This window comes from Trachurus trachurus (assembly GCF_905171665.1).
Source record: "Trachurus trachurus genome assembly, chromosome: 19".
Classification (NCBI taxonomy): domain Eukaryota; kingdom Metazoa; phylum Chordata; class Actinopteri; order Carangiformes; family Carangidae; genus Trachurus; species Trachurus trachurus.
In genome coordinates this window covers 15862619-15934707 of record NC_139913.1, presented here as the reverse complement: position 1 = coordinate 15934707, position 72089 = coordinate 15862619, and the positions used below count along the sequence as shown (strand labels likewise).

At 42.2% G+C, this 72089-nt stretch overlaps 3 protein-coding genes across 4 annotated transcripts; 1 reads left to right on the top strand and 2 right to left on the bottom strand.

Moving 5' to 3' along the window:
* Positions 1-19545: 19545 nt before the first annotated feature.
* On the bottom strand, positions 19546-24439 carry LOC311002815 (NHL repeat-containing protein 3-like). The gene is made up of 3 exons (XM_083994340.1): positions 23973-24439; positions 22960-23162; positions 19546-22822 (listed from the first exon to the last, which is right to left on the bottom strand). Exons 1-3 carry the CDS (start codon positions 24241-24243, stop codon positions 22223-22225), a joined length of 1074 nt encoding a protein of 357 aa, XP_083850466.1. The 5' UTR covers positions 24244-24439; the 3' UTR covers positions 19546-22222.
* Positions 24440-24442: 3 nt separating this feature from the next.
* Positions 24443-30416, top strand: nrbf2b (nuclear receptor binding factor 2b). The gene is made up of 4 exons (XM_083994341.1): positions 24443-24938; positions 27178-27262; positions 27613-27653; positions 29066-30416. The coding sequence occupies exons 1-4, from the start codon at positions 24846-24848 to the stop codon at positions 29753-29755; spliced, it is 909 nt and encodes a 302-aa protein (XP_083850467.1). The 5' UTR covers positions 24443-24845; the 3' UTR covers positions 29756-30416.
* A 6443-nt stretch (positions 30417-36859) lies between these two features.
* Positions 36860-70996, bottom strand: reep3b (receptor accessory protein 3b). Of its 2 annotated transcripts, XM_083994113.1 has the most exons (9): positions 70649-70996; positions 56217-56289; positions 50013-50089; positions 49278-49320; positions 49200-49220; positions 48963-49076; positions 43554-43698; positions 39294-39427; positions 36860-39126 (listed from the first exon to the last, which is right to left on the bottom strand). In XM_083994113.1, exons 1-9 carry the CDS (start codon positions 70678-70680, stop codon positions 39055-39057), a joined length of 711 nt encoding a protein of 236 aa, XP_083850239.1. In that variant the 5' UTR covers positions 70681-70996; the 3' UTR covers positions 36860-39054. The 2 variants fall into 2 exon arrangements, with proteins under 2 accessions (XP_083850239.1, XP_083850238.1); XM_083994112.1 differs by having other exon boundaries at positions 49200-49320.
* Positions 70997-72089: the final 1093 nt, after the last annotated feature.

Below are 72089 nucleotides of genomic sequence, written 5' to 3'. Positions count from 1 at the left end.
CAAATCCAGCCGAGTCTCGTCTTTCTAATATTGAGTGTAATCCAATCAGCATGTTATTGCTTTGACTCTCTCTGCTCAACAAGTCCATTAACACAGATAGGTGAGCTAATGAGGAGACCTAATTGGTTAATTGGCCTGTTTGGCTGCAGGGACCTGATGGATCGTGTTCTGTTCTTTGAGCCACATGATACACACATCTGTTTATCTATCAACCAATTAGTTCTGCTTGAGTAATCCTGAGTTTACCTGTAATATAGATGATCAGCATTCATAACTGTAGCTGTGGTGTAGATGCCAGGCTGATAAACTTTAGTAGGACTATAGTTGATATGGGGCTTTGAAGTCCAATACTAATGTTCTTATGTGCTGAAGCATTACATACTCATTACCCACATCACAATTATAACATCACAACCCTCTCTGGTTCTGGCAGTGGAACAGTTTATTTGATAGGTGTCTGTGCATTAAGAGTATTTGATCGTGTTTGAAGCTGCTAACAGGCAGAAGACAGTTACTAATTATTGGCTGAACTTGGAAGTCAAAGGTGAACAAACTTAACTCAACTTTGACCTCTGTCCACACCCGAGCTAAAACCCTGGCCATTGTTTGCCAAAACCTGCTTTGATCCCTCACCAAACCCTGGGTTCAAATTCCCAGGATCCTCCAGATGGACCATCCATCAGCATCACAACACGGCTGCTTTTTCAACCACTTCTTTCTTCGGCTGATTCGACATAAATCGATTAGTCCCAGTTGATAAGATGACAAATCAAATTCACAGGCTCATTGCGCAGTTAAAAGATATGAATGAAGGAAATAAAGATAATGTTATGAAGGCTGATTGTATGCTAATCTTTAGTATAAATCACATTTGTGAAAGAAGCGGAGAGACGGACAGAGACAGTGACGGAGAGTGGAGGAGGGCGTCACTCTGCTGGAGAAAATATTGAACCCATATCTCCAGATTCTCTGGTTCAATATGAAGATGAATCTTTAGAAATATGAATGTAAAGATATTAAACTGAAATGTGGATAATGAGGCATCTGTCTTGAGAACAGCTGTCGGAGGGTTTTTATCTCGCACCATCTGTGCCATTTAACCACAAATAACACAACATTTATCATAAATATAGAAGCATGGATCAATACTCATATAGCCTACAAATTTGTCCATTTAGGTTTGTGAATAGAATAATTATCGGTTTTAATTCTGTGCACAACCACAGAGCATCCTTCTGTCTTGTTTCTCTATCACTATATTTTATAGTTTTGTAGGACAGAAACTAGGAACGTGTATTTATGAAGAATTGTTTTAAATAAGGGCGGGATTAGATCACATCGTCATCATCATCAACAGTAAAATATTAACTAATATTTAAGTGGTTAGTTTTGAGTTAAATAAAAATGACTCGTGAATAAAGTGGTTATTAAATGAGTGTGTAATAATGAGTTGATTAGTCAATGAGTGAACCAATGAGTCATCGATATATTGTCTCCCAGTCTGTTTTCTAATCAGTCACCGTCACCAATGCAGAGTTAGTCTGAATAAAATTACTACTCAGTATGTTGTACCTGAAGTATCCAGCAGTGGTTCAGTGTTATGTGTTATGATTAATGGGTTTCAGTTAGTTTTTCTTAAGACGGACCATGTTTTAACACTGTTTTACTTGGAGTGTATGAGTGTGTGCAGGTCATGTGCTGCTGTGTGTGTAACTGTTACAGACCAGTCAACAGTTAGTGTTGGTCTTAACAAACACATACTTAACCTGTAAACTAAATATAGGTTTGAAAACATGCATATTTATTCTCCACCCCCAGTTTACATGTAATCCACTCTCACATCATTGGAGGCCCACACCACACCAAACCAAATGTCAATTTCAAGGTGAAAAAAAAAGCGTGGATGTTTACTGTGCACCTGCAACCACACAAACAACTACACGCACACACACACAAAGTGGTGGGTGAGAGAGGAAATCCCCTCTGTGGATTCTTCGGTTTCGGCTATGAGTGTGTGTCTGACATTAAACTTACCTGTTGAGTGGCGTCTGGTCCGAGCTCAGGGTTTTCCTCTGGCTTCATCTGCATTAGCGGACTTTTAGTAGAATGTGATTCTGTGAAGTCAGCACATTAACACCAACACCTTAACACCAACACCCTCGGGACCAACACCAGACAAGAGACTCCTGATGAATAAATGAAGTCATTTCATTTCCCTTAATGTAACTTTCATTTGACTCACAGGTAATATTTCTTTGCGTAATATCCAAAACATCTATGCCACGTATATACTTATTATATCCAGCAACTCCAAAATAAGACTCCAGAAGACCCCTCTGTGTCTCATAATGACACATAAATACTATTATATAAACACTAAACTAAAATCTAAAGTACTGAACAAATACAAAACAACATTGAGCTGATTCTGCAGGCCAATGATAACAGCAGAGGAGATCTAGCTTCCTCAGAGGAACTCTTCTTCTTTTTTTAAGACTTCCTGTTTCAATGATAAAAAGAACTCTGACACAGATGGAAATCAGTTTGACTTAGTTTTCTCACAGTGTTTATTTACAGTGGTATGCAAAAGTTTGGGCACCCCTGGTCAAAATTTCTGTTAATGTGAACAGTTCAGTTAAGTGGAAGATGAAATTATCTCCAAAAAGCCACCCTTAGTAAACAACTCTGTCTCGTAACGTTCCGTTATTATCTCATAGCGTGGTGAATGTGCAGGCCACAACTTGTCCACCAGAGCGTTTTGGAGTTGTTGGACTGTGTATTTGATGAGTTTGATGAGGGAAACCAAGACAGAGCCTCCCTAGTGTAGTTCTGAGCAGCTCGCGGCTCTGCTCCGCCGTTCTAAAAATAGCTTGCAACGACTTTTGCCAAAACGTTTGCATGCCACTGTATATCCTGCTGCTGATGTGATCCTAATTCCACTTGTATTTTTCCTTTTTGGGCACACTGGTTGAACATAATATACTGTGTGTTAAAGGCTGGACAAGGCACGGCAGGACAGGACAGACCAGGGATCGGTCTCTTCAGTCTCTGGCGGCATTGATCCTCCATTACTAACGTCATGACACATGGGTAACATTTATGGCAACTGTTGTTGCTTGTTGCCCATTATTTCCCCCATATTGATTCTGTGTTGACATTAAAGTGCTTCTCATGTCTTTGCGGTGTCTGTCCCTGCTACACCAGACAAAGCCAGACCTTTGTTTATCTACAGTTATTTATTTATTTATTTATTCATTTATTTAAATTCCCTTGTGGTTGACAAGTGCCTTCAAAATAAAAGTGTCATCTAGACAAATATTCACTCCCATAGAAGTACAAGCAACACAACAGAAAGATGGGAACATTAGGAGGCGTTTATTTATACCCTTCAAAATAAGAGCCTTTGCAAACTCTATGTAGCATTTTGCAATATACTATAATGACCAACAAAGCAGACACCGCCGCACATGGTATTCGTGCACTCAGCTGTAGACTGCTGTCTGGGACTGGAGGGCCGTGCCGTAACACAGTGTGCAGACAAGTGAGCGGGCGATCAGCTGGAGGTCTCAGGACTGAGGACTGTACCAAACCAACACTCTGAGTCACGGACCAACAGCTCTGCCAACCTCACACACCTATGTCCGCTTCATGTAGACGCATCAGTTGATAAAAACCGGCTTCATGTTCCATTCAATGCAAATAAACAATGATGAGTTAATGGAGGTTATCAGTGACGCACAACCACAGGGACAAAAAAGCCAAAGTACAAAATTGCTGTACGAACCGCAAACAGCCCTCTTCAGGACACACACACTCTCACACACACACAGTGGAGTATTGTGGAGTATAATGGTGCGCTGAAAGGGTTTTATGTATTATGACCTAATGCGTCACAGATAAAGAGGCTCTCCACTTCTCATCCCACTTCCCCTCTCTTTCCCTCTTTTCCTTTCCTCTCCACCCCTCTTTTTCTCCTCTCTCATGTCATCACCTCCTCTTCCGACCTCTCCCCCTTTTTTTCTCCTTCTCTTTCAAATTTTCATCTCCTCTCCATCATTTCTCCTCCTTCCCTCTGTGCCCGTCTCCTCCATTTCCTTAACATTTCCTTCTCTATTTTGCCTCTTCGCTCATCTTTTTCTCATTCTTTTTTATTTGTCCTTTTCTCTTCCCCTTCTGCTGTTCATCAATCCTGTTTCTTCTTCACCTCTCCTCTTCCACTTTTCATTTTGCTGCTTTCCAGTTTTCTCCTCCACTGCCCTTATCTTATTGTCTTTCTCTTTCATTCCTCCTTTCCACTTTCCTCCTCTGCTCATTTCTACTATTTCCCTTTTACTCTTCTCTCCATTTCTGTTCTTCTTCCCCACTTTTTAATGCTTTTCCTTTGATCTCTTATTCTCCCATCTTTCATTTCTTCTGTGCTCTACTCTACTTTTCTCTCCTTTCTCTTCTTTCACACATTTTCTTACTCCTCTCATATCTCCTGCTCTGTCACTCAGTCTTTCCAGATCTGTCCCACATTTTTCCTCCCTTATCTTACTACAGTAAATATTAAAATCTCTCCTCTACCTCTCTTTTTAACCCCTCCTTACCTCCTATTTTCTGTCATTCTTTCCTTCCTCTCCTCCTACACACCTTTGTATGAGTTTAACAAAGATAACTATCATCGCAGAGCAATCTCACACATAAACACACATACACACACTACAGATAGAGACACGCACATTTTGTGAAGACATATACAAATGCACACTTGCATCCCACCCACACTGCATCTGACACCCAGCTGTGATAAATGTGTGACCTCTGACCTCCAATCCTCTTGCTGCCCAAATTTTAAAACAAGTTCACCTTTAATTACCAGTTAACATGCAAATAACACACACATGCGTGTGCACGCACACACACACACAAACATACAGAGAAGAAGTCAGAGAAGTTCACTTTTAATAACCGCTGCTGCTGATGAATGTAATATAGGCCTACCAACCCCCTGCCTAGCAGACACACACATACACACACACACACACACACATCTCGTTCATGAGTGATTACATTATGTTGGCTCACTAATGATGCTGGTGAGTCTTGTGTTTCCTTCTGGATAAAACTGATAGGAAACCGTACCTGCCCCAACACTTTAATGCTGTTAAAGAAGCGTAGGAGAAGCTCATCCACTCCCTGCTTTCATTTAGCTGGGGAGGAGTTGTAGGAAGGAGGGGGGCTGGGGGAGGGGAGACATCATTATCAGGTATTATTATCAGATGGCCAATGTGTGTAGTTTAGATAACGGAAGAGGAGCGGGTGGGTTGGGGGGTCTTAATGTTGTGACAACAGAGTAGGAGTGAATTAGACAGGGCCCTAACCTCCAGGCTGATAATAGCGCTCATAATTGAATGCCATTCAGTTGTACAGACACTAGTTAAACAACCAGCACAGAGAAGAAGAGAAGAGAAGAGAAGAGAAGAGAAGAGAAGAGAAGAGAAGAGAAGAGAAGAGAAGAGAAGAGAAGAGAAGAGAAGAGAAGAGAAGAGAAGAGAAGAGAAGAGAAGAGAAGAGAAGAGAAGAGAAGCTTGCATGGCCTGTTACACTACACCTCACTGCTTTTCTGAACTCTACCAATCTTCATGGTTTTGATGAAGGAACACAGGAAACACTGCAGCTCTCATGCTATACTACCAACTAATGGGAAGCAGTTCCTCCTTGGACCAGCACATCTACCAAAAGTCAGTCCTTCTTAGTCTGGACTTTTAGGATCAGCTGCAGCACCACACAGAGTGAACCACACTGAGCAAGGCTGTGTTTGTGGATGAGGTTTTCTTAAGTGGGCTCCAAACTCCATCTGCAAACACCGGCGCACACACCTGCAATCTCACACAATCACATTAATGCAGCCAGCCCACAGACCCAGTGAATGCCTCTTGAATCATCTCTGAATCATCATTGAATCAATTGAAACAGTCAAGTTTGTGTATGATTGGATGGTTGGTCTGTGGGAACCCCAAACCAAACCTGCCTTTTCTGATACTGAGAAAACCAACTTATTCATAACAGTTGCTGCAGATAGTGCTCACGCAGGAGTTGCCACACAGAATATATCGGTGTCTTTCTACTCCCAGAACTAGATCCTGAACTGAACTTTCATTAGTTTTTATACTGATATTAAAAGCAGTGGAGTTCACCTTATAAAACTTACCATGTGGCTCAAAGAGCTATAATTCACAAGTAGAGATAGGCTATGAAGTAAAATCTGCTCTGGTCCTTTGTTTGCATGCTCCTCTGTGGTGATATTATCCTGCTATAGGCCCAGGCTACCATGGAACCTCAGCCAACACACTCATGGACTTCTGTAAAGTCCAAATCGCTGCTATTGTTCTTTAAGTAGCTGCTGCGTCTTGAAAGCTGCACACATTATTGGCAACATGAACTTTCCGTCTTGTGTAAATCTTATCCTGCATGCCAAATCAAGAAAAACAAATCACCCTGCACCTGCGTCTTGTCATTAAGGAACCACGATTATACCATTTATTAGATTTCAGTGCCACTGGAGGACGGCTCAAAAACCACAACACTGGCATTAAGCAGAAATCGATCCAGCTGTCTTTACGCTCTTTAGCAGGTTTTAATTGGTGGGGAACAGGAGAGAGGCGCGCAGCAAAAACATCATTACAGGCTTAAACTAGCACAACAGGGTATTGCTAAGATTTAATTACACCGGGCTATTGTTCAATTTGCCTCTCAATGCTTCAATTAAGTAAAAAAGGGAGTGTGAGGGTTCAGGTTTCAGGCTCATCTGCACAGAAGAGGAGAGAGTTTCCCCAGTGAAGTTCATATAACATCACACAGCGGAGATCAAATGGATTTGTCACTGTTTGACTAATGACGGGAAAGAGGAATAAACCCTATTAGAAAATCATCAAGAATCCCTCTGTCTCTGCTGATCGTCTTTGTGTGTGTTGTGTTTCTGCTGTAGAGAGGCCTCGGAGCTGATGCTGATGTGTTTACTCTTATATTGAATTGTGCGGATGATGTGATCTGAGGTTGATGGGCTCCAAAAATAGAAAAAAATCTCTCCCTCTCTTCAGAATAAAGGAATGTACAGAAACTCCTCAAACCATTCCCCTTATTAGTATTGCCGTTATTCAATCTCCATCATTTCTTTTACAATAATATTATTTAATCTATGCAGCCAAAGACACATTTAGGCTGCGATTTCACTGAGGAGGTTATGAAGAAACTTTTAACTTGGTGAAGTAAAATCTCTGGGAAACTTTTTATACTAAACTCTCAAACTTGTTAAGTGACCTGAGGATAATCAGCGAGTCACAGGCGAGTAAAATGCAACATATCTTTAAAATGAGAAACGGCATCCGCATTAATACACTGAGTGCCTATGGCCAATTTGTTACAGCTTACAAGTGAACCTCTGTCCAGTTCAACCCTTGTCCTTGTCTCACACATGCACTAACATAGCAGCTTTATGTCAGTGTGCCTTCATCAGTGTATGGAACTCTGTCATTACTGCAAATGTAAATAAAATGAAATGTTTTGATTGGTTGAATGAAAGAAATCTCCATCTATATGAATGTAAACCCAGTCTGATGGGGAATGCACAACATCATCATGTCCATCAAAAATGTACATCTTTTATATAGTTGTGCAAATATATACTGCTTTCTTACACAATTATTGAATAAGGGTTAGAGTTATGTGCAGTTGTAAAAGGGAAACTAATGGAAATTTGAGGAAATGTGTTATGCTACTGAAGTATATACATTTCTAGTAAGAGAAAAATACTAAAATTGGATTTTAATCAAAGTGTACCACTTTTAGGATGAGTTATATTTAAAGGCCCCTTTTTTAAAAAACAATTTAGTTATTCAGTGATTTCATCTTTTTGCAGCAGTATCTTAATGAAGCATGCGTAGGCTATGAAAAGATGGGACTGACCATGATGTCTGGATGATGATATGATGACAGTCGCTGGAGGGAGGGGGTGGTGATCTGCGCTTTCAGGATATGCCAGCGTGTCCTCTACAACCATTAGTTACTTAAGATGCCCAGATAAAATCTGTCAGTGGATTTCCATCTCTGTGAATCTCTGACCGTGTGTCATGAAGCTTTTTTCCTGTCTGGTAGCTCTCCTCTGACGTCCTTATGGATGTAGCTATATGGTCACAGGTGGCTGCAAGACCACTCACGTATCTGTCTCCTGTGACACATCCAGCCATTGACATTATGATTTCTGAGGCTGCTGAGGAAATGTGTTCAGTTTATCTGAGCACACTGTTTCCTCATTGCTCCGTGGATTTTAATACAGTGGATTCTCTTTATGTGTTTGTTGTACGACTTCTCTAATGACGTCTAATGTTGTCCTGTCTATCTTTGAAGCATCCCAGAATAGCCATGTGGATCTGGATGGATTGCCTCCACTCCCACATTTAGCTCAGGTCTTTGAATGCATTTCCTCAGTCTTTGCTAGTCGGTCATCTTCTATCGTCACATGCAGATGGATAGCGTGACATTCTCTTAATGTCCTGTGGTCACAAACCAGGCCGGATCAATATCTACTTCCCATAACTTATTGCTGTGATCACCATGCATTGGAGAAATGGTTGGTTCTTTATATTCAGAAACTTACAGCAAGCCAGAGAATATTAGGTATTAGTTTTGGAGAAAAAACTGTTTTAGAGAATTTAAATGAGGATTTTAAAATAGAAAGAACGAACGTCATTGTTTCTTTGTTGTGTCCTGACGTATTCATAGTCAGGGCTGAGGTGTGTGTCTTTGTCTTCCTGCTGTGGACACATGTCCTGCTGGATCAATACAAGCTGGTCATAACTTATCAGCGATCAATATCGCAGGGCTTTATAGCAGAGCCTATGCTCTCCTTTATTTTACCCTGGATAGGCTGCTTGTTTTTCACTGTTGTTCTGATCTATATCCAGTCATACACATTCACATCTGGGAGCTTTACACACAGAAAAAGGCCAGCTGTTAAAGGACAGCTCACTGAGGCCTTGCTTAATGTCCCAGACAAACTCAAACTGTGTTATATGACCGGGGTGGATGTAAATGTGTGTGTAAGTTTAGGGGGATTTGTGTAGAGCAAGCAGGAAGCAAGTCTCTTCATGTCATTTAATCCTTTTCAATCCCTGCGTTTTTGTTTTTTGTTTTTTTACAACTGAGCTTTTAGTTGACAAATTAAAACGTATCTTTTTCTGTTATGATAGGGTTTGCAGACGGACCCAAAATGCAAAGACTCGCAACCAGGTACAGTGGGACGGGATGCAGGAAAGATACGTATATTAAATGAAACAAAGGAACTCACCAGGGAACACAGAAGCAGCAGGAACCCTGAGGACGAACCAACAAAGAGCAATGAGAAAACACTGAGGTCAGAGGAACCGAGACACAGGTGGAGCAATCACACACAGGTGAGACACGTGATGTGATCACAGGAGGGAGAGGACAGAGGGAATTTCACAATAAAACGGGAAACAAGAGACAAATCGTAACAGTTTAGGCCTACGTGAACATTTGATATTAGAGTCAGAGGCGTTACAACAGGGGAGGCAACCCGGGCCCCAAGCTGGAAGGGGGCCCCCAGAGATGGCTGACATTGGTCCATATCAATGACACAACTTGAAACCCCCTTAGATATTGAGATCTCCCTAATGGGGCCCCCCTACCTGCCAGTTTCCGAGTAGGAGGGACTGGTGTCAAATGTGTGTATTTGCAAATTAACCATGAAGTGAACTTCTCCAAGAGGGGGATATGTTTTGTTTTTTTTAATTAATAACTTTATATTAGTTATATTCTTTGTTGTTTTTTCATATTCTGTTAAAGCTAAGATTGATTGATTATTTATTGAGCTATGGTTAAGTTATGTATGGAGCAATGGTTTTGGATTAGTCACTAATGTAGCGTTCCAAAGTGTAAAACGGCTTCTAAAGTCACTGTTTTCTGCTGACAAAAACTCAAGAACATAATACTCTTTGGAGCTAACCAACACACTCTGTTTATTTACCTTCTCTCACCCGTGAACTCCAAAACCAATCGAAAACCAAAACCGATTAATGTTTGATGGGGGAGGGGGCTCTTGCCTGGGGCCTCCAGAGTGTCTAAAAATGCCCCGATTAATATCATGGATGTCAGGATGCAGTTAGCCTTGTTTAGCATAAAGGCACATCGTTTTAATACCTATTTTTGTAAAGATTGAATGGTTGTTGGTGTCTTTTTATTTGTTTCCACTCCTGTGCCACTCTGTTTCTTCCAGAATAACAGAGTCTCAAAATGTTGAAACATGTCTTTAAAAGACTGATGTTTTAATATCCGGTCCAGTTGAAACAGAAGACAACTAGCGATCCATGCTTTCCCCCATTTGAACATACAAGCCTCTTGCTAACCCAGCACTCTCTTTGTTGCCAGTTGTGTATATGACTTCTCATGTGTGCTGCACCTCCGTACTTCCTCTCCTCCCAGCGCCTTCCTTCCTCTGCTGCGTTAAAAAACTACAGACAAGGCCATTATGGCTGAAGTGTTGTCACTCCTGTCTTGTCCCCTCCAAAGAACAAAGACACCCAGAGATTGACGACCTCAAGTATCTGTGGTGAGACACAGCCAACAAGACCGTCCTCATCACGTCATTCATCATCCATTCATTTCACGTCCACCCTAAAAGTTCTTATTATCAGACAAGAAAATAATCAGATTTTCCTGCATTCCACAGCAAACATCCCAAATTGACATATTTAGTTAAAGAATCAGAAATTCTTGATTTGATACTCAGAAATGGTTGTTTATGTGCAGGTCACCTCTGGTGAACCATTAAGATACATACACTGTGTGTTTGTGAATGAAAATAAGCCAAAAGATACTGGTGTTCAAAGAAATGAATTAGGTTTATTTTTATTTTTTAGCAGGTCAAGTCAAATCTAGTAATACAGCCCAAAATCATAAGACTTACATATAACATGTGGCAATCTGTCGTCACGGCCTTGATTCAGATACAATAAAAGAGATAAATAAATAGATGAATTAAATTAAGCTAACAAAGGGAGGACTGAGTTCTGAAATAGTTATGTAATATGTGTGAGAAGACAGTAGCTGTGGTATAGAATTACACTAAGGGGAAGATAGTGAAAGTAAAAATAGAAATGGGGAGAAAAAACATCCCCAAGAAAAAAGCTGCACACAGATTAAATGAGATTTGTTGTGAGGGAGTAAACAACCTGGTGCGGTTTGAACCTCCACTGTAGGCAACAGTGTGGGCAGAAGGTTGTGATGACAAGTGCTTGAAAGTCGGGTTTAATTCTTCTCGTCCACCTCCGTACTTCCTCTGCACTTCCTCTGTGCCGACCACTGACTGAGGTCCTGCTGTAGCAGAAACCACAGACGAGGTCGTTTTGGCTGACGTGTCGTCATCCCCGTCTTGTCTCGTCCGGACAAACAAAGACAGAGGATCCCGTTGAAGCTCTGATGATGAGACACTGGCAGGCTCCTGTCTGCCTCAGCAGGGCCTCAGGATGCAGCAGAGAGCTGGAGCTACATTCACTCCCATTCACAGTGGCAGCCTGTGATGGAAAGCCTGTTAATGTTCAACCACAGACAGGAACTGATACAGTGCTTCTCCTGAGGAACGATTCACCCCCCCTACCACACCCATTCATCTCTATTCATCATCTTTGTGTTGCTTGGCTGACACAGGACAAAAAATCTGAGGATCAATAGTAACAAAATTCAGTATCTAATAAAACTATACACTATCCTGATTTCTGTGAACTGTGTTAATGTAACCACACAAAGTCACACTCTTCATGAGCTCAGAGGGGTGAGCTCTGCTGCTGCAGGAGTGTGTGTGGAGAACTGTGAAGTAGCTCAGGTATTTAGGAAAATATGATTGATATAATAGATTTAAAAAAATAAAGCATGTTAAATGTCACATAAACATAAAACATATTATTGGCACAATTAGCCTACTGGCCAATCTGAGGCCAATGGACACGACACAATATAATAATAATAATAATAATAATAATAATAATAATAATAATAATAATAATAATAATAATAATAATAATTATTATTATTATTATTATTATTATTATTATTATTATTATTATTATTATTATTATTATTGTTATTATTATTATTATTAAGACAAAGAAGTTTGTTGCGTTCATGTCAGATCTGTCCTGCAGCTCTGGAGTCAGTTGTTCCAGGAGAATGAAGTTTTCAATGTATCTTTTTGCAGTATTAGTGTATGCTTATTGTAATGCACATACTATACTGTATTACTCACAGTTTGCTATATCTTCTCTGTGTTACTGAGTTGTTTATACTTGTTTCTAAAAACTCAAATTGTATGTATTGTATTAAAAACAATACATTTGTGTTCAAACATCAAATCTGTGTTTGATATGTGGTGTTGTGTGTATATGATCTGAGAACACTGAACTGCTTTTGTTTGATTCTGCTGGAAGAACCACATATTTTGTGTTTGCAGTTCTGCAGAGAAGGGCTCTGATGTTTCAACAAATGTGTGTTAACAGTTGTGACAAACTGTGATACAAGTGCACCTTCAGCACCACGCGTTACTCCCACTGACATCCCAGCACTCGTGTCTGGGAGTGCTGGTAGACCAGAGAGAGCCATCTGTCTCTGAGGTGACAGTCACTACTACAGCACCATGCCTCCTCCCAGCTTGCAGCTCCACATGTCCCGTTGCCCCCCTGCTGCTCTCCCTGCCCTCTCTGCGAGGCAGCCTGTCAATCCATCCTGCTGACCTGCACATTGGTCCAGGGCAAGAGACCTCCTCAACTCCTGGACTATGGCACAGTCATGGTTACCAGAGGATAAATACATGTACAAGTAAAACAAAAATAATAATAATGAGCTGCTAACCTGCCTGCACTGTTAATTAAATCATCTGCATAAAACATCTGCATTCTACACAATAGAGTCAGGGAGAAGAGAAAATTCACGAAGGAACAAAGATGTTGGATTCTGTGATGTTTTGAGTTCTCCATGACCGGGTTGGGTTTTAGCACTTAATACATTTCAGGTGTATTTATATATATATATATATATATATATATATATATATATATATATATATATATATATATATATAGTTTTTGAATGTTGCATAGGTTATTGTGTGTGTGTGCGCGCGCGTGTGTGTGTGTGTGTGTAGGCCTACTGTGTTAGACCCCTGCTGTTAACCTGACTATACACTGTAGATCCATCTCATCTATCTGTGTTTGTAAAAGTCATTCTGCTGATTGGTACATTGGTCCAAAAGTGCTTCAAAAACTTGATTATCATTCAGAGGTCTCAGCAGAGCATAGGTTTCCCATGGTTTCTCTGTCACAGTTAATCCCAAATTACAGGCCTATTTATGTTTGTTGATGTGTGAGACTGACTTAAAAACCCGAGTCCCTGTTCTGGCTTGGAGCTGCTGTCTGCTGGTACTCCACATCTCTCAACAGAAAGAGGCTGTCACACTGCATCACGCAGCATCACACTGCATCGCATCGTCCATCTCACGCCGTCTTTGTCTCTTTGACAGGACATGACAGGAATGACGACACGGCAGCAATAACGTCCATGTCTGTAGTTTTCTGATGCAGCAGGAAGCCAGTCAGGAGAATCACACAGTATCATGTCTGTAGTAATAAAGAGCAAGAAAAAACAACAGGAAAAATGTTCATTTATTTAATCTCTTATATATTTTCTAATGGTATAAAAATTCTTAAAATCACATTACAGGATAAAGCTAATTATGATAGCCAAATCAGTAATGAATGTATTGTATTCATATACAGTGTGTATCTACAGCCAAATATGAATTATTCCTCTGTGCCACAGAGTACATTGAAAATAAATACTCAGTGGAAACAAATGATAACAGAAAATGATAACAATCACACACATTTGTGATCAGATGAAAGACTGACCTCTTTGATCAGAACCATATTCAGCTATAGGATTTTAGAAATACTGGCATTACAAGAAGTCTCCAAATCCTGAGCCATCCCCTTTTTTTTGTGTAATTTTCCATCATTCAGATTGTTGACAGTGAACCATTTGATAATGTTTACTGCAGCTTTATTTAGATGAAGTCATTATTATAATTAGTTCTACTGTAGTTACTTTGTTCTGTTCAGTAACCTCCCGATAGACAATGATTATAAAGGAAGGGTCTGCAAATGCAGCACTGTGGTTATTAATGTTGGTGGAGGTTTTTTAAGCTGCTGCTAAGAGCCAGTAAACATCCTGCTGGAGAAATACTGATTTCCATGTGTCAAACATTTGTAATATTACAGAGGATGGGAGGCCTGTGTCCTCAGTAGCCCCCACAGAAACATATAGGCTTAGTCATATAAATACAGAATAGCATCAACCTTATCTTTTAAACACTGGCACACGTGTCATCTGAAACCAGCTTCAGGCTGAGAATTACAGCATCTCTTATACTCTTTCCTCCCTAAAAAGAAAATCATGGTGAATCCTTAATGTGATGCATTTAACAAATGAATGCATCTAACAAGGAAGTGGCCTTTGTGGGGACTGGAATCCCTCCTGGGTGTATGGGTAAGGTGTGTGGGAGTGTTGTGTGGGCTTTGCCCATGCAGAGGGACTCTAAAGGCCAGCCTACACACTCAGGATCCCGCCTCTATCCAGGCTCTGACATCCAGCTGCAGTCTGTCAGCAAAACAGCCAGCAAGGCAGAAACCATAGAGGAAGAGGACAACAAGAAGACTGCAGGAGAACAAAGGCTGTGTGAGAGTGAGAGAGTGAAGAAAGAAAGAAGAGTGTGTGGAAGAGAAAGTGTGAGGTGGACGGGGATGCAGAAAGTGTGTGTCGGTGTGACCATCCTGGTGTGTAGAATAGGCCCACTCCTACACGCACATTCCTCTGTATTATATGCAAGTCAACGGGAATAACAGTATCGTGCACATCCTTGACAGCTGCAGACTGAGCGGGGAAATACCTGCAGCAGGAAGACGTGTAGGAGGTGATGCCTTTTTCCTTAGTCTGAAGGCAGCGGGAAACCTCCAAAACCAGCAAGTCATGGCTTTATTTGTTAAGTCTGCAACACCAAGGTGACAGAGAGGGGTTCCTAAAGTAGTATTACTAGTAGTACTACTGTGTGCAGATGTAGCTCAATCAAAGAGTAAAATCATGCATCACTTTTTATTAATCCATGAATATTTTAGAACAACAAAAACCTACAACTTCTATTTGACTACTAACTTCAGAGGAAACAGTATTACTTGAATAGCAACACCTTTTATTTTTCAGATCACTTAAAGCAGAAGTAAGCGGATATTGTGTTAATATAAGTCTTAAATAGTTATATCTTCTGATGGCAATCACTTACATAGAGTGTTTGGTCCGAAACACGGGTCTGTCAGTCACTCTGCTCTGCTGTAAGCCGAGGAGAAAACTTCTTGTATACTTCCTTGTATCCTACAACCTTTATCCAATGAGGAGAGAGAACGGCATGAAGGGCTGTGTGTGCAGCCAAGGGATGCGCGTGAATGTGGTGACGTAGGGACGAGGACCAATAGATCCATGACGAGGGCTGCTAACTCCATCGGCTGACAAAAAGTTAACCAAAACGACCGGATCGCTTACTTCTGCTTTAATAGAATATATACTATTCATTCTTATACTAGATTGAACTATCATAGATAAAACAGTACAATTAGTTGCAGCCCTAACTAACCATGAATTCCTTGTGTTACAGTAATGCATCAATGTTAATGACCCTCAAATAATAAAACACAGATTGAAAGAGGACTTCCACGTTTATTGGGCCATGAAAAATAAAATCAGTGATGTTGTGCTTTTACTAACACAGTGGTTTAAATACAAGACTTTTTTTTTCTATCAATAGCTGTAATTTTTTTTTTAACTCTGTTTGATATTTTTCCAACTCAAGCTGAATTGTACTCCTCCCTGATCTCTGTACCTTGATGGACCTTTCAATAAGGCTTGATAAGAAAGGAAAAACGCAAAATATAAAGATAAATAAAGTACACAAAATATCATTAAAAAGCGTAAAGAAAGGCACCAAAAATTGTTGAATGTTGTCGTTGTGTGTTATGCCTGTTCTCCAAAATCATCCCAATACAAACAATGTTAAGGAACATCTCAGAATACTTTTAGAGGTGTTAACCAGAGGATTGTGACTGAAGACCCTTCTATTAATAAAACTGTGCATTGATAAAACTGATATAAACTGGTTCATTTGACCTTTAATCTGTATTTCACATCATAGCCTCTACCCCACAACATAACATGACTGTCTGAGTCATATGCCTCCTGTCTGCACTAGGGATGTCCCGATCACATTTTTTTGCCCCCGAGTCCGAGTCCGAGTCATTTGATTTTGAGTATCTGCCGATACCGAGTCCCGATCCGATACTTTGGCAATGCAGTAAAGTTTTTAATGTAGATCAACTGTATCATCCCACTATTTTTCTGTTCTTTGTGCTCTACTAGGGATGTAACAATATCACAATCTCACAATAATACGCCCCCCCTTGCGGCCCGTCTTCGCTTTAGACAGATAGGAAAACCCTGACATGTAGATATGTAATATATCCGATTCCTGATCGGGATGTAACGTCCGATTCCGATCGAGTCTGAAACCACGTGATCGACCCCGATTTCCGATCACGTGATCGGATCGGGACATCCCTAGTCTGCACCTGCAGTCCTTCTCCTCTGACCTCTTTCATCAACATGACAGAGCGGCTGCACACTGCGTATTTGTCTTTGGCTCCACCATGAGTAAAAACATGTTGTTGTTTTTTCAAGTTTCAAATTTTTGGGGCATCTAAAATATATATATATATATATTAATTTATTGATAGCACAATGAAGTGACTGTTGGATATGGAAATCAGCAGAAACACTCAAAGCTCAAACAATCAAAGTCCTGAGTTCTTTTTTTTATATATACATTCTAATATTTGATATGAACATGACACTGCTGGTGTGTTTTATACCTGCTGCCATGTGATTGGCTGAATGAGCAGGTGGAGATGTATCCACTAAAGTGCTCAGTGAGTGTTTGAGTACAGTGTCAGGTGCAGAAAGGTCCTCACAGCCAGTGTCTGTCTCGTGACGCCCCCTGGTGGTCAGACTGCACTGAACAATGATCAGCACAGCACAGGAGCATGTTCATTAGTAAGAATTCTAAAATGAAACAAGAATTTCATTTTTATTAAATGAATGCAAATCAACAATGATTAAACACTTGGATAAACACAAATCAAATGGTGAATAAAGATGATATCAGTTGATCAGTAGTGACTGATCAGCTTCCTGTTGTTGATGAATGTTCAGAATCTAAAAGGTCACATTGTCAGCAACTAAAAACAGCCATGTGTGTACTTTGCTGATACAAAAACATGTTTATTTGTATTTTCAATTGCTCAATAAAAAATAAATAAATAACATGTTTATTTACTGTGTGGCATGGTAATGTCATACCCCGTCAGTCAGTGCACTGAACCATATTATGCACATGCTAACGTCTTTTATGTGACTTTAGTTTAACTCTACATCTGAACCTTCCTCTCACACACTGGGTTCAGAATCTTGCATTCAAGTAAATGTGCAGCAGCCTATTACCAGCTTCATTAACCTCAAGTGGAACTGCTGACTGAAGAAGTCAGAAATAAATATGAGCTGAGGGGTAAAGTGTGTTTGGTGACCATTAATAACCACAGTGTTTCAGACACAACATCACTATGACCACTGTCTCATTTCTATGTAGACAATAACACAAGGAAATGTTGATATTTTCAGTGATTTAAAGGCTCACATACATCAGAATAAGTGTATTAATTGTATGGCAATTCTAGTTCTTACATTGTCCTGCTGTGAAAGATTTTACAAACTTGAACTGTTATTCTGTAATCTATAATGATATTATTAGCAATTTTCACTAAAGGTTTTTTCATTTTTATAACGTGTGGGATGTTCTTTTATTACTTGCTGCTGACAATATGTAAAATAATAATAATAATAATACCGATAATCACATAGCAGTTATTTTTTACAACAGATGTGTGAGTCATTATCATAGTGGGAGTGGTCATTTTCACTTTTACTGAAAATATATATAGAACAGAATATGATATGATTTTTGGCTGGGGTCTATACTGAGTGAACATGTTCCCTTATGTCTGGAGAATATGATGTGCAGGTCGATGTGTCTCTGTAGCACTACAGCGCTGCATTTATGCTATAATACTTATACACTCAGAGTCAGTGCAGTCTGGGCTGCCACATGTCTCCATGCTCTCTTCACTGCTCTTGTTCCTGTGCTGAGAGACCACCACAGCCCTGCAACAATGACACCACTGTTATTAAGTTTTCTGTTGTGTGATATTCACCCACCGCTCCACCAGCTCCTTCATCTCACTCAGAGCCCTCTGCCTCTCTGCCAGCTGCTGGCTACAGATCTCTCTCTCCCTCTCTCTCTCCCTCTCTCTCTGTCTCTCTCTCTCTGTCTCTCACTGCTCTTTCCCTTTGTCTCATGCCAGTTCTAGCTTTTATTCAATGAGCCATGACTCAATTCACATTTGTCTGTTGTTTGCATTGACGCCTACAGAGTTCCTGTCAGACAGAGCTGAGGGCTGAGCGGCGCAGGGCAGCTGGAAACACCAACTCTATGTGGGCTGGCCTCATGTTCTGGAAATCAACCTCAAAATGTACACAGATGGTAGGTGTGAAAACTTCAATATTCATGGATACCCCTGAATTAAGAAGATAAATAACACATATATAAACATTCATTAGATTTAAAAGGTAAAATATGAATTTAACCCCAAAGAACAAACTGATGAGCCCTATATTTAAAAAGAAAAGAAAAGAAAAGAAATTTTACATTTTACATACCAACTAATATCTGTCAAATCAAAATTATGGATATCTAATTCACTGGTTCCATGTTCCAGTTATCAGCTGTCTTTAAATTTGAAAGATACTGTGGAAAGCAAGACTGATCAAACTTCGTGAGCAAAACACATTTATAACACCTGCTTTGTTTTTTTTTTACCAAATAAGTAAATAGAGTCATAGAGTTCAGTTATTCTAGGACCAAACTTGACCTAAACCCGTGTGGATCCAGTTCATCTGTCAAACTTACTGACATCTGTCAAGCGACAAATAAAAGTGTGTAAATAAATCATATATATGATCAAATATTAATAGATGGTGGATAATAATAACATTCTACAGAGAACTTTAGATGTGCTTGTGCTAACACTGAGCTCCATCTAGTGGTCAACTACAGCCCTCACCTCTGTAACCTTTTTTAACTGATGTCTTCAAGTGAATGTGAAACAGTGGAATAGAGATCCACTGGCCATGTCTCTAGGAGCCTTCTTCTATATTCTGGAAAACATTGCACAGCCACTATTGTATGACAAAGAGCTCCTATCTCCTATAAAGAGATCCTATCATCCACACAGAACACTCCACTCCATGACTGACACCTCAGACAAACACATGATTGAAGCTGTTGGAGTGTCCTTTTTCACCCGTGAAATGTTTTACACTTCAATGGGAACATGAACTTTGTTGAGATCTACTTCATTAGAAACCATCCATTTATGAAGCAGGGTCAGTGGGTTGCTCATAGCAAAGTTGGTTTAGAACCATCGAGTGAGACACATACACTACTCACAAAAAGTTAGGGATGTTTGGCTTTTGGATTAAATTTCAGAATGCCCTTAAAATGCACTATAACCTTTACAGGTGAACTTAATTTAACCTTCTCTAAACTTTTGAATGCACATGTCCAATTGTTCAATGTTTCAGTACTTATTGAATAAGATGCTGTTCTCTAACAAGGTGATTAACCATAAAAATCACAAGCACCGTCTGATTCAATTGTCATTGAACCACTAAATGTTCTGGTTCAATGACAATTTGTATACAGTCCTCTTTTCTCTCCCTCTCCTCTCCACAATGTTCACATTTTGACATGAGACCAAGACGACACTTTGATCAAATTGATCAAGTTATTGAGATTGTTGTTGTGCTATAGCCACCACTGTTGTTAGCTTTTGTTTGAGATAAAGAAATTACCATTGCATCTTTCTACATAAAAGGCCTGTTTTCATGATAGAATATCACTGTAGCATGAACTTTTTTATAGGGATATTCTCATCAAATATCCCTAACTTTTTGTGAGTAGTAGTATCACGTATATCACCTCCTACCTCACTGACCCCTCGCCTGAATTACGTACAATCACACAGAAACCACCTTAAATACAAGAAGCAAGAACAGTCATCTGATACAACATCTTCATGTTGCAACATCCTTTAAGAAGAATACATCACTGCAACATGAAGAGCTCTCAGGTTCAATGACATTCAGACACAACGCTAAATAAACTCTGACTGTGTGCAAATCAATTCAGTTCCAGCCTGTAGCACATATATACACAACATGTAATCATAGAACAGTCTTTACAATGAGAGCCAGGCTCATAGGTTCCCTGTGGAGCTCCACACCTCCCGTATTAATATAGATCTGATATTTGTATGAGCACATGCACTGTATGCAGACACAAGGATCCACATGTGCATGAAATATCCCTGCAAGAAGACCACAACCAGACAGTAACATAGACGTAAACAATACAAGAATCAAAATAGCTTAAAATTTCATGAGGAGAGGAATCTACTTGCTACGCCACAGAAATGTGCACATACTGAATTCTGGTGAGTAAAACTGAATGAGGAGTGTTCCTTTACAAGAGAACTACACAGGACATGTTTAAAGGCTGAGCCAGAAAAAGCACAGAAGGGTTTAAAGTGTCTGCAGTGAAGAAAGGAAACAGCTCTCGTTCTTTCAAGCAGCACAAAGTCAAGAAAAAAACACATCAGTGGCACACAGCTTCACAAGAAGAGGATGAAAAGCTCAGCACCAACATGTCCATTTAAAACAGTAATTCAGGAATTAAGAAGAACAAACAACATACGTTCTGACCTGCATATAATCGTGTTGAAACTAGTGGTTAAAAATAGCTGATGTCCACGTTTTCATGTTATTAACAGTGTGTGCTGGTTCAGACTCTGGTTTGCTCATTTACTTTAATGATGTTTTTGTTATTTTTTCCAAACACACCTCCACAGCATCAAATTTGTTCATTTTTCCAGGAGGTGCCATGTTTTTGTAACAACCATATGAGGCTGGGATTAGTTTTTACAACGCTGTGGAAAGATGAAGCTTTGGGTTAATGAATCAGAATGGAAAAAAAACATCCTCTCTCATGCTTCAAGTCACAGCTGACTAGACAACTAGCTTCCCCTAATAATAATGCTACCTTAGCTACAAGCAGACTGAGAGAAAACTGAGATGTGTCACTTGTTTTTGGATGTTTTGAAGACGTGTTGAGACATTGAAATAGCTTTTCTTTACTTTTAAAGATAGGACATGAAGTAAGCGAGAGGGAGAGAGACACAGAGAGAAAGAAGAAAAATAAAGGGAAAGGAGGATTTAACAAGAAAATGAAGTTAGATAGATTTTTGAACATATTGTTTTTTATGATTTTAAGTTACCGTAGATAGATTTTTTATTACCTATGGTATCTCACTTATTATTCACACTCTATGTGTGTGCACCACCCTCGTACCACAAAAAACATCAGTGAGGGGCAGATGGGGACAGATCCAAGTGAACCACTGCACCGGGAGTTGGCTGCTGACCACACCCACTCTGGGTCACAGCAATCGAGTGGCAACTTGTCATTGGCTAAACACCAAGACAGAAGACCTAGGTGTATCTGAATTATCTGTTGGACTCCCTGATGAAGGCTTGATGCCGAAACGCGTCGTAGTCATGTCATTGTGACAATGCCAGATTAATTAAAGGCATTTTTATTAACTCACGAGAGTGACTTGGGAGTTTTTCTTTGTTTTTCCGTTGGACCACTGCACCGTCAAAACATCCATAAAGCTGTGAAACACCTTGGGGCCCAAACAAAACTTAAATTAGAAAAGTGCATCACATCACATGTTGGTCTTAAATATCTTATCAGTAGAGTACCTGGATTGAATTATTGTAAATGACATGATAATACATGTGAACATTTTCAGTATGTTCATAATGAGTTGGTGAAGCTTTTATGATTGGATAATTGATTAACCATGCCAGTTGAGTTGTTCAGTTAGAGCCCAGTGTGGCTCTACAGGAAACCACCACGCAGACTGAAGGGGGTGAATTTCTGAGCCTGCTGGGCTCCGATCTCAGCCACATACAGAGCTCCGGTCTTCATGTCCAGGTCCACCAGGTGGGGCTTCACCTCATCGGCCAACTGGATCACACTCACCACTCTGCACTGGCCGATCAAACCCACCGGTGGCGCATCCAGTACCGAAATCTGATTGGTGTTGAGCTGGACGACGACGAAGTACTTCTTGTCCGGGGTCAGGCGGACCGAGTAGGGGGCGTCCTCGGTGAAGCAGCTGCCCCACGTGCCCAGCCAGTCCCCGGTGACGGAGTTAAAGACCTGAATCCTCTTGTTGCCCCTGTCGGCCACCCACACCCGCTGGGCGTTGTCCACGGTCACGCTGTGGGGGATGTAGAACTGGGCCAGGCCCTGACCTTTCTCTCCGTGGATCCACAACACCTCCTGCTCTTTAGACAGCTTGATGAGGCGGTTGTTCATTCCACCATCACCATCCACGATGTACATTTCCCCGGAGCTGTGGACGAAGATCTCAGCTGGTTGGTCAAACTGCAGCGGGCTCAGACCAGAACCCGCCTGCCCTGGTGTGCCAAGAATCTGACAAATACAAAAACACAGAAATGATTGGATTCTACAAATCACACAAAATAGTTCAAGTGTAAACCAAGCAGGTGGAAGCTGAGCCAACAGTTCCTCGCACCAATTGAGACTCCTACTGTGTGTAAAGCTGTTACCTGAAGGAGCTTCCCAGATGGCGAGTACTGTTTGATGCAGTGTCCGTATGGGCCATTCCCCACGTCTGTGATCCACACCGTTGGGTTTGATGAGGCCGCATCTGCTAAAAATATCCCGTGAGGCATCTCCAGTGTGGTTGTGTTCCACGGCATGAGGGAATCTCCATCTGTGGTGAACACCAGCACCTTGGGCACGTTGTCACCTGAGAGCAAAGCAAATACTGAGTGAAGCATTGAGCACATTTTGTACGGAGCAAGACACACAAAAGCGAAAGCGTCCGGGAAACCAGGAAATGCTGGTCGAGTCGACCACTAAATAATAATATCAAAATGACTATAAAGACAAAATGATATATTTATCATCTCTTTAATGTTTTACTGGTGCAGCCAAAACATTTTCCACATTGACACAGTGTATTCTCTCACCCACAGATGTTTCACTGTAGAGCCCTGGAACATTTAGCAGCTTAACTTTGTAAAAATAAATAACACATTTAATCAAAAATCAAATAGTTGCTGTGATTATTGTTTCTATATTTCTTTCAGCTCTATAGCAACTCGATCCACTTCTGCCTGTGACCAATAGCCTAAGGTTCCTATGATTTCTCTAATTTCTAATATTGAACCAAAATAAGAAAAAAAAACTGCCTTTTGCCACCTGTCTCTGCTTGTTCACCTGCATCTATTTCCTAAAGTCTTGGTACCCCACTACCATTTTAACATTGTCTAATAATTCATTACACCACCTCTCTACTTTTTTAAAAATCTCAAACTAATAGGCTATAATACAACTCTCAGATAAGGCTCCATTTATCAGGCTTTTGTGTTTCTTCTGTACACAGTCAGCACATCCACTGAATACAATCCCATTAACAAATGTTTAAAGGATATGGTAGGCCTATTGTCTGTTAAAGTAAAAGCTGTTATAACTTGCAAAAGCATTTTACCTGCAAAGGGAACAGCTAAACCAATGTTTGCTCTATGAAAGCCAGTGCATGTGAGTATTTATTTACCTCTCTGTGCAACATACACCACACCAGCATACTGGTCGACAGCCACGCCAAACACCTCTCCGGTGAAGATCTCGGGGTACCTGGGCCAGTTCAGGTCCAGCTTGTACAGGGGTCGACCCTGCAGCTGGTAGTCCTGACTGATGCTGGGGCCGCCCAGCTGCTGCTGCTGCTGCTGGGTGCCGATGGCTCCGTACAGCACCATCATGAGCAGGACTAATGAGATCATGCTGGAGGCTATCAGACACCTATGGCCTCTCTTTTTCACCAGCATCAGTGTTTTCGCTGCTGCGTTGTTTAATGTCCGGGGCTCCGAGACGTTAGCTAAACCTGTGTAGAGAGGTCATTAAACGCCACTTGCTCCAGGACAAACAAACCGCTAATATTATAATATAATATAAGATTGTTATGCGTTTAAAATAATATAATTTGAAACCTATTAACTACATAAATTGAATTCACTTCCTCTTCAGAAAACAAACCAGTGTAGACAGTGAGAGAGCATTAAACGCAGCATTTCCGGTCAAAGCGGCACAATAAAAACATCATTGCTAGTGTTATACTGGTTATGACAGTTCAGACTCAGCGTGTTGATAAAGCCACATTAATGTTAAAATATATAAATGTGTAAGAGTAAATATGGAGCATGTTTTAACGGTAGTTTTTCTAAATGTTCAACTCTACTATTCGTTAGACTTTTAATTTGATAACAAATATTTTCTATTTCCGGTGGCTTGACGCAGCAAAACATCTGACCGAACGGCTTTTTACGTCACGACGTGTTGACGCAGCGTTGTGCTGTGTGGAGGCGACTGTGCTTCCCCTGACAGTAATTTTCTTACAACTATTTTCTGGGTCTTTTGAACCGAGGTGCGAATGACAGTCCGCGGAGGACAAAGGCACCTTTCATGTAGTGTAAACCTTCGAAGAATCGACTCCATGGAGGTCGTGGACAGCCCGCTCAACCTCGTAAGTGTCGCTCCCGATGTTGCAATAACAGGCTAACGTTACTGTAGCTAGTAGGGGATTGTATAGGTAAGCTACAGTAAGTTAGCGGCTAGCCGCTCCGCCGCTGCTCTCTGTTTGTGTTGCTCTCTGTTAGCCTGGACGTGCTACACATGGTACATTTTGGGCTTTGTCCGCGACACAGCGAGCTTAAAGGGATAGTTCAACATTTTGGGAAATTCGCCTTTTGCCATAATCCCTATAGTCTTCGGAGTAGATCCCATTACCTTTAAAAAAATATGTGCATGTTGTTTTGAGATCCGCGGACCAGAGACGCGAGCTGCTCAGTGAACACAATGGAGGTGAACGGTACAAGGTCCCCTGTCCCTCAAAACTCCTCAAATACACAATCCAACCACTCCAAAACGCCTTATCTTCCACTAACCAACTCACTCAGTATTCCTCCGCACAGGCAGGCTCTGTGACGCTACAGAAAAAGTAACTAGAAACTATAACTGATTACTTAATGTGCCCAACACTGCTAATTAACTTGTTGACAAGGCCTTGTGATGATGTTCCTCTTTTAGCAGGTTATTTAAAATGTCACGGCCACACTGCTCAAACCCTCTACACAGGAGAACAAAGAACAACAAAACACAATGCAACATGGATATTGTTTAATATGTTGCTGTTGTCAATGAAGAGCAACAATAGTGGCACTCCCTCCAGAACAAGCTATCTGATCTGGCCTATGGAGACTTTGTGTTCAGCAGTATAATCAAAGAAGACATGTTGAAGTATCAGAAACAACAAGGGGTCGACTGTGATGTTTCCAGGGCTGATTCTGATCATTAGTAACCAAGGAGAGGGATAGGTAAATAGAAACATCTGAACAATGTCATGCATTTGTACAGCTCCAGCCAGGTGTCCCTATAATATGTTTATTAAAGTAGTATGAACAGGCTGATGGGAATTTATTGGGTGCTTCCAGTGCTGTTTCCACCTGGGAACCCACTGTGAAATACCAATGTATTGTGCTGTGGTAAGTGTGTCTTGTGTCAAGTTGTTGGAGTTTCTGTAACTGGAGGCGTTTCTTTTTTTTTTCCTGTTCTGTCTCAACCCAGTTGACGTTGCTGTTCATTAAAGCAGCCAACTACCAGCTGTACATTTAAAGTGTCTGATGTTGTTGTTGTTGTTGTGCCCAAGCTCTCATACCTAATGCTATTTTAGATCTGCTAATTACTTAAGCTTTGCAGTTAGTGATGGCTGTCCACTCTTCCTCTCCAGCCATCTGCAGGGGCTGCAGCCCTGGCTGGTGGAGGGCAGCTGCACAACATCTCAGTCAATTACCGGTACATTAATAAAAGTAGCATTTAGTTAAATTGACTACTGTTTGTACGGCTGACTAGTTAGAGTAGCAAAGCTTAATTGTTTTCACACACATCCATTTCATACACACACCATCTCCTGTTATACATTATGCAGTACCTTCAGTAAAAGTAACTGTTGTTCAACATTTAGTAGCTCCATCTCTGACATGATTTGCTCAGTTGTGGTTGGTTTTAGTCAGATCCACCTCACCCAGACACCACGCTGTCCTCTGCAGCCTCTCTGCCCTGCTGCTCTCTGCTCCGTGTGGAGGAGCTGAGTCAGATACAGACGAGGAGAGAGTGCACCATAAACACCAAAATCTTATTTTCTGATCTGCTAATCTCACTCACAGGTCTCTTCGGGCACAGATAAAACGCTCCTCCCTTTTACAAACTGAGAAGTGCTTCAGAGCTCTTACTGGTGCAGTCAAAACATTTTCCACATTGACACGCTGTATTCTCACAGATGTCTCACTTTAGAGCCCTGGGACATTTAGCAGCGTAACTCTGTAAAATAACCAACACATTTAATCAAATGTCAAATAGTTGCTGATTATTTTTCTATATTTCTTTCAACTCTATAGCAAATTTACCTTTACCTTTTTACCTGGTCTTTGACCAGAAGTACAGTATTCCTATGATTTTTCTTACATCTAATATTAAACAAAAAAAAACCTCCCTCTGCTTGTTTACCTGCCTCTTCTCCACTCACTCCCTCTGAGCCCTGTTTCCTAAATTATTGGTACCCCACTCCAATTTTAAAATTTGTCTAATTCATTGCAACCCCTCTCTATTTTTAAACTCTCAAACTAATATGGATCAAATCTTTTTTCTTCTCTCTTCTCCTCCATTGCCTTTGTCCCCTCCACGTGTCTCCCCCTCTCTCTCTCCAGGCTCATCAGCAGAGCAGGAAGGCAGACCGTTTGGTTTCGTCTGGAAAGTATGAAGAGGCTATCTCCTGCCATGGAAAAGCAGCAGGTATGTTTTATTACACTGACACTGTCTGTCACTCTTCCCTTACCTTTGGCATAGGTACTCACAAACAAGTATATGTGATATGGACATGGTACACAGTGTTTGATGGAGTGTTTAAATGCCTGTGTGCATAATAATGCTGCAAACCTGGGGCTAAACACCTTCAGGACAGTAGAGTTGACAAGAGAGTGTGCAGTGAAGTTAAAGACCCTATACAGCAAACAGTGGTTTAGTGTCAGTGTAATCTGTGTGTGTAGTGTGTGGTAGAGCCTGTATTAATGAGCTGCTGGTTAATAATCAGTCGGCACGTAGCTTCCTGAAGTTGCTCAGTTCTGTTTCTGTTTCTCCTCCAGATCTTTTGACTGATGCAATGAAGACAACAGAGTGTGAGCAGGTGAGTCACTCATGGGCCTTGTTTATTGGAACATCAGTTTTCATAACAGATTCAGTCCAGGTGTATGTATAGAAATGTAAAGTAGGATCCTGGTTAATGTATATAGGTAGAATAATCACCAGGGATACAGTAAACCTTTGCTTTCACTGAGCAGCCGTAATAAAAATGGGAGCACTAAGTAGCAGGTAAAGGAAGGACACCGTTGTCCTCCGACGGTGAGAGAGTGAGTCTCTTGTGTCAACTGTCCCTGGACACCGTGGCTTGTTTACTTAGGCCTGTACACACAGGGTTGTTAGCTGTTTTCAGTTAGCAAGCAGCAGAATCTCTTGAATTCAGTTAATTACATCATGTCCTTGATTTTCACATGTGTGACATACTGACTTTTTGAAATAATCAAAATACACCACAAGACTGGACTGTATTTATGATCAGGTTGAAAAGTAGATTCTGTTTATTTCTGTTTTGTGTAACACTCTGTGACTTTTGAAATTTGATTTTACCATTAAATATAATCTCAAAGGGACATCATACGATATTGTGTATTTCCCATTTAATTCAGTCACTGCAGGGACCTCTCTGTTACCTTCTCTAAGTGGAGTAATCCCAGATATTGTGGATCAGACACATACATCTTAAAGGGATAGTTCAACATTTTGGAAAATTCGCCCATTGCCATAATCCCTATAGTTTTAGCAGTAGATTCGTTACCTTTAATTGTCGGTGCAAGCTATTTTTAGAACGGTGGAGCAGAGCTGCGAGCTGCTCAGAGCTACGCTACGGAGGCTAATGGAATTTCTTGGTTTCTCTCATCAAACTCATCAAATACACAATCCAACAATTCCAAAACGCTCTCGTGGACAAGTTGTGACCTGCACATTCACCACGCTATGAGATAATAACGGAACGTTACGAGACAGAGTTGTTTTCGAGGTAAATTCATGCAAAACCGCTGATGTGCGTTCCCGTCGGGGGCAGTTTTCGGCAAGCAGTCTCTGCATTAACCTCTAAAACAACTCGGTCTAGTAACTTTATAACCTCATAGCGTGGTGAATGTGCAGGTGACAACTTGTCCATGAGAGCGTTTTGGAGTTGTTGGATTGTGTATTTGATGAGGGAAACCAAGAAATCCCATTAGCCTCCGTAGCGTAGCTCTGAGCAGCTCGCAGCTCTGCTCCGCCGTTCTAAAAATAGCTTGCACCGACAATTAAAGGTAACGAATCTACTGCTAAAACTATAGGGATTATGGCAATGGGCGAATTTGCCAAAATGTTGAACTATCCCTTTAAAGAGATCAGGCTCAGGGCCAATGTATTTATTCAGGCTTCATACTGACAGCTGTGTAATTTCAGTTCTGTATGGGTTCTCTATGTCAGTGTTGGAGTCAGTGTTGATGTGTGACGGTGTGTCTGTAGGCTCGTCTGTCCATGGAGCTGCAGAGGGACAGTCATATCAAACAGCAGCGACTCATCCAAGAGCGCTGGAAGAGAGAGGCTCGCCGCGAGGCCACCAAGGCCAGACCCGGCTCGGGGCAGCCCTCCGGCGGCCCGGCCCCGCTCGCCCAGACCCAGGCCACGGGGCAGCTCCAGTCCCACGGCGCCCCGGGCCTCTCGGCCGCCGAGTGCGGAGGCTCGGAGAGAGAGTACGACACCTTGCTCTTCCAGCTTCAGACTCGGCAGACCGGAGGCTGCCAGCCTTTGACTACACCGTGCCCCGGATCTAAGACCACCAAAGATGACAAAACCCGCCTGGAAGAACAACAGACCACCATCGAGGACCTGCGGCGCCTGGTCGACCACCTGATGAACGAAAACCAGCGTCTGGCGGCCGAGAACGAGCGACTGCGGTCGGAAAACAGCCGGCTGCGCTCCGAGGCGGCCGAGGCGGTAGACTTGGTGGAGAATTCGGAGCTCTGGGTGCTACCGCAAGCGGGCGGGCAGGAGAGGAAAAGCACAGGGAAGGGGAAGGAGATCGCAATCCCCCAGCTGCCCCCGCTGGAGATGCCAGCTCAGGAAGACCTGTGTCTGGATGACCTGCCTCCTCTGGAGCTGCCGGAGGACATCCAGAACGAACTACAGGAGCTACTGGATAGAGATAAACTGTAATAAGACAGACGTCTCTCATACACACACAAACACACACATACACACACACAGTCACAAGGGTTTAGCCAGTGTGGCCTCTACATGGTCTGTGTGTCTGCTCCTTGTCCTGCTCTGACAGGTGCTACAGAACTGAACAGTGATGGAGCTGTCAGTCACACGCAGGCAGACCAGAGGTCCAATCAGGCTCATTAAGAGATAACATCTGCACCACTAACACCATCTAGGTCAGAGAGAGAGGTCGAGTCCACCCACAGTCACAGATGATGTCATCACGAGGTTGTGTGTCAGTGTGACATACAGTGAGCTCAGCGTGACCCTTCAGGAACCTAACCGAGGCTGCCAGGAACGTGCGTTTTAAACGAACGATCGTGTGTAGTTTGACGAAATAATTCTCACAGATCTTCCTCGCCATTATCACATCTACGTCCAATGTTTGTGTCATCTGACGAGCTGAGCTCAGAGCATGACAAGCGGGCAGAGACCATAACATCCAGGTAATGATGTAGAGTCTGTTTGAGGACTTTTATTTTGAAATGTGTGTGTGGATTTATCATATATTGTGCAGAACGTCTGGAGAAAAAAAAAGCCATAAAATAGGTGTTCTGAAGCTAAATGATGGTGATTTTATCCAGAAGTTAGAATATTTGTACGTGTGTGTGTGTGTGTGTGTGTGTGTGTGTGTGTGTGTGTGATGTGAATGATAAAAACAGTAGATGTGTGGATGTACAGGCGTCAGTTTAGCCAGCCAGTGATTATTGGAAAATGATTCATAGTTAACTATTTAATTAAGGAAATATTAAATAAGCAATACCATTAATTTATCTTTAAATTAGACTGGTGCTTTTGTTAATATGTTTTATTTCAAATATTAGCTCTGAATCACTTTTTTTTTTTTTTTTTACTTCTGCAAAAGAATCTGTAAATTCAGTTTTCTATTGTTTTCCGTTGCTCTGTGTGTGTGTGTATAAGAAGGAAGGTTGAACAAACATCAGTGAAGTGAACCTGAAATCAAATAGAATGGAATTTCTCATCTCTGACTGTCTGATATGTTTACTGTCCAGTCTTTGAGTTGATGTTCTTCCGGGAATCTGGAAAATTAAGCAGCGATGCTCCAATCACATTCTATTTACCACCAATACCGATCATCTATGAGTGTGGTTGGCCAGATACTGACCATCTTTGGCATAAATTGTAGAGGGCACAGACAGATTATTTTTAAGATTATCAGTGACTAGACATTAATCCCGATCTTTCAATTGTGACCTATTGAAAAATTGAAAATTACCCAATAATAATCTGCCAATCAATTCATCATCCCTATAAATAACCACGTGCTGTTACTCTTGCTTCACGTGTTATAATCTGGTTTCAGAACCAGCAGCCGTACATCTGTGTCTGTGCTCTGGTGCTCTATCACAACATGTTCCCAGTGTCCTCAGTTGTCATGGAGAGTCCTGGGATGAAGCTGCATCATCATCATCATCACCATCACACTCACTGTATGTTACACTGACACACAGATGCCACTGTGGGAGCTCTCCTAAAGGACGAGTGTGTAAACGACCATGACCAGATGTTAGATTTGTGGATGAACTGCTCTTTTATGAGCATCATCATCATCAAAAGAGCCCCAACGCAACCAGTTATTGAGAGTGTTAACAATGCTGGTCTGACCCTACACACACACACACACATACACACACAGACACAGATCAGGATGATGTGCAGCGTGTTTCAGCCACAGAGCATATTGCTGTTGTTGGGGGAAAAAACTCCACTGCAGCCTTTTTTATTTTCTTAGAGCAGATTGAGATGACAGACTGATGACTTGTGTGTGCGTAGTGATTCTTACATCTCTGATGTGACCTGACTGACAATAAGAGGATTTAAACACTCTCTGATTTACATGCAGATGGACGCTTCTGCACAACAACAGCAATATTAAAACATTTCTCCACATGCACTCTGATGGAAGGAAATTAAATACACACACAAACACACACAGTCACTGTTTGTTCACACTGCGAGCAGCCTGGTTCATGAGTTGATATAGATATTTAAATATCTATATCAACAGTCATAAAGGTTTGGAGCAGGATGTTTGCAGTTTAGATCAGATGTCTGATGATGATGTTCTCCAATATTCAGTATATTGTTCACCTATTGTGGATCACTGTAAATCATCTACAGTCTCCAAATCTTAGACATGAGGGTGTTTTTTTTTTTTTTCATTTCAGACACTCCTGTAGAGATTCACAACTGTCTCACAGAGCAGAAAGAATAATTTCATTAAAGGGAAAGTTCAACATTTTGGCAAATTCGCCTATTGCCATAATCCATATAGTCATAGGGGTAGGTTCATTACCTTTGATTATCGGTGCATGTTGTTTTGAGATCGGCGGGGCAGAGACGTGAGCTGCGCAGCGAACACAATGGAGGTGAACGGTACAGGTCTCCTGTCCCTCAAAACTCATCAAATACACAATCCAACAACTCCAAAACGCTCTCGTGGACAAGTTGTGACCTGCACATTCACCACACTATGAAATAATAATGTAACATTACGAGACAGAGTTGTTTTCTAGCCGGAACTACATTCCAGACATGGCGCAAATAGTTCAGAGTTTTTGCTTCATGGGTCTTAATGTTACATAATTATACATGATTATTTCAAAGTGTACCAAATGTGCAGGTCACGACTTCTCCATGAGAGCGTTTTGGAGTTGTTAGATTATTATTATATATTATTAGTAGTAGTTGATGAGTTCTGAGGGACAGGGGACCTGTACCATTCACCTCCATTGTGTTCGCGGAGCAGCTCACGTCTCTGCCCCGCTGATCTCAAAACAACATGCACCAATAATTAAAGGTAATGAACCTTCCTCTATGACTATAGGGATTATGGCAATAGGCGAATTTGCCAAAATGTTGAACTATCCCTTTAATCCATGAGTGAAAAACACGTGCTGACATCATGTGGCAGATTTGCACTGCCTTGCCATGCTGTATTCACATATCATTTATTCAACGTTCATTTTCATAGCTTATGGTAATGAATGATAAGAAAGGGCTACATGGACACTGAGAGGAGCACACACACATTTAAAGCAGTGCTGGATGTAGGTCAGCAGAAGACTGAAAGCTTCCTGTGTACACATCCAGCAGAAAAGCTTGTCTTTTAAATATAAATCCATTCAGTTGTTGTAGCTTCTGTTTTGGTCTCCGCCTACTCCTGGTGATGGAAGCACATAGACTGAACCATGCAAATCTGCATTATGTGTTGACTGAAACACTGGGATGGAAGAGGCTAAAATTAGAACCATTATGATAAAAATGATGAATGCAGCTTTAAATGAACTGAATTGCTCATCCTCTCCACGTGTGGTCCATTGACGACATGATTGGCTATTGAGCCCTGGTGCTGCCACCTTGTCTGCTGTGCTGCTCGCAGTCTGAATACACGTGACTCCATCACACACACACACACACACATAGTCACACACACAGTCACACACTCTGAGGCATTTGGACTCCCATTGAGAATGGTGTCTTTCCTTTCTGGATCAATAACAGTGCAGAACTGGCTGCAAACAGGACACCTGTGCTGCGTTCACGACCTATGCAAAATATGATAGATCCACATTTCAAACAATACAAGACTCACTGGGAGTGTTTTGGTCGGTGAGGGGGAAGCAGTGGGACTGACACACGGACAACTGTAGAAAATATTGTTTTTTTTTTCGATAAAGCTAACAGAGTAAATGACTTTGATGACAGTATCTCTGGCAGGATGTGTTATCTTGCTGCATGTTTGTTTTATCGTTGACATGATGTTGGTTTTTGCAGTGGAAATGTTTGACTTTGTCATGATGTGTTCAATGTGAGGAGGTTAAATGACTGAGCTCTACAGAAAACACACCCTTGAGTTTAAAACCGTCAAGCGATTTTGACGACCGCTGCCGTAGGACGTGAATGCAGCATCGCTCTGAAACCATGGAGACAAGTCACTTCGCAGCTGAAGGGGGAGTCTCTTCTCACTTTGTACATCAAAGACCGGAGGACGTCGTCACACGATGGAAAGCTTCAAGAGCCGGCGGGCCCGGCACAGCAGTAATCACAGTAGCCAAAACAGCTTCAGCAACTCTTCTCAATAAACCCAACCCGTGCCTTGGACGACTTCCTGTGCTCTATGGTGGCAGTCACAGCTCTGGATCAGTGGATCAGCCGATGGATGAGCAGTTCTCCTTTGTGTCAGGATGACAGGATGGGTGTTGAACCCGTCCACACGGAGAAATGCAGCACTTCTCAAATCATCTCAGCTCCTCAGAGCGCTGGTCTTCCCTGGTTTCTACCAGAAGCCCACATCTGGATCTGTGTGACACGCTCCTTTGTCAGAATTCAAGTGTCTAATGCCATGTAGCCATCTGTGCTATCATCATCATCATCCAACCTGTGATGCCCCCCCCCTCCCCTACTCAAACCTTCACTCTAAACATGCTGACAGGAGAGGAAATGACAGAAATCATCCTGATAGTTGACCTCTGTGGGGTAGTGAAGGCGGATGCCAGAGATTAGCCAGGTCCACTCAGTGTGCAGAGCAGTGAACACACCTGCAGGCTTCAGGCTCAGGAGAGGCGACAGACTGCTCCTGCTCCTCTGAGCCTGTGAATGTGAGCAGGAGCTGCAGGCTTTTATATCAACCAGGGTTTGACTGAATAACAGAAGCAGGTGTTTGTACAGTGTAATGCAGTGAACAGCAGCCTCCCTCCACGCATCACACAGCTCAGAGAACAGGTGTGGAGACGTGTGATTCTACAGACTCACCTGGTGTTCCCAATAAACTGCACATTGGCTCTGACACAGGTGTATTTTAAGCCAACGATCTGCAGACTCATCCCAGAATAGTTATTTTTAGTTTCATAAAGCTTCAAACAGAAGCTGAGCTGGTTTTTAGAAGTGCACTCGGTGGAAGGATCTGACTCTCTTCACACCCAGACCCCCCCCACCCCCCTCTCTCTCAGACTCCTTTTATGAATTTAACAATGTGTGTGCGTGTGTGTGTGTTGTTATATGTGATATTATATGATTTTTTTTTTTTTTTTGGAATGATCATGTGGAAGACTGATTAGAGCACTTGTGTGTGAGAGCCGTGTTCTGTATGTGCTGTTGAACACACGTGTTGTACAAGTGATGTTTGGGGTTTGAAGGCCAGTTCAGGTACCTTCACCTGCTGTAACCATGCGTTACCTATGTTTTGGCTTACAGTTCATATTTCATGCTGGTATTCATAAGAAGAATAAAACATTTGATGCCCAAAACTCTGTGTTTTCCTGACTTTGACTCTTATCAGCAGCTCTGTGTATGGATTAGGTTTTTTTTTTTTCTGAATACCAGTGTTTTTCTGATTTTGTTTTTTATGTCTAAAACACCCAAACCCCATGAGAGGGAAGTGAGGAAATGCATGAAAACTCCTGGGTTTGTTCTAACATGAAAACAATGGAATGAAACTTGGAAAATGAATATACACTGCCCATCCAAAAGAAAAAGTCACCACTTGGATTAAGCTAATAGGCAAGAGCATCCCATTGGATCATTACTGCATGGATTCAGCTATGCTTCAACTTATTTAACCCTAACTGATGCTGTTTCATTTCTTAAACAACCATGTCAGGAGACACATCCTGTGGTCATGGAAAAGATGTTTATCTGTTTCAGAAGGGTAAACTTATTGGCTTCAAGCAAATAAAACATCTAAGGAGATTACTGAGACTATTAAAATTGGGTTAAGCATTATTAAAAACTGGAAGGAGTGGGGAAACATCATCTTCAAGGGAGAAATGTGGTCCAATGTGACCACAGAGTCCAGACCTTAACCCCATTGAGAATCTTTGAAAAATGAATGCAACTCTGGACAGAAATAAATGTTGTGACATTGCAGAAGCCAATTGAAACGATGCCACAGCAGCCGCGTGCCATAATCAAAGCTAAAGGCGGTCCAATGAAATGTTAGTGTGTGACTTTATTTTTGGACAGGCAGTGTATTTTCACTTGTATATTGAAGATGAACTTGCTGCTACTTTGTGCAACAGACACAAGCACTGAGATTCAACACTCAGCCTGCTAATCCGACCATGGAAATCTACAAGTTACTGAAATACTACAATAAAAACGAGCCAAACAGACTCATGTCCAAATCTCTGAGTCACCTCAGGAGTTTCCTTACAGGCCCACAGTTCCTCTGCTGTTCACACTGGATCATGTATCTCATGAGCAGAGTGACTGACTGCACAGTGTGTCCAGTCTGGAGCTAACAGGCTAACACAGCAAACAACACAGTTTTAATACATGAAGACTAACAACGTAACCAGCCACACACACTTTAATTGTTGCCCTTCCTTTTTCGGACAGCATTTATTTTATTGCATTTTAAATCCAACAATCCACACACCAGACATTTTACCAACACAGACCCGACAACCCAACCACACTGTGGTGAGTACATGAAGCTTTGGTTTCATTAGTCAGTTACGAGCATTAAATCATCCACATTATAATAAGAGCAAGGTTGGTTTGTTGTTACACTTTAAAAAACTAAATGATGGTTCTTGGTCTCTAGAGCAAATGATAGACTCTCCAAGTGTGCAGAACTCTGCTGGTCCACAGAGCTGTTTGGAAAATAGTTTAAAATTAGACTTGTCACTTTAAAAAGTCATGTTACTAACATTGTATTTGTTTGTAAGAGTCTTGAGGATGAGTGTGGAGCTCCTCTGGCTGTGGTCCCTGTGCTGCAGCAGCAGGTTGTTTCTGTTGTAGAGTCGGCCTCATCTACTGTATGTTGGTCCACAGTGAGGAATCCATGATATTTCCACTGTGCTTCTCAGGTGGTCGGACCAGCACAGCTCTGCTCTGTAGTGTCCTCTTCCACTTGTATTGATTAGTCTAGTTAGTAAAGAGCCAGTAGGGCAGCAAAAGGTCAAAGTGATAATAGATTTGAAGAGCACCCTCTGCTGGACCACAAGGGATTTGGACAGATAGTAATGACAGCCCTGCAGTAAACAATGACAACGTGTCCATAAGCACATTGAACTGTGTTGCTGTGATTGATCCTCTTCTTAAAGCTGGCTGTGGTTTCTTTGACTTTCCACACCATCACTGTCGTCCTGATAGACACCACTTTGTTCAGGCTTTTTTTTTTCTAAAATCAGTCAATAGGAGTGATTCTGCTTCAGAACAGACGTTCTGCTGAACCAGAAGCACGGCGACGGATCTGAAGGACGATGTTTCTGCCGGAGAAACAACATATACCCAACTCCTCTGTCTCTCCACAGCAACGTCTACAGTCTCTGCAGTGAAGCACTGACACAAACAAGTCAAACTGTAAAAAGCAATGAGAAATCTTAAGCTCACACAGTGTGCTGCATCCTCCCACAGCAAAGTACATTATAAAATGAGATGACAAAGCAATGACAGCATAAAAAAAAACAAATTTGGGAGGAGGTATATGTGCAAAAACAGGTGGTTACAAAATAATACAATTCAAAACGATATATTCACTGATAAACAAAATACAGCTGGAAATTTACAACCAGACATGTGATCAGGTCACACAGTTAATACCCTAAATACCCTAAAAAATACACAGGTAAAAAGTAGGAAAAACAAGAGATAATCATCAACTGTAAGAGGAAGTTCTGGGTTCTCAGAAAAACTGAAAACCTGGAGGAATGACATTGTTCTGTTCTCTTTCCTCCTCTTCACTGGTGTCCACTGTCGTCCTCTGATGGCAGTAAGGGAAAGTGTTAATCTGCTGCTGTTTTTAAGATCGAGTCAAAGCAGGGTCAGTCCCTCCTCTCTTAAAGTTCAAAGGAGAGTTTAGAACCGCCCGTGTCCTGCTGAGACCCGGGCTCTGATATCGTCACTGCTGTGACAGGGAATGTTGCAAGTGTCTGCGTCTAAATGTGTCCGCCAAGATTTAAAAAAAAATAGTCTGTTACTACACTGAGCCATACAGAGGTTGAACAGCCTCCGACACTAGTGTCAGCGCTTCCTCGTTGATAACACACCTGAAAGGCAGCTGAAGCAAAACTGGCACCAGGTTTCAAAAGGTCCTCGTCATGAGGCGGTTTGCGCTCAACCTGACGGCTTACTTCATGGGTCATTAAGTCATTTAATGAAGCGGTGCAGGTCATTCAGAGGCCAATTATAAAAACAACATTTGGGTTGCCAGGTTGTTAAAAATAGCTTTGGCTTGTTGCTGCTAAAAATGCTGGGAAGGTGCTCTCCAACTGTGTCTGCCTGCTGTAGTAGTATAGTATATACATTATTAAAGCCGAGTCATGCATATTTTAAACTGTCAACAGCTACTGTGGCTCAAACTGACACCTACAATTATATTAACTGCTATACAACCATCAATATGTTACTTGCATTCCATCTAAAACCAGCTAAACTGTGGAGTGACATTAATAATAGTCAGGAACCTGACTCAGCACTGTACTACACTTCATCCATCTCAGGTTTGTTAACATTAGTCAGCGTCACAGCTGAGTTGATCATTATTTTTACATTAAAAATTGACATTGAAAATGTTATGATGTGAGCAAAGAGAGTGAAAAACAACTGAATGCCAATGTTGCTCAAACATTCATCATCACAACATGCCAGATGTTGTGTTTACAGCTCTGCTGCCCATGAGTGGACAAATACACTAATCAATGTAGCTTTAACAAAGTCCACTGCTACAACTTTGACACATAGGAGGTGGCCGACTATTGGGAGACATCCTAATGAATAGAAGAGCCAAATGTATGATGGATGAGAATAAACACAAGCAAAGTCTGGCAATCCAAAAGTTGTTGTTATGAACAGCCTATAACTGTGCTTTAAAGCATTTGATAATGATCTTGTTAATAGATAAGTCTTTCGTTAGTTAATAAACTCCCCAGAGGAGGCCTTGTTGGAAAGTGGTACCACAAACAGATGGATCTAAAATCTAAAAGACCACAGATATCGCATCACACCAACACACATGAATGACAGATGAAACAAACACAAGTCCAAGCAAAAAAAAAAAACATCATGTACGTCATTGTCTCAACGACAAACATCAAAGTTTTCTGACAGTGAATTCTCTCAGAGTCTCTGGGATCAACTGGTAATAAATATGTCAGCAGAGAGATTAAAGAGTCAGAGCTGAAATACAGACAATACCGTGTGTGTGTGTGTGTGTGTGTGTGTGTGTGTGTGTGTGTGTGCATGTGCGTGAGTGTGTGTGCGTATGTGTATAAGCCAAAAGCTTTTCATGTTGCATAATTAACAGAGCTCAGTGCTGGCCTCTTCTTGCCTTTAATCTTCAGGGATCCATAACGAGCCTGGTGACAAAACAATAAGAACAACATGTGTCATGTGTTTCTGCAGCATACAGATGATTTCACAACAAGAATAAACACAACACAACAAGTAGACTCCTCTCTGATCTGTTAAGAGACAAATGCTTTCGGCCGTCTGAACCCATGTGTTAACGGAGCAGGACACTCACATCTTTACGGACTCTGGCTCGTGTCATCTTGACGCTCTGCGATCGTCTCAGTCCTCTCTGGGTGACGGCCTCGTCCTCGGAGAAGGTCGGCTCGGCCTCCTCATCCGTCCTCTCATCCTGGTCATAGTAGTACTCTGGAAAACAACACACACACGCACGTCAGGAACATCGTGATACACACCGAGATGTGTACTGTAAATGTGGGTATTTCTGATGTGTGGTTAAAAAGCTGAGCTGAGGTCAGGAGTCTAAAATCACACAGGCAGGTGAAAGAAGGATGAGGGTAAGAAATTTAATTAGGTCAATCTAACACTTCTATACTTCTATTGTGGTTCTAGAGTTAATTTATTATTCAGTTACTTCATATATTATTATGTTCAGAATTCATATTATAATAATTAAAAAATAATAATAGTTTGGTTTGCCTGGTAGGTAAAGTGTCTAAGTTTCAGCTTCTGTATTTTATCCAACCAATAGATTCATTCAAGCTCTGAGTGTGTCAGCAGCTGCTCCAGCAGAGGTCAGCAAACACCTGTCTCAATGCTGCTTCCCTGAGCAGCCCATAGTAACACAACAGTCACAAAGGTAATACATGAGCCAACACAAAGACCTCCCGTTTCACAGTGCAGCAGGGAAAATCAGCTTCATAATAAAATGGGCTGCACTGATATTTTCTCTCATTGACACTGTGATGGTGGCAGAGCTCTCATACAGGGCTCTGGGTCTGCTCAGTGGGAGCAACTTGAGGTTCAGTGACACCATCAGGGCCAGGACCAGGACCAGGACCAGGACCAGGACCAGCTCAGTGAGGAGTGGACAACCTGCTCTGCCTCCTGATTCTCAGCTGGACAAGTTTACTAGAGCAACAGGTCAACAGTTTATCTCTGACAATGAACAGAAAACAGCTGCCATGTTTCTTCTGCTTCATTTCAAAGATGAACATGAGCACAAGTAGTGAGACTGCTTGGCTGCATGGTTTTCATTTTAATGCAAACTGGTTCATTCTTAATGTGCAACAACATGATCACATTTTGATGTTTGAAAGCTTCTTACAAGCTGCACAGCCTCACTGAAATCACACAAATCCAGGGCCTGCACGTTGTTCCATAGTGTTCCTGTTGCTGATGTTGTCACATCTGGAGTCAGTCAGAGAGGAGAACACCTCCCCACTCTCCAGTGTTGGGCCGTCTCTCCACCTTTCACCTCCCAGAGGAGAGAGGGTGGGATGAGACCTCGAATTCCAACTCGGGGAACAAAAATACCATCTGAGCACTGTTTGTGTTGGCTGGATGCTAACTGTCACAAAAGGACAAGCGAATGAAGGAGCTTAGTCCTGCTATTTAAACAGCCCAGATACCGGGCTGTTGAAGGTCCCTGCTCTCCTACATTCACACTAAAACAATGAAGCTCAGCAAAGTTCCAGGGTTTCATTTTCACTGCATTCAACATTTTCATTTCCAGCCACTATCAGTCTACTCTGTGGTGATACTCTCCTTTCCTGTCAGGCACAGAGCTGGAGGCTTTATTAACGGGTTCCTGCCAGAGACCTGGAACACTTTGTCCAATCAGGACACTGGAATCCTTTTAAGGGCTAGTTCAACATTTTGGCAAATTCACCTATTGCCATAATCCCTATAGTCATAGGAGTAGGTTCATTACCTTTAATTATCAGTGCATGTTGTTTTGAGATCTGTGGAGACATGAGCTGCTCAGCAAACACAATGGAGGTGAATGGTACAGGTCCCCTGTCCCTCATCAAGCTCATCAAATACAGCTTGCATCTCTGCCCCACGGATCTCAAAACAACATGCACCGATCATTAAGGGAAATTAACCTACTCCTATGACTATACGGATGGCAATAGGCGAATTTGCCCAAATGTTGAATTATCCCTTTAAAATTCCTCTAGAAAATCCAGCACTCACACAGGAAGTAGGAGAGGTTTTGTCTTGACCTGCTAGGCGATGTGTAATGCTGATCCCTCATTATTAGTGCATGGTTTCATCTGACATATTGGCTATCAGTGGGAGTCAATGTCCATTTACAGTCCACCTTTGGCCCTGTCATCCCACAGCCCCATTAGCACGGTGCAGAGCTAACGTACGGCTCAGAGTATCCTACATTAGTTATTTAATCAATCAGATCAATCAAAGGTCACAGCCAGTAATGTGTTTGTCTGCCTCTTCTGTCTGTCCAACTTCCCTCCTCTGTAGTTTTAAGAATTGTTTCTCAAACAAAAGGAAACAGTGTGTTTGTGTATTTTTAGCAGCACATTAATCCACATGTACTGCTGTAATGGGTATTTGGGGCAACAGGACAGTGTGTGCATGTGAGGGACCCAGTCAAAATAAACTGATGTGTGTCCATAACCCAGGGTCAGTGGAGGGCAGCTGTGTAACATCAAGTACAACAGCTACAACAGCATATACAGTGATGGGAATATTGGTGTTACAAATAAACGACTTGCTGCATTTTCCATGAGCGAGTAATCTGAAAAGCTACCGTTTTCCTGTTATAACGCCGTTACTATTACTATTATAATGCTGTTACTATTACTGACAATAAAATACGCCATTACTTGACTCAAGAAGTCCCTTCACAAAATAATACTCCCATCTAAGTGGACGTTATATACACATTTGTTTCAGTCCATCAACTAGTCGGAAAAGAGATGTTTACCTGGAACTAACCAACTCACTCAGTATTCCTCCGCATAGTCAGGCTCCTTGATGGGCGTCGCCGAGCCTGACTGTGTGGAGGAATACTGAGTGAGTTGGTTGGTTCAAGATTAACAGGTGGTTAGTTTAAGAGTAATTTGATATATTTGAACATTTCATAATTTTTTTAATAAAAAAGTGACACAACAGTTACTTTCCCTGGTAATTAGTTACTTTCACAATATAATAACTCAGTTATTTTCGGGGGGAAAGTAATAACTAACAGCAACTAATCTTTTTTTTTTTTTTTAAGTATCCTGCCCAACATTGGTCATATAATATTAGATTTTAATAATTAGTTTACCTGATGATTTGTTCTGGCGGTGACTAACGAGGGTCATAGCATTTAATCATTTAGGCTAGTTAATTACTTACACACATCACTTGGCTGCACATGGGATTGACTGACATTATACAGAATATCTCCAGTTATCTCTGCAGTCATGAGGTTTGTTTAAACAAATCCACTGCAGCTTCGATACGACCAGTGGAGGTCATGTGATGTGAAAACTTCTCACAGCAACGAGAGAGAGAGAGAGCAGATCTGAGGGTGAAAACATTTCTCTTCCCTTCATCTCTGTGTCTCTCTGCTGACGGGCTGAGCTGAATACATAATACACTCTTTCCTCTCTCAGTATGCTAATGTTGTCTCCCAGCCCTCCTTCCCTCAATCCATCCACCTCTTCTTTCAATTCACTCCGTCTCCATTCATCCCTTACATTTCCACTCTCCTGCTATACACTCATCTGTCCTCTTCTTCTCCTCCTACTCCTCCCCCACTCCCAGCCCCTACTCCCTCTCTCTCTACATGCCTCACTGACTGGGCTCTGTTTGTGTGGGTGTGTGTGAGGGAGAGAGAGAGGGAGAGACAGAGAGGTAGACAGAAGGAACAGAGAGAGTGTGTGTTTGACATTCCACCAGCATCGCACTGAACCTCATCTCATCTCCTCTGTCTGCGGGAAAGTCATCTTTCCCTCTCTCTTTCCCTCCCACCCACACACACACACACAGTCACACCTTCAGAGTGCTTTCATTGTAATGCCTGCCAACCTGCAGGTCCCATCGAGAAAAAAAAAAAGGGAGGATGGCGGGAAAGAAGGAAACAAAGGACAACGGAGATAGAGCCTGAGGAGACCTGAAATGCTGAATGAAGAGTTGTTGCCGTGTTGACTGTGTGTTGTGTTGTGTGTTGTGAGAGCAGCCCATCTGTGCGCTCTGTGGTGTGCACAGCATGACCTCATCATCAGTACTGTTCTTTTTGAACATCCGTTTTGCCAGCATTTGTCCAACACTGAGCCACGTCACATTATTTTCAGAACAGGCTGTGACTCAGGAGTTCCATCAGTTTGCAAATGAGACGTGTTAAACACGTTCTTCATTTTCTGTTATGCAACATCGTTTGTGCTTGAATGTCTGCAGGTTTAATGCTTGTATAGGGAGATATTCTTTATTCAGATCCCTAGTGGCTACTAACTTAAACACTAAAAGTATACAGATATACAACAAATGCCTGTGTGTGTGTGTGTGTGTTGTATGTGTGTACCTGGTCCGTCGGCAGCATCAGTGCTCTGAGATCTCCTCATGGCAGGGTTGGCTGAGTACGGGTATCCTCTGCCGTCCTCCTGGTTTATCTGGGAGAGGTCGTGCATACTGAGGCTGCGAAGCTTCTCTGTGATGGCTCCCTGACCCTGTCACACACACACACAAACACACACAGATCAATATTGCATGACTAGCAAACTGCACGACAATTCAGACACAGTGGGACACAAACCAACATAGAGATGGAGTGAGCGAGCCAGTGTTGAACACAACCTCAGTCTGTGGAGAATCGACTCCACTGCAGTGAGGTGGGATTTTTGTTGGGAGTTGAAAACTCTTAATTTATGGTTATGTAAAAAAAGTACATGAATGTCAATGAATCGTCTGTTTTGTATAATAGTACGCCAGAAATCTGATGTTAACATCATACAATTTAAATACTGAATTGTGTGTTGCCCACACTTGAAACCAAAGCAAAAGAATTTGAATTTTATGAGCTGGAAGAAAATGACACAAACCTGAGCAATAATATAACAGAGAATTAACAAATCAATCAGCCTGACTGAACTGGGAACTGCTCTTAATTTTGTGGCTGATCTGTGAATACATACAACATATTGGATATGCATGCGCAGTGTGTTCCCCTTCATTCAGTTGTTCTTGGGAAGCCATAGACCTGGATGACTGTCAGTCTTCACAGACAGCTTTCTGAGTCATTATTCACTTTGTCATCATAGAGTAATGATGTAGACTGAGGGGTAGAACTTCTGAGACACTGGAAGTCAGTGGTCTACATACTACATACTGACTTTCACTTTCCTATGACTGGTGTACAGCTCTGACGTTTGTCAGAGAGAGCATCATCGTTCACTCAGCTGCTGGAACACTTGGCTGTGGCAGCCTTACAGAACGTTTCAAGAAAGTTATAAAGTCCAGTTACTTTGAACTCCATAACAGTGGCCACACTACTGAGGAAAAACCTTCAGACTCATGTCAAATTACATTACAAATGCTCTATCCAGTGGTTAGAAAACTGATAAAGCAGATGGATAACCTGGATCAAACCTCAGCCTCTACTGTCCTGCTACACGTTAAACAACTACTTTATCTGTATCTGTAGATCAGTCAGTTTTGTTTTAAATCATTCTGATTCTCAAGTTGTCCCTTTAAATACATAAATATGTCACATGATGAGACACAGTAATACAAATGTCATGATCAATATGGATATTACTGACAAGAGACCAGTATTCTACAGTGATTAAGATGTCATCTGGACAAACTTCACAAAATGAAACCATCAACACAACAAAGGGAGAAAAAACTCAAACATAATCAAAGAAGTAGGAGGAATTAAATATGTTGAGTATTACAATGAAATGAAAGTTTAAACAGAGGAGAAAGAAAACACCAGAAGAATTAGATTATAGATCTTGGGCACTACATTGAGAGGAAGGTGGAAATAAGCACTGATATGTGTTCTCAGCTACCAGCTCTGGTGAAAGAACAGAGATGGATGGGGAACATGGTGGAGTGATGCTGGTGTGAGATGACCGGGAAACACTCTGTCAAACATGCTGCTTACACTGACTGGTTTTTACCTCCCAGAGCAGCCTGCTGACACACAGAAACCCTGAAGAGAGAGGGATGTCAGTGCAGACAGGAGGGAGAGAAAGAGAGAAACAAAGTCACAAGAAGGTTAGCTAGAGAGCAAGCTGGGGCAGATCCACACAACATCATCATCATCATCATGGTGACCAAAATAACATTAGGAACACACAGCGTGGCTCCAGGTCTGTCTAAAGTGAGTGTGCATGCAGTCAGTCACTGGGAACAGAGGAAGTCCAGATGAATGGTTCCATTTTTCCTCTAATTACCTGAGGCCCTCTATAAACACCTCTATACAGTGTTATCAGCACTGAGAGGAGCATAACACTCTTACAAAAGTCTGTTACACTAGGAATCATCCCTAGGCATCATGCAGAGAGATGGCAGGCAAGCAGTCAGCAAGTGTGTACCTGCACAGGAGGATTATGTAAAAACATGCCTGCATGCAGCTGCTATGTTTTTGTTGGTATGACGATGTACCAACATGCTGGAAGAGAGAAAACCACAAGAGGCATAGGAGGATATTTTCATGCCATACTCAGATCAGTTCAGGAAGAAAGCTATAGATCTTAAAGTACCAACTAGGGTTTAAGAACATCAAGTATAATATACATGAAGTCGAATGTCACTGCATTTTAGGCATGCACAAACTGTAGATCCGTGTTCTTAATGTGGGAGCAGCAACTGTCCCTTTGAACACAGAAGTGTGACATGAGGACAGTTTTGTGGAAAGAAGAAAATATGGAAGTTGTGAAAATAACCAACTTCCAAGTTTAGCATGTCAAGGTTATCCTGAATATACGACAAGACTTTTCACAACAGTCTTCTCTTGTGTTACCATGCACACTGAGGACTGTTTGTGAAGCACCCACTCAGCTCAGTGGAAGATTGTGATTCAGACTGGGCTCTGGTTGACATGCTCTCTTTCGGGGCGTGCTCCGTCGGCTGCATCTCCAGAGGCGAGTCTCTGCAGTGACTGCTCACAGAGCGCATAGGATCAGACCAACAGCAGCAACAGCGGAAGAGAGCAGTAACAGAAAGGTCCAAAAGCCAGTCTGTTTCTCCACACCTGCCCAGGCTTTATGGATGCAATTTAAATTGGCCGCAGGCTACATGCACATCAACGCTGCATGCATAATGAATCACCCACACACACACACAGGCCTTGAGTGAGTCTCGGGAGTTTCTTATTTAATAAAATCACATGCTAAAAAGGCTGATTACCTGAGATGCATTAGTAAAAACAAACCACAGCCCCACAGTCTCTACTTCAATCTTTCAAAGTGCTCTCTGAACTGTTTGGTTCAGTCTGTCAGGTAGAAGTATTTTATGTGCAACACATCTGGTTTGATTCAACTAGTAAACGTTAATCAATTGCAACTGAAAGACAAAAGGCTTTTAAAGGATGTGAAATTGCACTGTGACCTAAAACTGTCGTGATGAAAGGCAGAGAGCAAGGGAAGAAGAGAAACACAGGAAAGACGAGGAGAGGCTACACAAATAAAGGGAGAGGGAAGACAGGAAAAACAAGAGTGTTCAGGCAGAGGAGAGACAAATAAAAAGAGAGAGAGACAAGGCGTGGTGGAGAGAGAGGGAGTGAGACTGCAATGCTGGAGAGTGACAGAGAGGTGCAGCTTTGAAGCAGTGATTAACAGCATGTTAAATGTGAGCAGAGACAGGAAGGGGTTCACCAGGCTCGCACTCATTTTCCTACAAAGCACATACATTACTGAAGGTAGAGAAACAGCCAACTGTGTCTTAGTTCACACAGTCACACCCTTGGCTTTAATCCCTCTGATCCACATCCCCTTTGTTCCAACATATACATAGCCAAGTCATTCAGTTTTTAGTGTTTTTACAAGAGCAGAGTCAAACAGAGGGTTTTTTATTGTCTGAAGCAGGAGAACAGAACACTGTGGCTTCACTTAAGGCCAACAAAAACTAACTGGAGTAACAGTGTCCCACTTATTTGATAGTGAGCCAGAGGACATTAGTCATTAAAAGGGGATGAATACGATTTCCTGTCTTGTGGCGGTTTTCGTTTTTCCTGACACTTCCTAATGGCTCTGCCGACTCAAAGACACCGGATCTCCTTTATGATCGGGTTTTTCAAATATCGTCTTCATATGGATGCACATGTGTGGTTTACTTGCTGCATAGCGCTGCCAATCTCAGTCAGCATAAGCAGGATGTGCTGCTTTGTGAGCTGAAATGAACTGTGAACCACTAAATCCTACAGCTTCACGTCGACTCCATATCCTGCCTCAAAACCAGGACATGGGGGAGCATGGAGAATGAAAATCTTCCGTACGTACATCATTTGAAAATATGTTAAGATATAGATGTTGCATCCTCTGTCAGATTTTGTCCTGCTTAATATATATTAAAACCTTTTCATTCATTCATTCAACTTTTTTAATGTTCTTTTAGCTTTCATTTTTATAAGTAATTAAATATAATTTTTATAATTAATTAAAGGCATTGTATGTCTTTAATGGATTGTCACAGTGGATAGACATAAATAACTGTAGGAGTCAGTCTGGTCGGGAGTGGAACCACAGACCATTTATCTTTTAACAGACATCAACTATGGAGTATCTGCTCTGACGGTCAGTTGTAGAGCTGGTGCTTTCATCCTACTCTGACATCTTATTGTCGTAAGCATGAACATTTTGTGCAGAGAGGTAAGAGCTGCCTCAGCCAATATGACGTCAAAAAGCTTCAGTCAGAACCCACATGTTCCAAAATGACCAGAACAACATCATTCAATTAATTTGTTCTTCAAACAACAGTAAAAAGACTTTCTTTAGTGTGCAACAGTTTGCACACTAATTAATTTTTCAAGAAATGAAATCATGTTTTCAGCCTCAGTTAAGATGATTTTCTGTTCTTTCTGTTTTATAGGTCAGTGCACAGACTATCTTTGGACTAATAACCATTAGTTGCAGGCCTGTTATTTCTGCATCTTTCAGATTGCACTGAACATATAAAAATAACTGACTGGTGAAACCAGTATCATGTATCAGGCTAAACCATATCTATGTTAGGTGGCTTCAGCTGTTTATGTGGACATGACATCATTATTTCTGTTTAGTCCCCCTGCCTGGGATTACCCCGGTGCAGTGAAGCCTGACACAGGAGATCAACAGGGATTATCTGATACACTCAGGTGTTCACAGTATGCTGAATAACCATCCACACACACTAGATGTACACCAGGTCTGCAGTGAGTGGGAGCTGAAGGACAACATGGCTCTTTAGAGACACACACACACACACTGATGCTACATTTGCATGAGCAGGGTTTCAGATACTGCACGATGTTGTTCGGGGCTGGCTGTTGTGGGTAATGCAACCCCTGCATTAATTAACACACTAATGGCACTATTTCTGGTTGCGTTCTCTCAAGTGTCATTTCACGAGTGCGATCAGAACATTCTGTGGCAACAGGTTGAACGCGGTGAAGCTGTGTGCCGGGTTGTTCTGCTGCGCAAAGCAGGTAGAGGGCACTGTTGTATCTAAGCAGAGGAAGCTCAAGCTTTCACAAGCATCTCACAAAGGCTGATCCTGCTCTGTGAGGATGAGGAGAGGGGGAGGGGACAAGAAGCACTGGGATTTATGGGAGACGTCTCAATTTGATGAAATAGCACAAGAGATGCTGTTCAAACTGCTGCAACAAGAGGACCTCTTAAATCAACCCGTCATTACAGCACAACAATGATGAAAATAATTAGTCAAAGCAACACCTTTAAAAGAAGATCAAACTGAATATTTAGTGTTCAGTGGAGCCAGAGACACTTGCCTTGACAGCTGCAGAGACAGCAGCGGTGGCGGCGATGCTCAGTCCCTGCTTTCCAAAGTTCACCATGGTTTCATAGCTTCTCTCTTTGGCCTGGACGATGTACTCGTCTATTTCCTAGAGGGAAACAATCAATACACTTTGCTAGTGGACAGTTTAATCAGTATAAAAGCAGCGTGACCATAATAGTATCAACAACAATGATTGTATAGATGTGGATGGATGGATGAGTGATCCTACCCTCTCTCTGGAGGACAGCAGAGGGTGCAGACACTTTCTGTAAATGAGACTGGCTCCTCTGGTGTAGGGCGACAGCAGCCATATCACAAAGGCGATCTTCAGCTCGTAGTAGAGGGGAAACCTGGAGATGTGCAGGCACAGAGGGAGCGTTAATGGATGCTTAATGGATGGATGTTGGAGGAGCTGGACAGAGTGAAAGATATATGACAACCTGCTGGAGAGAACCTTTAAAGGACTTCTCTAAATATGGTTTCACTTAACCATTATGGATCATAGCGACTAGACTGATGGAGAGACATGTCCATTTTGTCCAACTGTAATTGAATCTACAACATACCGGTAATACAAAACTTGAAGGGGGTCTGAATACTTTGAGTTGTCATGTTTAGCTCAGTGAATGGCTTTAGGTGTTTCCCTTTCCTAATGCTGTCTTGCACAGTGCTTTCTTACATGGCTGGGGTTAAGGCTTAGTGTGACTTCACATGAATGCAAATGATGTGCAGAGCAGATTATCACTCCCACTAAGAGCACGTCTCAACATCCCTCGTGCCCTTTAAATCTCTGAGTGGAGGAGTTCAACATCAGCATGTTCTTTGAGGCTCAGTTCAGAGAATAGTATCCTGCCCGACTACAGTGTTATAGCGTGTATGAAGGGAGTAAGGTTAAGTGATGGTTAGACTTCTCACACATGTTTGGGATGAAGATTCATTTAATTTCATCAGTCCCACTTTCATCTGGTGATCTGATCTCCACTGTTGTATGACATGTATGTAAATGTGTGTGTGTGTGTGTGTGTTCTTGTATGAAACTCACCATGCCAGCGTGAGGTCAGTGATGGTCTCCACCACAGTGTAGAGGGCAAAAACAATCCAGTACATCATCCATCGCACCTGAACAGAGACGACACCAAACAATGAGGCAAGACTCTACAGTCTCTTGTTACTCATCAGCCAATCAGTAGAGTGTCACCACTGCAGAGAGAGCACTAACATGTTTACTTCCACACTGTTCAGTCCTGGTTACAATTAGTCATTACACAACAAGGACACAAAACAGCTTTCAAATTCACTCATATTTTTAGGTGCATTAATTCAGGAAATGTAGAATTGCACCTGTCCTACAGTTTGATGACAAAAGTCTGGTAAACAAACTTTATGATCCTTATGAATGAAACACATCGACATTTCTTTCTGGATCTGAAAATCAGTTTTTTTCAGTGCAGTTATTTTTATTTTTTTTAAATATGTGATACAATCTCGCCGCCTTCTGTGTCAGCTGTTCTAAGCGTGGCTAGAAAATCACTTGACACTGGAGTCTGCAGTTTGATTTTCACAGTTCTTGTATCAGTCTTCAGTAAAAACCCAAGAAACTGCAAGAAACTCCAGAGTGAACAGAGCTGCTGCAGGCGGAGAGAACACATCCACACAGGAGTGCTGAGTGTTTTCTGCAGTGCTGATGCAGTGCCTTTTGTTCTACTAACCCTGTTCTCAACTGATCTGTCAATTGCGCATGGTCATTATGGTCAATAAGGACTTTAATAAATGAACTTAAGCCACTTTTATACTTGGTGTGGCTGGGGAGTTAGGTAATCTGGGGCTTATCTGGTATTCTTCTCTTTGCTTTTTTCTTTAATCCTGCACCCTGTCCCTTCCCAGGCCAGTAGTAGTGAGGATTTGATATCAGTTTGCTTTTATGCTCTCCGTTGTCCTCCCTGCTCTCTGCTCCCTCGTTCCCGCTGTCCCTCTTTAAGGGCTTTCCAGGCTCTTCTGGCTGGATTTCCATATCAAAGCCAGCGCTAGACTGTGGCAGGCAGGCAGACAGTCACATGGCAGGCTGAGGTATTAGCCAGACCCGGCTGCAGCCGCATGACTGAACACACACTGACACTAGCTAATGAAATGTCAGTGTGTGTGTGGGTGGATGAGGGAGAGAGTAAAGAGTGTGTGTTTGAAGGAGAGAGAACACCGGAGAGGGGCAGTGAACACAAACACACACACACATTCACCTGTCTCATGAGCACAAACTCTCAGAATTACAAACACACACTAGGCCGACACTGCTCACACACAGACACACTGCGCTGTCTCACTGCTGCCTGCACCATTACGGCTGGACTGGTTAATTGGTGACCTCATCGTGAACTCCCTCCACACTCACCCACAGGCTCATGGGAATGATAAATGTAAAGAGTGAAACAGAGAGCCGGTGAGATGGAGAGGACGTCTAATTTATATGTTTCAATCTCCCTCTGCCTCCGCTGCTTCTGTCTCTCTTCTACCTTTCGCCTTTCATCTTCCACTTCATACCCCTTTCTCTCCCTCTCTCTGGCATTTTTCCTCATTCCCTCCCTCCTTCATCTCATCAGTAGGGAGGACATTAAGACATGACCTCAGTGAAATATACAGCAGCCATTTTGCCTTCCTGGGGCAATCGCAGACATTTACTAGCCCTGTCTATGAAAAACGGCCTTCCATTAAAAGAGAAAGAGGAAGAAAAAAAAAAACACCTGACTTCAGCTCTGTGCAGCCGAAGGAACGACTGCAGAAACTAAACTTGGTGGAAAGATCACAGAGACAGAGGCGGGCAGGGGTGGACACACAGGCCACAGCCACAGCAGCCAACACAGTTCAACACATACACCTCTCTTCTCTAAATGACTATGTTGTTCAGATGGGTCTAAATTGTATCATTTAAATCATGCCCTCTAACCCAACACTCCCCGACTCCCACACTGCACAATTTCCATGTTCATTTATGATCCCAATAAAACCGGCACTTTCAATGAGTGGGTCCTGAAATAGAATCCCCTTCCAGATGAAGACAACTTCTTTAAATTGACTCCCAAATACACAATCCGCTTTTGCAGCACTAACTACTCAGGACAAGTCTGTCTGCTCAAGTTGGACTGGGATGCAGTGAGACTGTTCACCATAAAGTCTTCGAAGTGAAACAGAGTCAAGTCAAATAGTGCAGCCTGGGGGTCAGAAGCTTCAGCACTTTATCACTCCTATGCCAGCAATGGACAGGTAATGGGGGACAGTATTCAGTTACTTCTAACTGAGTGGTGTCAGCCCTGTTGAGGACTTATTGAAGAATGGGATTAATATGGGACAGCCCCTTTTACAGTGGACAATAAACCTGCCAACACCTGCTGACATCAGGTTTCTGTTGTTAAAGTGAAAAGCATTCATTATTCAGTATAAAGGAATGAGTATTTATCAGCAACTCCAGCTACACCCTCCACAGAGAGTGAGCTACAGCCCCCAAATAAGTTTTAAAAACACCATCACTGATCAAATTGTATGACACTTTTACAGCGATCCATATTGGTAAAAGATGTTGCCTCCCTTTTTTAAAGGTGAGACTGTTCAGGGAGACACTGACTGAGAGACATGTCTGTAAGCAATGCATGCGCCTACATGTAGTGTATGGACACATGTCTGCACAGAAACACACACACACCAAAGTAACAGGAGAAAGAGGGCTGGGCCTCTGGAATGAATTTACAAGCCAACTTTGTGATGAACTGGAGTAACCTCTGGCAGGATGTGCTGCAGCTCAGGTCACATAAAAGCAGCCACAGGCCCAGTGCAGCTGCACAACAGCTACTACATTAATGTAATGAACTCACTGGATCCTCCATCTCCTTGTTGTGAGTGCTCGGGAAGTTTGGAGTGTGTGTAATGAAAAAAAATAATAATTCAATCTCATTAATGTATTTTGCTCCAATGATCACGGCAGGCTGGAGGCTTGTTTGTGATACTCGTATCATCTTCAAGTGATACCCAGTCTTCCTTCACTGAGTCAGCATCATACCACCACCCAGTGCAAACAGTGGATTTCTAGCGTCTGGCGAGTGTGACATCAGAAGGCTGAACAACGTCACTGCACAAATACATGTCAGAAGTGCTCTACCGTCTCCACCCAAAGACTCCACCTAAATAATGGAGCACGACCGAGTGAAGAACAATGGTGCTGGCTGTGTTGCAGAAAGGGAAAGCTCATCCGGTCAGTCCCTTAGGTCCTAACAGGGCTGGGCAACGATCTGATACGATCAAACAAAGACTATTGTTGAAACAACATAATTGTTTCTCATAAATGTTTCAGAGTTGCAAACAAATTATCATTACAAACTGTGGCTGAGGTTGTGCCCCGGTGACCTGGCTACACTACGCAGCCCACAGACATCACAGTACCGACCACAGGTGACTGGTGACTAGAGGCATTCATTCCAATTTACCTATAATGTATAATTAAAAATTTATCAAATGGGTATTCCCAGTGCACACTCAGTCTTCAGTGAAAAGGCCTACAGTAAATCCTACTGTATCAAGATTCTGATGTTCACTTTTTGTTGTTGTTGTGGGCGATGTTATTTTGTTGACCAGCTTTCCTGAGCTGAGGCCCTTTGGGTCTCTTGTCTCGGCTTTCACCTGTTGTAACCCCTGTGTCTCTGCCAGTGTATTTTAATCCTTTTTTTGGAGCAAACAAATAAATTAATCAGTGGGAATATGTTAATAAGAGAACCGCTTCTTTGTAAAAAATTAAATATTGTTGGATGTGACTCACTTAACGAGATGGACTTAATAAATGATATAAATCCAAATAATGTTAATGTAGAGATCTTGATTTCAGCCAAGTCCTGAGAGTGCTCATACTGGGAAGGACATCTTGGATGCCTTCAGTATTGTGCACTGCCAACTTTACTGGTAACAACATAAAGTGAAGCTGAGGAGTAAGACTGCTGTATGGATAATGATCCTTAGTAGCACGAGAGGTTATAAATGTGGTGTCTTAGTATGTTAGAAGCATTCAAATGGGCAATTCAGCGTATTGTTTTGGTATCGACTGACTTCGTTTCCACCCATTTCTTCCTTTCCAGAGGTGCAGAGAGAAATTCATAAGTCTTGTCCCTGTACTAAGCCAGCTGCTTTACACAACAAAGGAAGCAGACCTGAGAATCAGTAGAGCAAACCGAAGCAGAGAGCGAGGGAGACAATTAGAGAGAGAAACAGAGTGGAAGGTGGTTCATAACAGAGCCGCTGCTTACTGCGTCTGAAGCCCTGTGCTGGTGTGTTAAAGCTGTGTGTGAATGTGTTACTAACTCAGCCGACTGCGATTTCACTCTCGCTGGCATTAGTTACATCACCCAACTCTATTACAGAAACATATTCAAGCCCTTAAATCCATACACACATATATAGGTTCCCTTCAGAACCAGGGTTGAAGGAAATCAGTGCCAAAGACAGACAGTCCAATCTCTGATACTCCATTAATATGGATGTCATTTAAATACAAGACTTCCAGCTGAGGTTCATAAAATGTGCATCTTTGTAACATGATCCCATTAATGTATATGGAGAAGAGAGAGGATTTAAGTCTGTCCATCTGCTGCTGAGGTCTGAGAGAGATTAGTTCAAATTCACAAAACATTTAGATACTATCAAATCCTACTGCTCATCTGGTTTGCATTTAGATAGTAATCTGTCTTTGAATAACACAACACTTTCTGTGACAAAGATATTGCCAATGATGAAAAAAATCAAATCAATCAAATATCTAAGAAGATGCCAAGTCTTTTTCATAACTGTCAGCTGTAAAGCTCAAGTAATATTTTCCCCTTCAACATTTATAAACAGCATTCTGGTATGAAGGCCTCCAAAGAGTTTTCCTCGGGAGACAATTTACTGTCACTCTTTCATGTATTAGCATTAAAGCATTAACCTAACCAAAAGCACTGATCTAACATGAGCATCTCCTCCCTCAGATTTACTATTCCAGACACTAATCTGCGTTTAGTGAGACGTTGCGGAAAAAAAACAAAACAGAAGATTTCAAAAACATTTTTAAAAGTCACATTAAAGATTAAAATTCCTTCAACCAACATTGACTGGGAACCTTATAAGGGACTTCCACAACCGTACCAAGATGAACCACAACTGACTGGAATCAAGGGCCAAATGCGCAAAGAAAACACACACACAGCACCACCCCCAGCCTGGACTGTTGACACAAGGCAGGTTGTGTCCATGGATTCATGCTGCTGACACCACACTCTGACCCTGCATCTGCTGCCTCAGCACAAATCCAGATTCATCAGACCAGGTTCTGTGTTTCTGTGTTGGTGAGCCTATATGCACACTGCAGTCTTGGATTTCTATCCATTTGAAGGTTGGGTGTGTTGTTCACTCTAGAAGCTTTTCTGCTCACCAATTGTAAAGAGTGGTTATCTGAGTGACTGTAGTCTTCCTGCCAGCTCCAACCAGTCTGTCCATTCTCTCATCAACCGACTGTTTCCTCCACAGAGCTGCTGCTCACTCAATGGTTTTTGTTTTGGCTCCATCAAGAGTAAAATCTCTGGAGACTATTGTGTGTGAAAATCCAGGAGATCAGCTGTTTCAGACACACTCAAACCAGCCCATGTGACACTCTCTCTCCTCATCTGACAATCACACCATGATTAGTCACTCATCAAATATTTTTTCCTCGTGTTTGATTTTAATATTTACTGGAACTCGTGCAACTGCAGGAGTTTAAACATTGTGCTGCTGCTGCTGCTACATGATTGGCTGACTGGATAATTGCAAGAATAAGCAGGTATAGATTAGATGTTCCAAAATAAGGTGCATGTCAGGGCATGTCAGTCACAGTGACGTATTGTAAAAAAAAAAAAAAAAAAGTGTGACTCAAGAAATAGGGGAATAACAGTTAGAAAAGAAAAGAAAACAAAAGTTTGTCAAGTGTGTCACCACAAACACCCAACTGAACAACAAGTCAGTCTGGTTCTTTAGACAGATTTAGGGTCATGGAAATGTGTTTGGCATTTAAGTAACCCTCTTGGCATTAGTAAGCACAAAGCAGTGTAAAGACACTGAAGTTGGAACTGACACAATTATTAATTATAATTAATTATAGTTAATTATTACAGTATGTTATCAGTTTCCTAAAAAAAAGTGTTAAGGTCATAATTAAAAACCAAGCATATACAAAAACACTGAGAGAAGCTCATGAACTTACATATTCCTTGACATTTTTGGTCTTGACAGCTTTGTAAGAGTAGTATGCTGGATACAGGGTCCCAAACAGCAGCCTGCAGGGAGAGAGAACAACAAACAACAACTTTATAGGCTGATGAGTTCAGTTCAAACTATATAATATATAAATATATAAATATGGGAGCTCTGGAAACTGTGTTAGTAGGTCTGCTACAAAAACCCTGATAAATACAACTGCTCTATTTGCACCAAGTCCTGTTTAAAGTCTCCGGTATGTCTAGTCTACATGTTTATGATGCAGTCACAACAGTTTCCTTCAAGGCTGTGAGAGGGATTTTACACCGAAACCACCAATTCATTAATTGCGAGTCTAATTCTCATTGCAAACTGAGGCTTACATACAAGATTGAGATTTTCCAGTTAAAAGCCATCGCCTGTTCAGAACAACCTGGGGACTTGTTTATATCGCACAATGATTGGGTGTTGGGTTCTGACCCAGAGTCTGAAAACCACTGGAACACAAGACGATGACTCAGTGTTTCCTCTAATCCTGTGCAGCAGCAGCGGCAGCAGCAGCAGCAGGGGCAGCTGGGGGTAATGTGGGGTTTGATTCTGTGTCTGGACTTATGTTCTTTAGCAGTTCCCCTCATGTTTTATAGCATATTCATTTGAATGTATGCATCTTAAGACTATGATGGTTTGCACTGCACTGTTAAAGAGTGCTTCTGCAGGTGGCACCTTTAAGCCCGTTCACCCTGGCTGGTAACTGCACAGCAACTCTGTCATTGATTGGAAACAGATTAGACACATAATGCTGAAATACTGTACTTTCTGAATATCAATTATGAAAATCTCACACATCACTGCATAGGTTTCTATAGTACCTTCCTCAAATTAGCGCCACCAATCAATCAAGTTGCGATTTCACATCCATGTCTGATCACACTCGAAATGTATGTAGTGACAAAACTCTTTCAATAAAAAGTTATGAAGTGTATTTTGTCATAGGGATGGACATTTCAAGCAAAAAATTCCATTCGAAATTGGTTTAAGACTATTCAATGATTCATAGAGGTTCGCCACTTTGCCGTTGAATATTGGTTTTTCACACATTAGCTGTGAAACTGAACCAAAGCAACAAAGTTAATAGCTTCAAAACCAAGGAGCTGAATTGGACTAACATGCTCTGTAGAGCTGAGAGGAGCTGCAACGTTTCATCACTACCAGCAGCTCCTGTCACATTAAACATGTGTCTGATCCATTGTTAATATAGGTATAATATAAGTGATTAGAAGTAGAGCTTTAAAGTCAGTTACATAAATTTATACATTAATATGTCATGACTTTCATCTTCTTTCTGTCTCAGTAATTCTTAGAAACAGTGAGTGTATTTCAAGCATTGAGTGAGTGATAAACCATTTTCGGTAGAGTCAGACTGTACAGGGAGTCTTTGTGGCTGCACAATCTACTGCAGTTAACAGAGCTTGTTCTCCAGCCAACACATGGTGAAGGCAGTAACAAAAGAACACACGCACACACACACTCACAAAGAGAATATATGGTGTGCAACTCAGTGCAGAAAGGTTGGACTGTTGTTACTGTGTGAGACAAAGAGAGGTAGAAAGAGAGGGACAGAGACAGAGAGAGAGATCAAGAAACCAACTGTACAGTGTGTAGCAGTGCACTCCTTCCCTACAACCAACATCCCCGTTTAATAATCTTAAATAAGATTTTCCCCGGTGAGAGGAGACCGTGTCCAGGAAGTACATTACAGTCATGGTAGCTTTCAGGCTTAATATCCTGGACCTTGAGAGCTTGTTCATATACAGATTGTAGAGGCTTTATTATTACAGGGTATCCACTAATGTATGTCAAGCCCCATGGCCTAAGTTGTCCCCAGCTGGGCCCAAGCATGTGGGAATTTGGAACACCTCACTCGGAATCCATAATGTTTGGAAAGCTCGCCAACGACATTTGTAGGTTCAAATTCTTCATCGAATGTGCAGGTCACAACTTGTCCACCAGAGCATTTCGGAGTTGTTGGATTGTGTATTTGATGAGTTTGATGAGGGAAACTAAGAAATCCCATGAGCCTTCGTAGCGTAGCTCTGAGCAGCTCGCAGCTCTGCTCCGCCGAACCTACTCCTAAAACTATAGGGATTATGGCAACGGGCAATTTGTCAAAATGTTGAACTATCCCTTTAACCTGTTTGTTTGGTGGCATTTTATACTATATGTTGTTTTACTTTCCAGGCCCCACCATTAAATCACTGCCTTGGTGATGCAGCACGCAGAGGGACGGCTTCTGAAGGAGCACTGAATGGATCATAACTTACTCCACCTTCGATGTGACTGAATGAGAAATCGAGGCACAAGTGTAAAACACCATTCCATCTCGTAATGGTAATAACTACTTCACCCTGAAAGGAAGTGAGAGAAGGAGAGGGGGAGAAACTGAAGGTTGGCTTTGGGAAGGGGAAGGGAGGGTTCATCACCTGTGACAGCTGGAATTCTTGGCCCTTTTTCTTTATTTACTTATTTCTTCTGTAGCAGCAAAACACATTACAGCAGCCTTCAGAAACTCATACAGCTTGATCAGGACCACCCACACACTTTCAGGCCTAACTCTATGACAGACCAACTGGAAAACACTCAACATTATTTGATTCAAATCAGCTTGAAGCAGTGGTTGTCCATAAATAGGAGATGAGCCCCTTTTCTCCAACTTCACTTCCAGACAAAAAGTATTGTCTCATTTTCAGTATCTATTCTCTCCCATTTATTCAGCTGCCCCAAAACACTGTCCTAAATGTTATAATGGGGAGGAGATGGGAGAAAAACCCTGGAAAATCAATTCCTTTTCAGTAGTTGGGAGTTTCTCTCAGTCACTTTTATCCCTTCTTGGGACTTTGGACATTCACTGGTTTCACAGCTCATCAGTGGAACAGCTTGAACACTTGTGTTGTGCTCTGTACAAAACATTACACAGGGCTTTCTGCCTGTTATGTGACCAACAAATCAAAGAGATATCAATGAGCCATGAGCATACTGAAGCTTCACACAGCTCCCTCTGGACTAGCAACAACCTCTGTGCAACTTTTTTCACAGATGCTGGAACATTCCCCAAACTGGAAACAGACTCTGATGTGTAAAATTGGTGGAGTTCCCCTTTAACTGTAAATTTATTTTTTATTGTCCATGCATCCTGCTTTCTCCAAACCATCACCTTCACTTGGACTACAGCCAAGACTACACCCAATCACCGGGACTACACCCAATAATGACTCAACCCAATCGACATAAGGCATGCAGCTTGTTCAACTGTTCAACTGTAACACAATGAACAGAGCAACTGAGACTCCTCATGACATCCTAACAAAGGGAAAGCACGTCAGTCATAGCAACAGCACACCTATAAAGGTAGGGAGAGAATAAAGTTGTTTTGTCACAGTTTGACAGATCAACATTGGATCCAGGAGCTTCATACCAAATTAATCACAGCTGAGCACACTTACACCGATCACTCCATGTTCACTTTCATTCTGTTGGCTGAAGGAAAATTCAGTGATCACTTCCATTTACAAAATCATCATAATGCACCACCTAAACACTAGTTGCTTGTTGGTCCGTGGTCCCTTGGAAATCACCTCTGTTTGTCGGGAACACCCTGCCTCCGTGGCATGTGTGTGTAATAGCTGCAGAGGTCTTGGTTTTCATTTTACCACCCATGTGAACTGGTTAGAGCAGACACACCTGACAGCAGAGTATGACTGATGACAGACCAAAGTGTCCCGTGACATCCGAGTCTGAAGAAGGCATAGCAGAATCATCTCTGTGCCTAAATCACCAATGTGGCAGTTAAAGACAAAAACACCATGTCGTTGATAAAAGTATACAATTAACATTCTGGGGCGGTGCGTGGCGCAGTGGTTAAAGCGGCCGCCCCATGTAGAGGCTACAGTCCTCAACGCAGGCTTCCCCGGTTCGAATCCCGCGTCGGGCAGACCTTTCCTGCATGTCATTCCCCCTCTCTCTGCCTCCCCCTTTCCCGTCTATCTCACTGTGCTATCAAATAAAAAAAAGGCAAAAAAGCCTAAAAATATACTTAAAAAAAAACAAATAACATTCTATCATTTTAGTCCAATCCTTATATGGTTTGAGTTGAGTTTGAGATGTTAGGTATCTATGGAACCATGATATGGCAACAACCTAAAGGATGCACTGACATTCAACTGACAACCCTGACATAATAGCTAGAATGTGCAAATGCACGGGGAAATCCGATCTGTGAACTCATACCGAGCTGCGACCAAAGCTAAACCATATAAGTCTGGACCCAGGAGGATTTCACAGAACAGTCATCAAACACACACAGACACACTGTATATAGTCTTGTATACAGACACACTCCCTCTGACTGACCAGAGTCCCCTGAGCAGCAGGCAAGCCGCCAACAACCACAGCGGTTTATTTTCCTGCTGTTGCTATAGAAACAGCAAAGCTGCCACAGCTCCGAACTCTCTCCTCACGTCTCCATCTCTTTGTCGCACTGTAATTTCAACTCACTCTGCTTTATTTGCACAAAGCTGGAGAATAATACTGCAGAACTGTGAGCAGAGCACAAAACATTAAAGTTTGTTACAGTGGTAGTCGGCATGTTTGTAGTAAGCAATGTCCCTCCTCCTGTGGGATCCGCTTTGTTGTGCAGGAAATTGGTGAGTGGGTTTGCAGGGTTACTCTGGAACAGATGTACAATCAACAACAGGAGACCAAGCCTCTCAAGTGGACAGGAATCTGTATGAATTGCCTGACAGTCATTTTAGGTTGATATATAATATGCATTTATTTGTTTCACATAGATTTAGATGTTTTTACCAACTGCAGGAACGGCAGAGGGCCTGAAATAATAACTCATGGTTATCTTTAATTCAAAGTCTTCACCTTGAAGATTATTGTGGATGGTGAGAAATATTGACTGTTTTGCAGCACTGCTACACTGCAGAGCTACAGCCAAGACAGGCAGCATTCCTCTCTTTTTGGGTTAGTCACTAGTCAAATTAAAAACATGTTTTCCTGGAAGGTAATACAAATGTAAAACACCAATACAACACATGTTTCACTCTTAATCAAATGCCAGGAGTTGGTTTATTCAGCTCAATTATTGATTAGTCAGATAAGTGTTGTGTTATACAACTGTAATTTTTTACATGCGCATTAGACTGTGGGATCTTTAGCAGGAAGTTCATTCAAAGATTCATTAAAAAACAAACACACACACACATTTGCACATTATTTTGTGAAACTAACTTGTATTAGTCTACATACAGTACTGCCAGGCCTTCACATTACATCCTATACAGTTTTTCTTTCCAAAGTGTTGTCAAACAAGTGGACCATATATCCTTGCATATGAATGTTGCTGTATTATCAGTGTTTGCTATGTGACTGGTGCGGCCTTTTTACAAGCTCCTGGCCAGAGTCCCAAAGATAAGCGTGGTGTAAACTATAGTCAGTCTGTTTGTGTGTCTGACGTAGCTCTGCTGGCTCCACCACTCGGCAAACAGCCTTATCTTTAGCCGCCTATACCGTATCAATACTGCTTTGCCCACAGTTTTAGCCTCCAGTGTCCCTATCTACTTTTATTTATTGGCTTAGTTTTCTGATAGGTCAGTGGGGCAGCAATAGGTGAAGCTGGTAACGAATTTAATGAGCACCCTACACTGTCTGGATCCCAATGCAAACTACTTCAAATGATCTGACATGCTTATAAACTGTGTCCTAATTCAGGGGCTGCATCCTTCAAAGGCAGCTTTTGAAGGCCGGTTGCATCACGGCTTCGCAACTAGGCTGTCCCATTTCGAAGGCTCCTTCAAAAGTGGCTTAGGAACGCAGCTTTGTTTTCCTGGGCCACAAAAGCTCCAACAGGTAGATCCTTCCAAGATTCACTGTGCACCAGTAATGAAAAGAATATGGCAGCAAACCATGACCATGAGCCTGAATTACATTACTAAATGTACCAGTATCAACAGTCACTCAAAAGAAGCCGCACAAAGTAAATATAGGAGTACGTATAATGATAATATAGGGCACTATGCAGTACATAAGGAATGTTTTTGGAAAGAGCCGTCCTGCTTTTACGACTGTGTCTTTACATGCTGGTGAGTCTGCACCGTGGAAAGTCCTCTGATCTATCAACTACAGCTAGTTTTGGTTTGCATGATTGTTCCCTCTGTCAGCACCCATCCAGACTACGTTTGATGTTGAAGACAAACTCTAGCACGCTGCTTAAGATTTAACAACAGACGTGCTCTGAACATCAGGGACCAACTGTCACTGGAAAGTCTAAGAAAGTGCTGATTTGAGCTGAAAATGTTGGTTTGATGCCAGTGTGTTCCAGTTTGACTGCATTATGATTCACATGAAACTACAGGTTAAAAGGTTTACTCTGCTTGAAGGAGTGTGGGTAGAACCAGTATCTGATCTACATTTAGGCCCATGTTTATCCCAAACAGACAGAAACCTTTTTTTTCCCCTGCACAATTTGAAACATTGTTGCTGGCTAAGATTGCAGTTTTGCCAAACACTCCATAATCAATCATAACAAACTGAAAACATTTCAGGTTCAGATTTTGCACAAACCTGTCGAAGATTATGCCTTCACTTGGTCATAATGGATTCCTGAGTCTATTCTATGGGCAGAAATGGGAATCATGTACTATCTGATAAAGTGAACAAAACGTAAGTGGGCTGAATACTTTCTGAAACCACTTTCCTTCACTGCATGAACCCCCCAATTACTGTATCATAGATACAACGTCTGGAGTGTACATGTATTTCATTCTGACTCCCTGAGAAACAGAGACATTTTCTCCATGAACCAATCTCTCACAAAAGAAGTTGGACGAGAAGTGAAATGTTCTTGAAACAATTTAGTGAAAAGCGGGGGCCCCTTCTTCATTCCAAAACTACCATATCTCTATTTCCCCTCGCCCCCTCCTCGTTCTCCTTCTTCCCATTTCAACACTCTCCCCCCTCTCTCTCTGCATGCAGCTGAGAAAATAGCCCCTTGCTTTTAGATGGGCCTTGACTCTGGGCTCCAGGTCAATTTCCCTGGTTTCCTGACACCGTACACCACCAACAACCAGATGGAGGGAGGGGGAGCACAGGAAGACAAGAGCGAGGAGAGAGAAGGAGGGATAGAGAGAGAGAGAGAGAAAGAGAGAGAGAGAGAACAAGAACAATAAAAAACAGAGACACACCAAGAGGGGAGAGAGGCAGGGGGAAAAAAACTCCAGATCTCCAAGATTTGAGCTCCCACCATCTGGTTTGAGCTTCAGGAATAAGAATTTGATTACAAGACTTTTCCCCTAAAAACACAGAGGGAGGATTGTTGAGAGAACTGCTGCTACAGCAAATGGGACTGGTTACAGTCCAGGTCTGTACCTCCCCGGAGTATTTCCTCATAGGGAAATAAATGGCATATATCATTTACACTGCTCTCGCAGTTCTCTGAATCTTCCCACATTTAAAAAATGAATTAACACATAATTCACAAGTTCAGTCTTCAGCCCAGAGGTTTTTACCATATTTGTGGAAGCATAACTTTCACCACAAAAACACAGAGATAGACTAAAATACGCTTTAAGAACAATAGCAATTGAGCAACAATGTTTACATAACAGTGTTTCCGCCAGGATTTTTTTAAAGAGTGGCGGCGAGGGTGGTCTGATCGACTATGTTATTATTGTAACATATAGGCTACAGGTGCAAAAGAAAATACTGTAGCTACTGTTCATTAAACAATTAGGGAGGAAAACGACACACAGGCCTCGTCACCATCACAGTCCTGCTCAGTCAGTTTCACTCACAGTTTTTGTTTTTCCTGGTTGGTTGTTGCCGTTGTTGTTGTGCGCGATGTAAAGCTGTCGATATGAGCGGAGTTTTTTTTTTTTTTTTTTTTAATTGCCGGCAGCCCGGACACACTGCCCGCGGAAGCGGCAGTTTCTCCTGCTCTCTCTCTCCACGCCGGTCAAACATCGACCCGTCTGTAGCTGCTCGGTTTTCCACACACACAGGTATGTCTCTAGCGCTGTATGTATGGATGTGTGTCTTGTGTGCAGACGCAACTGACAAATATTTATAGACGGACAGCAAACTTAATCATCATTTATTTTATTTTGAAAATTGACCGGATTCTCTCGCCTTTTCTGTGCCTGACTTCCTGTCTGGTCAAGGCCGGATTATAATTGGGGCACACTGGGCACGTGCCCAGGGGCCCACGGCAACCAAGGGCCCATGGCAACCAAGGCCTTGGTTGCCAACTTGCCAAGGGCCCCGCCCCCTGCCGAGCGAGAGGTCAGAGTGTGTGAGCGGGAGGTGTGAGCGGGAGGTCAGTAGTAGAGCGTGAGTAAAAGTAAGCAAGATTATGGATAAAAAAAAGTATTTGAGCGGTGGAGCAAAGAGGAAAAGCAAGACAGAGAAGCGGCGGTGATTGAAGATGTCTCGCGAATCACATCATTTTACAAAACATTCGCTGTTAGCCCGGCCTCGGCCAACATCACAGAAGTCCCGGAGCAACCGGAGGAGGATGCCGAACCAGTCCCGACTCCCCCTCGCACTAGCGCCGCGGTGATGAGAGCAGGTGAGCCGTCGGAGGACCCCGCTTTATAGGGCATGTTAAATGAGAGCTAGTGATGCGCGGGCTGACCCGTAGCCCGCGGGTCCCGCGGTCAACCCGCGGGGCGGGGCGGTGCGGTGCGGGTCAAGAAATCTTTACTTTATTTGCGGTGCGGGTCGGGGCGGGTCATTAAAAAAAAACTGACGATGAAGTCCAGAGTGTGTTATCAGGGCCGCGCTGATGTTGACGGGAAAGCCGGCGGAGGTGTGAGGGAACCGGGTGAGACGGCGACTGGGCGCATCAGCAGAGCGGGGTTGGTTTCACAGAGAGCAGGGACTGGGGAGGACGAGAGGCGGCGGCCGCCGCGGCTGCTACACGCTGCACTGTGACTCTCCCGCTCCTCATGAGCTCCACAGTCCACACTGACAAGCTACCGGCAACACAGCACCTCTGTCTGCCCTTTCAAAGTAAAAAAGGCCGCTGTCTGACGTTTAATAGCGGCGGGTCGGGAATATATTATAGCGAGAGGGGCTATGTCTTGTGTATGTATAGGTTTTGCTGAAACTGGTGTGTACACACACACACACACACACACACACACACACACACACACACACACACACACACACACACACACACACACACACACACACACACACACACACACACACACACACACACACACACACACACACACACACACACACACACACACACACACACACACACAGGTTCAGCCACTTGCGCTGCTTGCGCTGAGCTGATGGTGCGTTCAATGACCTGGGCAGTGTGGGAATTCACAAGGGCTGCAATTATAAACAATGAAAGAAGCATGCACAGAGGGATTATCTCATCTTTTGAGCAGGCTTCTTTATTAAGACTCAGTGTGTGTATGTTGCTATTTTGTAGTTGGTTTGTCAATTTCATATGTTGGCTGCATTTAGCTGTAGCCTACTGTGTGGCTATAAGGATGGCATTCTTGTAAACTCCCTAGTGGTCATTGTGTGGATGTTGTGGGTTGTGTTGTGTTGTGTTTATTTGATCTGCTGTTTGTGTCAGCCTTAGTTGTACTAGAAAGTCTTGACATAATAGTTTGTGATTATGGTCTGGTTTTGACATGGTACTTCATATACACAATTGTGAATAGGTCTAATTAAGGTGGAGTTTAATGACTTTCCTGGTTTGTAATGGGTGGAGGTGAGGTGTGAGATGCCAGCGGTCTGTGCGACAAGGGCCCTCTGGGACCTGGTGCCCAGGGGCCCTTGGGGTGCTAATCCAGCCCTGTGTCTGGTACGCGCTCGTTCCATCCAGCTTGACGGCGCTCGTATTTTTTTCATTCAGCGCACTCAGCTGTTGTTTCAAGCCGCTACTCCTGTAGCCTTTGTTACATGATCAGCGACTAGTCGACGTCAAGCTCAAAACGTCATTGTGGAGCAGGGGACTAGTCTGTGCAACCCCTAGTGGAAAACCTGCTTTACATTGTTTTAACATTAAAAAAAAAAAAATCATCATTCTGAAGGTGTGGCGGCTTTTATTTTGCCGTGGCGGTGCGCCACGATCAATTACATGTAGCGGAAACCCTGCATAAGGCACACTGCTTATTTTAAAAAGATCTCTCTGGTTTATTACACTTGGACTTATGGCCCAATAACATGACACCTATTGCATTAATAGGTGAAATCTGAGAAGGTTAAGATTACAAAGTCCATCAAGAAACACAAGCTGTCGGACAATCAGACAAGTTGAAAACAAGCCAGATTATTCAAACCTCTTCACCGAGATGTAAAACACATTCAAAATGTCAGTAACGATCCCCGACTGCCTGGAAAACCGTGCACGTAACCACGGTAAATACATCAGCTGAGGCAGCTCCTGTGATTGATTTGTTTAACTAATCAGCATCTACATTAAGCTGTCCAAACTGTAACATGCCATTTCCATGTGAAAACAATGTGTCCACACACTATGGTGACAGTCACACTTAAGTTTTAAACCTTAGGCTATTTCTGATGTCACACTCCCATATGCATATTACTCAACAGTGATGAGTACAAATAACATTGAGTGTGTGTGCCCGAGGCAGCGACAGCACATGATCCATCCGACTGATCCTGAAAGTCTTGTTCTTCACTTTGCAGAGTATACGAGCAGACAGGTTGTACACAGAAAACCAGCTTTAGACAATACAACCATTATAGTTGGAAAGTTCACATCACTCATGAATAACGTGAACATCTGCAGCCTAAGGTTTCAAGCACACAGGTATGTGTCAATTATTAATCATTTGAGGATCCTAAACACACGCTGTTGCCATCTAAAACTACAGCTCTGAAACAAACACCTGAAGCCCCCCACCCCTGCCCTCCTCCCACCCATCTGCAATGCTATCTGATAGCAACTTTGAAATTGAGACTAAACTGTGCTGTGATAACAGAAGACAGCATTCCCCCTTTCCCAATTGTAAACAGCACAAGGGAGACTGTAACAAAGAGAAAGAACTGGACAAATAGAGAGTGGGAGAGAAGCACACAACTCTGGAACCACTCCTTGAAGTCTGCAGAGCTGCTGCCGAAAATAAGTTGGTTGAAAAACAGAGTCTGGCTTTTCTTTTTCTTTTTTTTAACTGCTGCATGACTTGGCTTTTTGGGAGGAGAGGTGGAGAGATGCACAGGAGGAATGATACAGTACAAAAGGAAAGACATTGCGTTTCTGATATTCAATTTAAACAATTAACAGCGTAGGTTTCAGTTCTCTCACCAAATGCCTTTGCAAATTTCAAACGTTATGAGTTATAAGCTTAAAGAATCCAACTTTACCCACTACAGAGTAGCTGTTGCTTCTGCCCAGAATTCCTTTATAACGGAAATATATCAACACTAGACCACCAGACTGCAAAAAACACTACCTAGGTCAGTTCAATCCCAGAGACATTTTAGCCTGTCTCAATGAAATTATAGTCAAGCAGACACTACATTCCACTTCTGTTTTTCAGATTTATCTTTTCATTTACCTCAAGGTTAAGCTAGGGCCAAATTATATGGAGAAATTTCATCTTTGTAATAATAATCACTGAATTGTCACATGTTGCAATATTGCAGCTTCTCGGCCGAGGCAGACAGTCATTTACTGAAAAGCATTACACACCAGATATAATGACTCAGTCCATGTGTCCACCTACTTGTCAGTCACTTTATAAAGCATTGTTTACCTGAGGTGAACATAAACTCCCAAATTGGAGTTGGTAGCTCTTTAACCTTCATAGTCAGTGACACACACCACAAAAAATATGTAACTGGATAAATACTGGACTGCATATAGGAAAAAAGCAATGGGCTGAATCCATTGTTAATGGGCTGTCTACTGACTCAAAGACTTTGTTCCAATCTGGCTGCCGATCTGAACGTCTCAAGTGTGCAAGGGAGTTTATGCTCTCTGTAATACAGTTATAGCAACAACTGTGACTACAAAGTCAATACTAGAGGCAAGTTTTATTCCTTTAAACCACACATTCCTCTCCTCTCAATGGCAAAATAATAACTATGGTTGGTCTACCAGGACTGCCCCATTTTCGAGCTAGACTTTCCACCTCGCAATTGCACGTCTCTGCCAAGCAGACACGTAAACTCAGCAGATATGATCAGTGAGATAAGCTAGGAGTTTAAGCTAAGTTTTAACAACAGTCTCATCTCGGACCCGGGCCTTTTTAAATCCAGGCTAAAAACCTACTTATTTAGGATGGCTTTTAATACCCAGTAGCACGATGGCACTTTTATCTTATTTTATTTTATTTGACTTTGCTGTATTTTATTGCTCTCACTGTTTTTATTGTTTTTAAATTGTTTTTATTTCTGCTTCTGTCTTTTTATTATTACACTATGTAAAGCTGTATAAATAGGGCTGTATAAATAAAGTACATTTACATTTACATTTACAACAGTCAGTGATGCTGTTAAACAGGATTTATTCACCATGAGGGAGAAACAAGCAATTTATAGTTGTCATTTTACAAACTTGACAGCGCTAGTGGTTCATATGCTAACTAGCCAAGAGGCTGACCTGCTAGGTAATTGTTGGATTAGCAGGTGTCTAATGGTGTAATAAATTAGCTGGTACTATCTGTTATTACACATTCTTAGTGTAAATAAGTAATATAATCGAGGAATCAGCTTAGTGGTTGAATATTTATTCATTACTTAAGTGAATTCATCTTTTTCCACTGCTGGAAAAAGTAACTGAAGCTTGCATGTAAGAAAAAAAACGTAAAGTAAAAGGAATTCATTAAAATTACTTGGACTGAAACCCATGATTAAATACTGTGATTTGACACGATCTATTAATGTTGTCTGCTGCAAGTAGCAAACACGTGACAATGTGTTTGTTATCATGGTAATGTACTCCCGGGGCATTTTTAAAAAGGCAGCAAACTGGATTTGTTTGTTTTTTTCAATCAATCAATGATTTTGAAATCTATAGTTGTATAAACCAAAACATTCAAAAGATAAAGTGCATAATTATGCTAAGAGTGGGGTTTAGAAAGTGTATACAAAGATTTGGACCGATTACCCACACCCATGAAAGTCTACGATGCCCTCTGGCTTCCTGTATTTAGACCCAGGTTTCCACTGAGTACTGATCTGTGATAGTTTGTGTTTAGATCCTTTTACACAGCTTGTTCAACACTGCACACCGACGCTGTTATACATGACACCCGATTCTTGCTTACAAAAAAAGAAATCATACACAAGGGTGGCATTTTCTATGTTGGGTTTAGTGTAAACGAGCAGAGATGGCTTAATGTGATAGTGATGACCCTCACTTGTAGGTTCCTTTAAATAAAAGCATCTGCCAATTAAGTCAATGTAATGTAATAATGTGAGTTCTTCTTTGTGGCAAAGTGGAGTTGTCTCTGTTTAAAAGCGAGTTTTAATAGTTGCATGGGAGGAAAAGGAGAGGCTTTCCATAAATCTCCACCACTCCCTTCTATCCTTTCCACCACATTCCTGTCGTCCATTACCCCTCCACCAGTAGTTATGTAACCACTGTCTGAAGATGTATACAGACACAAGAAAAGAGGCTGTACAGAATGAACAGAGAAAGTACAAAGGCATGTTGTTGGGCCAAGAATTACAACTTTCTCCTAAAAGTGCAACACATACACTTTCCCTCTGATGTATTATACTGAAACTGAATTTCTGACTTCACACTTCCTCGCAAAATTATTGCACTAGCAAGACAGGAGATAACTAGATATCCAGTCACCAAACAAACACTTACAAGGCCACTTAAACTCGCTCAAGGACGCCCTTTCTTCCTCTGTTCCAACAATGCAGGGGTCTCCAGGTTATTTTGGGGTTGGGTCTGGCTAATAATATCTTCAAGATGGCACCTGACAGGCTGAACATGTAAAGACCTGAAAAGTTCCACCTCACAGTACAAAAGTTTCACGGTGTTTCACAGCTGACTCACCAGCAGCGTGCACGGTCATGATTCATAAACAACACGGTAGACGCCTGTTACCGTAGGGCACGGGAGCAAACCACCAGCCACAAGGCCAGACTTAGCTAGCTACACACTTTCACAGCAGGGGGAAACAATACGGTGTGTGTGAGACACTTGGTAATTATTTAACTCAAATGATGTGGTTTCTTGTTGACAAAGTTTCCGCACTAATTTTAGAAAATTAAAAGACTACGGACACGAATTAGCCGCCGGGACCCGGAGCAGTTAGCCGGACATGCTAACAATGCTCAGTCCCACCAGGTGCCCTAATTATCTCCGCGAGGCAAAAGGGTGCATTTAAGTTCACTTCCGTTCTTCTTTACCGTGTTTGTACTTACACAACGCTTCTAGAAATCATCCAGGACACCATGTTGTCGGTAGAGTCGGGCTGTATCGGCGGTAGAAGACTGTCCCCGGTGATAACGTCAAAGGCTAGCCGCACCGCTGTGAACTTCTTCAGCCGAAAACTTCGATGAGCGAATCCGGGGCCAGCTAGCTGTCTCTTCCCTCAACATCAGCCGAGCCTCATGTCTGAAAAACACCAGATATCACTGTTCTGTCTGTGCAGACATAGCTAAGCGACGGATTATATCCAATAACGATCCCCGTTGTTTTTGTAGCAGTCACTTATTCCCCCCTGGTTTCCTCCTTCCCTCTGTGCTTTGCGATCCAGTTCCTGGCACCAGGACGGCGCTCAGATAGCGACTGACGTCAACAGGAAAAGCACAGCCTCCTCAGCCTCCCATTGGCCAGTTCGCTCTGTTTACACCGGGCACGAACTGTATTTTTTTCACGTCTGGCCATGTGACTTTTGCGTTTAGCGAAAGCGGTGGGATTTTAAACTCAGCGACCTGAGCTCTGATTGGTCGGTCCACGAATCGTGGCGAATTCTAGCCAATGGGCGGCAGAAGCAATGAGGCGGCTCGGTGGATTTTCCCAAGCGCTGTTGTCGGGGTAGCATGTTTCTTAGCATTAAAATGGAGGGTGACCTTGTTTTAAATTTCAGCACACACAGCACGGGCGGGTGCAGACCATGGATGATAGATCCATGGTCCAGGCATGTCTCTACATGTTTTGTGTTACCAAAATTGACACGTGTATGGTCGACCAACGGAATGTGAGCTCCTTCCACGACCGTTTTTTTTTTTTTTTTTTCAAAATGCACCTTGTCAGGTAATGAGTGTATATCAGGGTGTGTCATACCAGCTTCATTAATTTTCTCAGCCCAAGATCCAACTCTGTAAACTATGTTTTCCAAATGTGCATTGTGAAAGGACTATATTTTATTATGATGCATGTAGGCTACATAATAATTTACATCTTGGACTTTGCTATAAAATCTGTACACATATGTAATTTTTTAACAGAGAGAGAGGTTATACTAAATAAATTAACTGGAAAATTCAGAAATTTGTGAGAGAAGATCTGGTTGAGGGGTAATGGTTTTATTTTACTCTATTGTATTCTAGGTGACATTGGTAAAGAAGCCTGCCTGGATACCTGAGTGTGGCCAGCCCTTGTCTAGCTCATTATGTAAACCACACCAGTCTTTAGGATGTAATCATATTCATTACAGTTTTCCATACATAGGAGTTGGCAGACACAGAGCCCATCTGTGAGCTTTAGCAGGCCTGTCTCTTTGTATGTGTGTGTGTGGGCACTTCTGTGTGTGCAGATAATGATATCTGAGCACAAACGCATGCGAGCTTGTATGTGTGCAGCTATGAGCTCATGCCCTTATATTTGCAGATGTGCATGTTTTTTGACCACATGCATGTA

Excerpts from the sequence above, each read along its gene's own strand:
- LOC311002815 (XM_083994340.1), bottom strand. The coding sequence starts at position 24,243 with ATGCTGGTGAAAAAGAGAGGCCATAGGTGTCTGATAGCCTCCAGCATG. Across the intron at positions 23,163-23,972 it reads GGTGTATGTTGCACAGAGAG|GTGACAACGTGCCCAAGGTG; the intron begins GTAAATAAATAC and ends CTTTGCTCTCAG. Across the intron at positions 22,823-22,959 it reads CATCTGGGAAGCTCCTTCAG|ATTCTTGGCACACCAGGGCA; the intron begins GTAACAGCTTTA and ends TGTATTTGTCAG.
- nrbf2b (XM_083994341.1), top strand. The coding sequence starts at position 24,846 with ATGACAGTCCGCGGAGGACAAAGGCACCTTTCATGTAGTGTAAACCTT. Across the intron at positions 24,939-27,177 it reads TGGACAGCCCGCTCAACCTC|GCTCATCAGCAGAGCAGGAA; the intron begins GTAAGTGTCGCT and ends CTCTCTCTCCAG. Across the intron at positions 27,263-27,612 it reads CTGCCATGGAAAAGCAGCAG|ATCTTTTGACTGATGCAATG; the intron begins GTATGTTTTATT and ends TTTCTCCTCCAG.
- reep3b (XM_083994112.1), bottom strand. The coding sequence starts at position 70,680 with ATGGTGTCCTGGATGATTTCTAGAAGCGTTGT. Across the intron at positions 49,077-49,199 it reads TGCTGTCCTCCAGAGAGAGG|GAAATAGACGAGTACATCGT; the intron begins GTAGGATCACTC and ends GTTTCCCTCTAG. Across the intron at positions 43,699-48,962 it reads CTGTCTCTGCAGCTGTCAAG|GGTCAGGGAGCCATCACAGA; the intron begins GCAAGTGTCTCT and ends TGTGTGTGACAG.